Source organism: Aegilops tauschii, chromosome 2 (assembly GCF_002575655.3).
Source record: "Aegilops tauschii subsp. strangulata cultivar AL8/78 chromosome 2, Aet v6.0, whole genome shotgun sequence".
In the NCBI taxonomy this organism is placed as follows: Eukaryota; Viridiplantae; Streptophyta; class Magnoliopsida; order Poales; family Poaceae; genus Aegilops; species Aegilops tauschii.
The window spans coordinates 121,602,788-121,674,076 of NC_053036.3; the positions used below are offsets into that span (position 1 = coordinate 121,602,788).

Consider the following 71,289-nt stretch of genomic DNA (forward strand, 5'->3'; position numbering starts at 1 on the left):
GGTCACCCAGAGCGGCATGCGGTAGTCCAACCAGCCGAGACCAGCCACCTCGTCGCCCCCATCCAGCAGTCGTCGCACATGGCTCGGCAGCAGCACGGCGTCGACGACGTACACGGCAAGCGGGGGCTCCTCGGACGCCGTCTTGGTCACCCTGGCAGCGCCCTCCCATGACGGCGGCGACGGCCACATCTCCACCGTGTCCCCGTCGTCGCGGAGGGTGATGGCGATGCCCTTGTTGGTGGCCGCGTCGACCGCCAGCGTGCTCACCGCCACCCAGTCGAACGCCTGGAAATGCTTCCTGCCGTAGCATGCCGCCGTGGCGTGGTACAGCAGCACGGCGAGCCGGTCGTCGGCGGCGAGGCTCCGGAACGCCGGCTCGAACTCGGCGAGGGCCTTGTCCTCGGGGCAGAACACCGTGAGACCGCCGCCGCCCGCGACGCGCCCCCGGAAGACCTCGCCCGCGTTCCCCGTCTCGGCGACGAGGCGGGCGAAGCGCCCGCAGGCGCCGTCCGCGGAGATGACGTCCAGGAACGCCAGCTCCTCCGGCGCGACGGACGCGTTCCGAAGGCCAGAGTAGACGACGCCTCGGAACTCGAGTCGGGGCAGCCCGGCCTCGTCGGCGCCGGCAGCGGCAACGCCTCCAGATACGACGAGCAGAAGAACGAGCAGAAGCTGAGGGCCCATCGCGCGCGACACGAGCTAGCTAAAAGAGCGTGAGAGAGAGAGAGAGAGAGAGAGAGAGAGAGAGGTTGCTGAGTGGCTGCTGGCAAGCTGTGTAGTGGCAGTTCAGTGAGAGAGAGGAGTGGCTACTGGCAAGTGGGTGAGTATTTATAACGGTGACGCTGACGGAGGTTATCAGTTAGAGGAACTGCGAGGTTGGAGCTCCATTGGTAGAGGAGAGGAGTGATTGGGGAAGAAAGGGGTAAACGCAAGGAGTATCAACGTGTTTGTCAGGGGATCATACATGGTAGTAAGAACTTCTTAGAAGTAGTGGTTAGTTCTAATTTTCGAACGAGGATCATACATCGAAAATAATTACAGTACAACAAACAGCAAAAAAGCTTATGGAATGCAATGTCCCGGGGGATGAGAAGGGTGTTTCGCGGTTGCCCTGGTCACCTTTATTCGTGGGCACCCATTGCATCCCGCGTTGAGGTCTTGTCTTGCTCTGGGGTCTATGACGCCCCCTTTGTCTTCGTTGAAATTTCGTGGCTGCCGGAGTATTTCCTTTCTTGGATCCTGGGTGTTTTCATGCCGTGTCCCTTTGCTGACCTTGATCCGGTGTACTACTGTACTGTACATCACAATATACACAATCGGCTGGACTAGCCAGTGGAACTAATCAGGCTATGACCCTTTAATTTCGCTCTTTTTTCTCCATGCCTGTTGAGGATATAGACCTTAGAGTCACCCGCCAGGAGGGGCCGGGTTACTCTAATGGTCATTACCAGAAGCCCGGAGCCAAGCTCGAAGACGGTGGGCCAGAGATGGGCTTAAGACCCGGATATGGCTTAAGGCCCGTAGTTACAATCGTTATTATGGTAGAACTTGTAGTGCAAGGCAAGTATGATTGAGAGTCCGAGCCGGACGCTTTTATGAGCCGGCCGGGACTCTGAGGGCTGCTGGGCGTCAGCCTCCCTATATAAAGGGACGACCCGGCAGCGGTTTAGGAACAAGAACAATCTCATCGAGAGCCGGGCATAGCAGTTTAGCTCCCTGCTGATCGTAACCCTAATCAATACCACCTCGACTGGACGTAGGCTTTTACCTTCACCGTAAGGGGCCGAATCAGTATAAACCCTCGTGTTCCTTGTCCCGCATTAACCCCTTCAAACTTCCTAGTTGCGATGGCTCCACGACTAAGTCCTAGCTCGAGGACATCTGCCGTGACAATTCCACGACAGTTGGCGCCCACCGTGGGGCCAGCGCACGGTGGATTTGAGTTCTTGAAGGGCAGCTTCGAAGGGCTCAAGGGATACGCTGTGGGCCGGATGACCAAGAGTCGTCGCGGCAAGCTCTACATCGACGATGCAAACTGGGGCCCCGACGCCGGCTCAATTGAGTACGGGTACCGGGTCCCCTTCGGCGGAATTCATGTTTTCATCGGCAAGATTGGTGAGCCGGGCCCTGAGCCGGATCTCTGCGCCGATCTCATCGAAACGGCTCGGCGCGCACGACCTGCCCGGGACCGGCTTGCCTTAAGGCACGCTTTGGTGGGATGCATCCATGGAGGGCCCTCTGATCCGTCTGGGTCTGGTGATGAGGCCGCCGCCGGCTCTGACGGCGAGTCGGCCACCGATGAGTCGAACTCATTGTATCAACTTCAAGATGGCAGGCTCATGGGCTGTTCCGATGGTGACAGTATTCCGGACCCGTTTGAGCCGCCAAGTCAGGTTGGAGTCTTTATGGCTGGCGCGCAGCCTGTTCAGAACCCCGCTGCGGGAGCAGGAAACCCGGTGCCCTCTCCGGCTCAGGTGCTGATGGATCTCACGGACAAGATGACGGCCCTGCTAACCGCCACGGTTGACCCGGCAGATCAAGCTCAGCACGACGCAGAGGTGGCACAGTTAAAATCGGATCTAATAAAAGCTAAAGAGGATTTTGCAGCGGAAGGGATCAGGCTGGCCGCAGAGAGGGCGGCTCTCGATGCCCGAACTCAGCTGATTCAGGCGCAGTCCTTCCAGCTCACGATGGATCAAAACGCGGCCAATGAGGTCCTGAGAAGGAGGCATCAAAAGGCCCAATCTCGACTCCCTCCGGTTTACGATCCACGCAACCTCTTCAACACGCCAGGTGCAGGGTCTAGTAACCCGCGAGGGGTCATAGCACCCGGGTCTGGACCCCTTATTCAGCCACGAGTGATGGGGCCTCCCCAGGTGCCCCCTGCCCCGCCTCAGCATGTGCCAATACCTCCGGGTCATTATAATAACCCGCTGGAGAACATGGTCGCTGCGGCAGCACGGCTGGCGGCTCTACCAGTGGACGGCGATTCTCCGACGGCTATTGAAACCCGCCGGGTCAGGGAACTCCTTCAGACAGCACTGGCGCAGCAAGAGGCGTACTCCTACAGCCGGGACAGGATCCACTCGACCCCTCGTCCGGGCCAGAGCCCGAGTTACAGCCGGCACATGGTCTCAGCAACCGGCTCAAGTAACGTCCGACGCCATGACCCACCCCCTGGCCATGGCCCGGCTCATAATGGAGCCTTTTATGCAGCAGACCAAGCACGGCAAGAGGCGGAGCAAGTGCCTCAATTGACGGCTTACCAGACCCCCCCGGCTTATCCGACGACTTCCATTGATGTGGGTATCACTACCAGGACCGGGGGTGTCCCTTGTTTAGTGCCAGCTATTCGTAATGAACGTCTACCGAAGGACTTCAAGGGCCCTAGGAAGGTGCCTAACTACACAGCTGACTTACAACCCGCAGCCTGGATCGAGAGTTATGAGATGGCTATGGAGCTGCTGGAGGTCAGTGAGGCGGCCATGGCCAAGTATTTCACCATGATGTTAGATGGGACTGCCCGCACTTGGTTGAAAGGGCTACCACCAAATTCCATTGGGTCTTGGGCTGAGCTGAAAGCCCGGTTCATCCAAAACTTCAAAGATACCTGTAGGCAGTCTATGTCAATTGTGGATTTGACTAACTGTAAGCAGCAGGAGGGTGAGTCTACGACACATTGGGTTCGCCGGGTTAAGGAGATCATACACTCGTCAGACAAGATGGATGCTGGCTCAGCGGTTTTAATGCTGGAGCAGAATTGTCGTTTTGTGCCCCTGAAGATGAAACTCGGGCGGCTTAAGCGCGACTGCAGTGATATGGGTACACTAATGGCAGCTCTTGTCAAGTACGCCGATTCTGATGGTACCAAAGATCCCCCTTCAGATGATGAAAGGACAGGGAAGGGAAAGAAGAACGGCAATGGCAAGGGTCCTCAGTTTAACCCGGGGAACCAAGGAGGAGGCAAGCGCAAGGCAGATGGCAGCCTAGAGTTTGTGGCCAACGCCAGCGCACAAGGCAATAACCAACGACGCAAGGGGAGGCCCCCTCCCCGAGGCGGCGGGTCAGGACCTTCACTGGAACAGCTGTTGAATGAGCCTTGTCCGAGGCACGGCTCTAGAGAGAAGCCAGCGACTCATCTATGGAAGGATTGTGCAATCATGAAGGCCTTTAAAAACTACAATGGCCCGGGCGGCGGCTCAGGCCCCGGCGGCTTTCATGGCCCCGGGGGCGGCTCAAATTCTGGTCCTCAGAACGGTCAAGGGGGCTTTAATCAACAGTCTAGCCAGGGTCATCAACAGCAGCAGGGGGGTTATCAGACCAATCCAAAGCAGCTTAGCGGTGGACAGTATCATGTGTTTACCACTAGTTTGTGCAAGCGAGATCAGAAGCTTCACAAGAGGGCTGTGAATGCTGTTGAGCCGGCGATCCAATGCTACTTGCGGTGGTCTGAGCAGCCTATAGTGTGGAGTAGGGAGGATCACCCTCCCCGGGTGGATAACCCGGGCCACTTGGCCTTAGTGGTGGCTCCTCAAGTGGGAGGATATAAGTTCACAAAGGTGCTCATGGATGGAGGCAGCAGCATCAACATCCTCTATTATGAGACTTTTCGCCGTATGGGGTTGGTTGATAAGAACCTCAGCCAGTCAAACACTATCTTCCATGGTGTGGTGCCTGGTAAGTCGGCTTATCTAGTCGGCAAGATCAAATTGGAAGTGGCCTTTGGTGATGAGAACAACTACAGGGTGGAGAAATTGACCTTTGAGGTGGTCAAGATAAGGAGTCCATACCATGCTATATTTGGACGGCCGACTTACGCCAAGTTCATGGCACGACCGTGTTATGTGTACTTACAGCTCAAGATGCCCGGTCACAATGGGACCATCACGGTTCACGGCAGCCGGAAAGTGGCTCTGGAGTGTGAGGAAGGCGACGCGGCTTATGCAGAATCTGTTTGTGCTACAGAGGAGTTGAAGTATTACAAGGACAACGTTGACCCAACAGACATGACCTCTCTGAAAAAGCCAACTACAGAACAAGAGCCGGCAATGAAATTTAAATCATCTGATGAGACTAAACTTGTTGATTTTGTTCCAGGTGACTCATCTCAGCAGTTTAGCATCAGTGCAAATCTGGATCCAAAATAGGAAAGCGCGCTCATCGAGTTCATCCGTGAGAATAAGGACATCTTCGCATGGAAACCTTCTGACATGCCAGGTGTACCTAGAGAACTCGCTGAGCATACTCTCAATGTTGATCCTAAATTTAAGCCGGTCAGACAGTTCCTTCGGCGGTTTAACGAAGAGAGGCGGAAAGCTATTGGTGAAGAGGTGGCCCGGCTCTTGGCGGCCGGGTTTATTGTTGAAGTCTTTCACCCAGAGTGGTTGGCTAACCCGGTGCTCGTACTCAAGAAGAACGGCACCTGGCGGATGTGTGTGGACTACACGGACCTGAACAAGGCGTGTCCGGCTGATCCTTTTGCCCTCCCCCGTATTGATCAAATCATTGATGCTACGGCAGGTTGTGCACGTTTAAGTTTCTTGGATGCTTATTCCGGTTATCATCATATTAGGATGGCAGTTAAGGACCAGGAGAAGACGGCGTTCATCACTCCCTTTGGAGCCTTCTGCTATGTGTCTATGCCCTTTGGACTCAAGTGTGCACAGGCGACTTACCAGCGTTGTGTACAGAACTGTCTTCATAAACAGATTGGGCGTATGTTCACGCTTACGTGGACGATATTGTGGTTAAGTCCATAAAAGAGGAAACCCTGATAGATGATTTAAGGAAAACCTTTGATAATCTCCGGGTCTATAAGATGATGCTTAACCCGGCCAAGTGTGTCTTTGGTGTTCCTGCAGGCAAACTCTTGGGCTTCTTGGTTTCTGACAGAGGCATTGAGGCTAACCCGGAGAAGATCAAGGCCATCACCTCCCTGGCTAAGCCGGCGTGCATAAATGACGTTCAGCGCTTGGCGGGTCGCATTGCTGCTTTAAGCCGGTTTATAAGCCGTTTGGGTGAGAAGGCCATGCCCTTATATCAGTTGATGAAGAAAACTGTTAACTTTATCTGGAATGATGCAGCTAATACCGCCTTTGAGGATTTGAAGAAGCAGCTGGCAGAGCCCCCAGTCCTTGCTGCTCCGGTTGATAAAGATCCCTTGCTACTGTATGTGGCGGCAAACGCACGAGCCGTTAGTGTGGCTATTGTGGTAGAGCGCAAGGAGGAGGGTAAGGGACATCCGGTTCAGAGGCCGGTTTATTATGTCAGCGAGGTGCTCATTGAGTCCAAACAGCGGTATCCGCATTGGCAGAAGCTTGTGTATGGTGTGTTCATGGCGAGCCGGAAACTTAAGCATTATTTTCAGGGTCATCCCATCACCGTGGTCAGCTCTGCCCCCCTTGGCGACATCATCCAAAACAGAGAGGCCACAGGGAGAATTGCTAAGTGGGCTATAGAACTTGGACCTCATGGTCTCAAATATGTGCCACGCACTGCTGTTAAATCTCAGGCCCTGGTGGATTTCATCAATGATTGGACATAGTCTCAAGTGCCTGAGCAAAAGCCGGATAACACATATTGGACTATTCACTTCGATGGGTCCAGGCAGTTGGAGGGCTCGGGGGCTGGCGTTGTATTGGCTTCCCCTAAAGGTGACAAGTTCCATTATGTACTACAGTTGATGTTTTCTTGCACTAACAATGCGGCTGAGTACGAGGCCTTGCTCCACGGTCTTCGGATGGCTAAGGAAATGAGTTTGAGCCGGGTACGATGCTTCGGTGATTCAGATTTGGTGGCTCAACAAGTATCAGGCAAGTGGGACTCTAAGGACCCTCTAATGGCGGCTTATCGCCGCGAAGTCGATGCCATTGCTGGGCACTTTCAGGGCTACCAAGTAGAACACATTGATCGCAGGAAGAACGAGGCGGCTGATGCCCTAAGCCGGCTAGGCTCTCAGCGAAAGCCGGTGCCGCCTAACACTTTCCTGGATGTCCTGTATAGCCCTTCGGTTAAGTTGCCTATGGAGGAAGACTTGGCTGTCCCTGACCCAGAGGCACGACTGGTGGCGGCTCTCCATATCATACCAGACTGGACAATGCCATATCTGGCTTACATGACCCGGGGCGAGTTGCCTGAGGATGAAATTTTGGCCAGGCAAATAACCCGGCGGGCCAAGTCAATGGTTGTTATTGATGGCGAGTTGCATCATCGCAGTGTTACAGGAGCATTTCAGCGTTGTGTTTCCCCTGAGGAAGGTCAAGAGATCTTGCGTGAGATCCATGAAGGGGATTGTGGCCATCACGCCGGCTCAAAGTCCCTTGTGGCCAAGGCTTTTCGTCATGGTTTTTATTGGTTGACGGCTCATGCTGATGCAGAGGACTTGGTCAGTAAATGCGATGGTTGCCAGAGGTTCTCACGACGGGCTCATGTGCCGGCTCAGGAGCTGAGGATGATCCCAATCACTTGGCCCTTTGCGGTCTGGGGGCTTGACATGGTTGGGCCTTTTAAAAGGTCCAAGGATAAGAAGACCCACCTCTTAGTGGCAGTTGATAAGTTCACAAAGTGGGTGGAGGCTGAGCCAGTTAGCAAGTGCGATGCAGCCACGGCGGTTCAATTTATGAAAAAGGTGATCTTCCGCTTTGGTTTTCCGCACAGCATTATAACTGACAATGGCACTAATCTCTCCAAAGGCGCCATGGAAGAATTTTGTCAACGAGAGCATATCCGACTTGATGTCTCCTCAGTGGCTCATCCTCAATCCAATGGTCAGGCTGAGAGAGCTAACCAGGAGATTCTGAAGGGCATCAAGCCCCGGCTTTTGGTCCCTTTGCAACGGACGCCGGGTTGTTGGGTGGAGGAGTTGCCCTCCGTCTTATGGAGCATCAACACTACTCCTAACAGGTCTACAGGCTTCACGCCTTTCTTCATGGTTTATGGAGCAGAAGCAGTCCTCCCCAGTGACATCCGTCACGACTCACCTCGCGTGGCGGCTTATGTTGAGACGGATAATGAACAGGCGCGCCAAGACGCTCTTGACTTGTTGGACGAACAGCGTGATGTGGCAGCAGCCCGTTCGGCGATTTACCAACAAGACCTGCGCCGTTATCATAGCCGCCGGGTCAAATCCCGGGTCTTCCAGGAAGGCGACCTTGTGCTCCGGCTCATCCAGGATCAAACAGATGCACACAAGTTATCCCCGCCTTGGGAAGGGCCCTTTGTGGTCAGCAAGAACTTGCACAACGGGTCATATTACCTAATTGACGTTCGGGAGCACAAAGATTCACGTAAATCGGAGGAGGAGACCCGTCGGCCGTGGAACATAGCTCAGCTTCGGCCTTACTACACCTGAGCCACCAGCTCTCGTGGTGTACATATTTCTCTTAGCCATGTATATATTATGATAAGCAATAAAGCGGGACCTATGTCCTTTTTTCTCCTCCAAATATGCACGTGTTGTTACAAGATTACATGATGACTTAAAGGAGGTCCGGCTTATGATTATATTCGAATCTAGCCGTAAACAGTAAGGTCACTTGGGGGCTTCCTGTTCAAACATGGGTCGTATTCGAACCAAAGAGAACATAGCTGTCGATACCCATTTGATTGGCAAAAGTGCCGAGCTCATTGGGAGGTTGCCTTTGGTCATATTTGAATCATAGTTTAACCCCTCTCGAGATACCAGGGGGTAATACTCGACGACAGATCAAGGTAGAGGTTGGACTAGGGTATTGCTCTGCAGAAGACAAGTGCTCAAACTTGCACGAGAAACGGAATCAAGGAGAAACATGGTCGGAACCACGTCCACGGATACCAGATGAACTTATTACAAGGGGGTAATTATTATAAGAGAAGCTTCCATGAATTATTTGCCACAATAAGAACATTTTAGTTTTTATGTTTGAAAACATTTACTGTTTGCCTATATCTTAAATTTGAATTTGAATCGTTCTGAACTATCGAGAGTTTATCAACAGTAAACGGGGTGACGTGGCATCGTTAACGTGGGATTACTGTAGCTTAATTATCCGGGCGTCACAATTCTCCTCCACTACAAGAAATCTCGTCCCGAGATTTAAGAGGTTGTGTAGGGGGGGGGGAGTTCTGGTTACGAAATTCTAACGGGTCTTCTCGGTCTTGGATGCTCTTCTCGAAGAGGTCGATCCATTACGTTGATGTATTCATTTCTCTGCTTCAGGTCATCATGATGAAGTCGACATCCTTTCTTCGGGAACTCCATCGTACTTACGTAAAATGATAAGGGGTAACTCGAAAGAATGGAACTCTCCACGATTGCTTATCCGATAGATAACATTAGGGAAGGTGGCGAAAAGTAACTCTCGAATTGAAACTTAAGAAATTATCGAGAGCAAAGTAAGAAGGTCCAATGTAGAAGTTTCAAGTGCATAGGCAATCGTTCGTTGCCTGATACGAAAATGTGAAGGGGGCTCAGAGCAATGGGAATAAGTATTGCGTCTGATACCAGAATAGATCACTAGGCAGGTGGCCCGTGAACTACATACAAAGTCAAGCTCTAGGAATAACTTTGGTAACAAGGTGTACAGGAGAGTCAGGTTTCGATCCTGTGGAACTGTGGGTTATGGGCCCACCATGTGGGTTAAAAGTAGGAAGGCGGAGACGTCTTGCGTGATCATGCAAGCAAGGCATGTCAGAGGGTAGCCTGTCAGTTATGTCGGCAACAACGTCGGTACCAAGGGCGAGGGACGAAGAGAACCATTTTCCTGCTCGTTGAACGAGGCGGACCAGTAGGCAAAGTTCTCGTCCATCAGTGGTTAACGAAATGTCACCAACAATATTAACAGGGTCTTACTGACAGAGTGGTACAACAAGGTGCTTCCCTAAGCAGGGAATTATCACTGCTCAGCTAAGTCAGATTACAAGAAACGTTAATCCAAACAATGGAAAGGAAAATGTGATTATCAGATTAAACAGAACAATGGAAAGGAAAATGTGTTTAAACACATAATTCAAGGGTATATCCTTCCCAAGGACAAGCTGAGCACGATATCCATGACAGGATATAATGTAGAAAACTCTATAGGTAGGGGAGAGAAATTTCATGACATTACCCATACAACGGTGTTTGGATAATTGAGCAGGAAACATTTAGCATTGGGCTTCAAATGTTCCTGTTGAAAATCGGAGTACCATAGACATGCTTCGAGATAGCATTGACATGGTCAACAGGTGAAGATCAGACTTTGGAAACAAAAAGGATCCATCAGGAACAACTTATAGAATAAGTCTTACAATTTCCTCACGGAAGAATGACTAACCTTGCCAAAAAGGAAACTATAACAATAGGTCCTTCAGCCAGGTGTGTTAGGCATGACATCACCTTACCGGGTCATAAATAGGCCAATGTTATAACTCTTGGAAATATGTTCCAACCATCATATCTGACCGAGATTCAGATCTGATTGATGTCAGGATAACTCAGACTCAGGATCCCTGAGAAGAAAAGGTGCAACACAAATTGTCGAAACGACATCGAAGACTCTCGGGAGATGAACTATGGAAGCGAGTTCCGAACAAGGGTTCATAATTAAATCAAGGAGAGGTGAGGAGGTGACTGATTGACGCAGCGACAATCCATTGAGATTTCCAAAAGATGGATTTCCACAACTATGTGAACAAGGAAATAACATTAGCTAGATCGAATGACTTAATGATGTATGCTCGAGGAAAACATACACAGTTAAACATTGGTTGAAATGTGCACCCAAAATATGGGCTAGGTAGCACGATCAATGTTCGAATGATGATTGATTAAGCCATAGACGTAGAATGCAACTATGGACCAATAACTTCAAAGCAATAGGGTTGCTGGAAGTTTAGAAGTTATACATCACAGACCATTCGTCGGTATTTCGTTTAGAAACAACACGGGGACCAAGGAATGAACGGATATGGCAAAAGGTATCACCTGCATCAAGAATTCTTAAGAGGTGGTGAAATTCTTACGACATACTTGACATAAAAGATGGTAATACTCCAAGGTAGAACATATCATAAGTTAGATAGCAAGGAAATCAAGGTACAACACAAAACACGAACAAGTTTGTGTTGAATGGAAGGCAATAAAATGGTCGATGATAAAACAAATCATCGAGGGCAAGGATGGTATTTCTCATCCAGAATTCGATAGATATCTTGGAAGAGCTCAGAATGTTGATGATGTTCACGACACATTTGTAGCGAGAATTTATGAAGAGGTAATCGATCGGCGATGACATCAAGTCAAGGGAATGATGAAGCGAAAAGTTATTGGAACCAGGGGTACGACACAAACTTGAAATCAAGCTTGTTGTTCAAGGCGAACTAATATGATGAGGAAGATCGATGTAAGCTTAGCTCATCGTCAAAAATTGTGCTTCGGGAAGAAGGACCATGTAGCACAGTTATAATTTAGCGCAATAATGATATAGCCGATAAGGCTAGGAATGACTTGAAGGTTTATTAAACTCGTAAGCAACAAGAATTACTTAGAGTTATTGAATCGGAGTGCGGAATCGATTCACTTATCGATGTTCTCGAGTGACTAATAACTCAGAGCCCGTGGAAAATTGGAATCAGTGAGAATGTAGCACTTGATGAAGAACTCATAAGAAGTTATGCAGTTCCATGATAATCTCGAGATACCAGGGGGTAATACTCGACGACAGATCAAGGTAGAGGTTGGACTAGGGTATTGCTCTGCAGAAGACAAGTGCTCAAACTTGCACGAGAAACGGAATCAAGGAGAAACATGGTCGGAACCACGTCCACGGATACCAGATGAACTTATTACAAGGGGGTAATTATTATAAGAGAAGCTTCCATGATAGGATCTACATCGTGTCCATGGGCATGAACACAAGGGTTCCAGGTCGACTCCCACTTCTTCAATGCATAACCTTCCATTCGCCTCTCTTATTTTGATAATGACATTAGTTGTCGAAAGTTTTACCTGGTGCAATACCAGATAAGTATGTCCCGCGAAATCTTTCGGGTTCGCACAGATTAAGGAAGGCATAGGTTCAACCCATCGGGGCATCGTAGAAAGATATACTACAAACTTCAGGAGTAAATAACACAAGCTCAAAAGTAGAGCATGGTTGACAAAGCAGAGGATACAATTTACTAAAGGCATTATGTAGCCGAGGAAAAGCTCACCAGCTTATTTAATATGGAGGACACTGTCGGATAAAATCCAACAAAGGAACCGATGGTCCACAAGGGATCTGATGTGAGCATCGGTACTCAACCAGAGGAAGAAGAACGCAAGGAGATCTGATTATAGAAACAACTGACTAACTCAAAGTTCAAATGCAAAAGAATTATGATTTCCAAATCAGGGGGTCAGAAGCAACGCTCTGATCAAGGATGGATAAGTTGAGTAGGCTTAGGGGTACAATCGATGGCAATTTGATAGGTCGAGATCCAGCTCACGTTTAAAATGACGTCTGAGCCGGAAGAATGAATTCTAGGATATGATTGAGGATTGCGAGCATTCGCAACAAATTGAATCAACGGACTCAAAATGATAATGACAAGAGATGCCAATAAGATTACGAGACTTATGGGATTAACCATAATGCAAGCAAACAAGAATTTCAAGAGCAACAGGCTCCTGAGGATTTTCGAAAGATCGAATAGTATTTTGAAGACTATTGTGGAATACTTGAACCAACTGGGGATGACCGGATACTCGGTAAGTGCGAGAATTATCCGTAGGGGTATTCAGGTGACAAAGAACAGCAAGGCAGTAAGCTCAAAGGATTCTCGGAACAACAGAGAGAATTTCGGGGTATCTTGTAATAACAAGATCAACTGGGAAACATTGTATGAATGGCGAGTATACGTGGTTATCTATAGGAGTTTATCGATGAAAGGGAATTGCAAAAGCGATGAACACAAGTCCTCGGGTTATCAGCAGAGAGTATCTTCAGGGTCTTCACGTGCAGCAGACGATCATCAGTAATAAGGGGCTCTCCGGATGAAAGTGATAACGAGATCCTAATGTTAGATTTAGTAAAATTCACTTAACCCGAATAGAAGAGAGATCAGAGTCCCAGAGTATAGGCAAGGAGTAAAAGATCCTAATACCACCCAATGGCGACGTGGGCCCGTAAGCCACACAGCCATGTTAGTAAAACAGTTTTCACTGACTAGACTCGACTTCGGCCAAGGAGTGTGGAGAGGGGGTTCCTACAGACAGTCGGCTCTGATACCAACTTGTGACGCCCCCGTTTTGACCGTACACTAATCATGCACGCAAATGTGTACGATCAAGATCAGGGACTCACGGGAAGATATCACAACACAACTCTACAACATAAATAAGTCATACAAGCATCATAATACAAGCCAGGGGCCTCGAGGGCTCGAATACAAGTGCTCGATCATAGACGAGTCAGCGGAAGCAACAATATCTGAGTACAGACATAAGTTAAACAAGTTTGCCTTAAGAAGGCTAGCACAAAAGTAGCGACGATCGAAAAGGCAAGGCCTCCTGCCTGGGACCTCCTAACTACTCCTCGAAGCCGAACTCTATGTAGCATCATCCTCGGGATCTCTAGCTCCTGGACTCCAGCATCTGGTTGCGACAATCAGGTATAGAAAGGGGAAAAGAGGGAGAAAAGCAACCGTGAGTACTCATCCAAAGTACTCGCAAGCAAGGAGCTACACTACATATGCATGGGTATATGTGTAAAGGGGCATATCAGTGGACTGAACTGCAGAATGCCAGAATAAAAGGGGGATAGCTAGTCCTGTCGAAGACTACGCTTCTGGACATCTCCATCTTGCAGCATGTAGAAGAGAGTAGATTGAAGTCCTCCAAGTAGCATCGCATAGCATAATCCTACCCGGCGATCCCCTCCTCGTCGCCCTGTTAGAGAGCGATCACCGGGTTGTATCTGGCACTTGGATGGGTGTATTTTATTCAGTATCCGGTTCTAGTTGTCATAAGGTCAAGGTACAACTCCGGGTCGTCCTTTTACCGAGGGACACGGCTATTCGAATAGATAAACTTCCCTGCAGGGGTGCACCACATAACCCAACACGCTCGATCCCATTTGGCCGGACACACTTTTCTGGGTCATGCCCGGCCTCGTAAGATCAACGCGCCGCAGCCCTACCTAAGCACAACAGAGCGGTCAGCACGCCGGTCTAATCCTAAGCGCGCAGGGGTCTGGGCCCATCGCCCTATGCACACCTGCACGTTGCGAACGCGGCCGCGAGCAGACCTAGCAACCCACACGATCACGGCGGTTACGTCAAAGCGGTCCAACACGGCGCGCGCCATTCAGTCGCTGACGTCACGAAGGCTTCGGCTGATACCACGACGCCGGGATACCCATAACTACTCCCACGTAGATGGTTAGTGCGTATAGACCAAATGGCCAGACTCAGATCAAATACCAAGATCTCGTTAAGCGTGTTAAGTATCTGCGAACGCCGACCAGGGCCAGGCCCACCTCTCTCCTAGGTGGTCTCAACCTGCCCCGTCGCTCCGCCACAAAGTAACAATCGGGGGCCGTCAGGAACCCAGGCCCACCTCTACCGGGGTGGAGCCACCTGTCCTTTCAGCCCCCTCATCAGAATCACTTGCGGGTACTCAACGAGCCGACCCGACTTTAGTCACCACATGTGTCATGTATATAATGTATATAGTATATACCCGTGATCACCTCCCGAAGTGATCACGGCCCAGTAGTATAGCATGGCAGACGGACAAGAGTGTAGAGCCACTGATGGAACACTAGCATCCTATACTAAGCAGTAGGATAGCAGGTAAGGGTAACAACTGTAGCAACAATGACAGGCTATGCATCAGGATAGGATTAACGGAAAGCAGTAACATGCTACACTACTCTAATGCAAGCAGTATAGAGAAGAATAGGCGATATCTGGTGATCAAGGGGGGGGGCTTGCCTGGTTGCTCAGACAAGAAGGAGGGATCGTCAACTCCGTAGTCGAACTGGGTAGCAGCAGCGTCGGTCTCGCAGTCTACCGGAGAAGGAGAGGGGGAAGAAACAGTAAATACGGAGCAAACAAAGCATCTCAAAACATAAGGAGGCAAAACGCGGTGCTAGGTATGCCCTAACGTGGTAGGAGGTGATACCGGCGAAGGGGGGAAACATTCGGGAAAGTATCCCCGGTGTTTCGCGTTTTCGGACAGATGAACCGGAGGGGGGGAAAGTTGCGAGTTCGATAGGTTAGGGATGTGTGGTGGACGAACGGGCTGCGTATTCGGATTCGTCTCGTCGTTCTGAGCAACTTTCATGTAGAAAACATTTTAATCCGAGTTACGGTTAAAAGATATGAATTTTCAAAGATTATTTGAATTTCTGGAATTATCTGAATTTAGCAAAAATGAATTATGACGTCAGCATGAGGTAACGCTAACGTCAGCAGGTCAACAGGTCGGCTGACCAGTCAAACCAGACAGGTGGGTCCAGTGGGACCCACATGTCAGCCTCTGATAGTCTAACAGTAATTTAAACTAAACTAACAGTCTAATTAGAGGGGTGGGCCCCATATGTCAGCACGTTGACCGCGGTCAATAAGTCAAGGGGGGCCCTGGGTCCACCAGTCAGTGGCCCAGGCGGTGCCACGCGGGTGCCACGTCGGTGACGTCGCCGGAATCACGCCGGCGACCATTCCAGCGGCGGAGGTTCACCGGAGTTGCTCGGATTTCCAGCACGGTGCACCATTCCGCGCGTTTTCGGTGGCGTTCGAACGAGTAGATCGTCCCGCGTCGATCTAGAGCGATCCCCGGAGCGGGGGTGGCCGGAGTGGAGCTCAACGACGACCGCGGGCGGCGCCGGACTACGGGCATCTCCGAAAACCACGCTACGGGTTGCGTTCTAGCTAACAAACGACGCTAGCGGGCTCTACGGACCTCCGGCAACTCGACGGAGGCCACGGCTTGGCTCGGAGATGGACGGGGTGAGCGCAACGAGCTCGCGGACGAGGCCGCATGCGGCAATGGCGACGGCGGCACCGCGAGCCATCTACGGTGTATGAGGAGGAACCAGAGGAAGGAGGAGGGGCGGAGGCTTACGGCGCGGCACACGGAGGCCCTCGAGTGAACGGGAGCGCAGAGGGGAGGCGGGATGAATCGCGGCGGGCGGCGGCGACCGAGGTTGGGGAAAAGCTTGACCCGGCCGCTGTAGGGCACCCCAGCTCGTCCTGAAGCGCGGGGTCGACGAGGACGACGTAGAGGGAGCTCGGGGACTCGGCGGCTCGACGAACGGTGGTCGGGGCCACGCCTACGGCGAGGCTTCGGCGGCGATCTCGCTCGGGCGAGGGGGTGGGGCAGAGAGAGAGAGAGCGGCCGAGATGGAGAGGGGAGTTGGTGGAGGTAGGTGGGGAGGAGGCCGAGGCGTCGAGGGGAGGGGTCAGCCTTATCCTCTCCGGGTAGTCGTCGTCGAGGCGGTCCGGCGGGGCTCGCCCCTGTTGCGACCCCGGTCGGGGGAACAGGGGGGTAGACGACCCGGGGAGGGGTTGGGCCAGACCAGCTGGAGTGGGCCGAGGCTCGGGCCAGGCACTGTGCACTTGGCCCAGTGCACAGTGGCCTGTGCTTTTACACTTTTGTTTTGTTTTTTTTCTTTACTATTTCCATCTCAACTTCATTTTATTTTAGTTTTATAAAATGCCAAATGAGCACCTAAATTAGTATTACTAATTAGTCCACTGCCACAATTATTTTGGCATACTATTAAATTAGTTATATTATTATAACTTTATAAAAGGCATTAAATTAATTGTTTTTGCTGCTGTTTTAATTACTTTAGAGCCCTAAAACATTTTATCAAAGTTTGGTCTCTCCACCAATATATCCTATGAATTATTTGCCACAATAAGAACATTTTAGTTTTTATGTTTGAAAACATTTACTGTTTGCCTATATCTTAAATTTGAATTTGAATCGTTCTGAACTATCGAGAGTTTATCAACAGTAAACGGGGTGACGTGGCATCGTTAACGTGGGATTACTGTAGCTTAATTATCCGGGCGTCACAACACGTCCTTTAGCTTGGTGACCACGCTCTGGTTGAGATTGGCACTTCTGGGACCTGTTTAACAGAATCAGGTAAGTCGGCGACAAGGATGAATCATAAGATATAAACATACTAACATTGATGAAAGCCGGGGAGGCGACTTACGGAAGATGGCGGCCACCATTTGGGAAACCTGGCGCTTTAGGCCGGAAAGCTCGGCGGTCTTCTCAGAGAGAGCCTTTTCCGCCTGTTCCGCCCGGGTCACCAGTGCGGCCTTCTCTTCGGCCCAGGCTTTTCGCTCAGCATCAAATTCTGTCTTCAGCTTCTCTTGAGCAGCGATGCTGGATACAAACTTGGCGTTTGCCTTCCGGGTCTCCATCTCCTGCGTCTTCAGCCGGCTCTTGAGATCCGCAAGGTCCGCCTCTAGCTTCTTGACAACAGCCTGCGTACATTTCCGGGTTATTAACAGTCATTATATAAGTCCCAAGCGTTTTCCAAGCAAAGACACTTGGCACTTGGGGGCTAATGCATATTGAACGTATCTATCTACATACTGCCGGCTCAATTGAGTAAGCCGGAACCTAAGTCTACAACATATTCAGTCATAAGTCGCCGACTGGGGGGCTAGCATGGCAAAGGTAACTAGGCAGTAAGTAAGAAGATGGCAGAAGGATACCTCAGATTTTTGCTGGATCTGGTTTACCATGGCGACCTCGGTGTCCCGGCTCTTGTGTACTTGGCTGATGTAGCCAGAGACGAGCTCTCCAATGCTCAGGTTGCTGTAGTTGGAGAGGTCCAGATTCGCCCGGTGGGGCTGCAGCAACTCCCCCTTAGCGGAGCACTTGGCCAACACGGTCGGTCTCCCCGGCTCAACATACTCCGTCCGGGTGATTACCACGTCCGGGTTGTCTGCTGGTGGAGCTGAGCCGGAGGCCTCCGGGTTAACAGAGGCTTCGGTCGTTGTCTTGGTAGTTGGGCCGGTGGCTTCAGGTGCCGTGTCCATTGGAGTGGTGGCTTCGGGGGCGGAGGCAGCTGGCGGTTCTTGGACTGTCACCGCCGGCTCAGGCAAATCCGGCACTCCGGCCGACTTGGTTTTCTTCACCCTCTTGGTGAGCTTTGCCTGGGCACTGAAAGAACAACAAAGGTTAGTACAAAGCATATGAGTAAAGATCAGAACAACATGAGATGATTGTTGTTACCCGGGCGCTTTCTTGAAAGCCGGCAGATTTGACTGCATGGAGTCACCCGAAGAGGGGGAGGTCTCCTGGTAATTGGAGTCAGAAGAGTTGAGTGGCTGACGGATAACACCCGCCAACGGGTGAAAAGGGTACAAGTGGGAAATAACCTCAGTTCGACGCTTCCTTGTTGCGTCGGGTAACCCGGCGGAGAGGTCGGTGTCCTTGTTGGTCCGGGTGTGACGCCGGCTTTCGTGAACCTGTCGCTTCAAAAGAAATTGAGGGTCTTGATGAGCTAAAGGATGTGAAAAGCTTACTTTCCGGGTTACCCTTCGGACTTTCAGCTGTGGCAAGGGCTCCGAGTCGGAGGAAAGTGACATTACCTCTTCAACCACCGGGTTACTTGCGCCGGTGTCATCCTGTCAATGAGCAAGTATTGATAAGGCGGACAGCAACAAACAGTGAATATAGTAAGGACTTAAATGCTCAGGAGTTACCTCTGACTCGGAGCTGTCGCTTAATTGCATCAGCTCCGAAGCAGTAGGCCTGCTTCCTTTTTTGCGAGGGGTGGCTTTCTTGGCGGCTTTCTTCGCCTTCCTGGCTTTCTTGGCCGCTTCATGGTCATATTTGACCCGCCAGAACTTATCATCAGCCTGAAAAATACAATGATGAATTCTTAAAACGGTTCAGATGAAGGTTGTATGCAGACGAAGATAAAAAGTTAAAGTCAGCGGCTTACCGCTGGGGCTGGATTGGTCTTGCAGAAGGGGGCTAACCCGGTCCTTCCGCAGTCTGCCACGCTCTCGTTTAGAAGAGCCTTGGTCTCCTTCTCTGCAACGTCTTCTGGAAGATCATTGCGGCTGTGCCTCTGAGGGTCATACTTTCGCCCGGTGTACTCACACATTAAGCCGGGGCGGCGGCTCAATGGGATCACCCGCCATGAGATCCAGACCCGGACCAGGTCGATTCCGTTCAGACCGTTGCCCAGGAGGGCCTTGATTTTGTTGATAGTAGGAAGCAGAGGCTGGCGCTCCGCTTGAGTCAGCTTGTCCGACAGTGGGTGAGTCAGCTCCAGACGTGTTGGGCGAAAGCCGGGCAGCGGGCTTTCATTAGCCGGGGATGTATCTTGGCAGTAGAACCAAGTCATGTTCCAGTCCTTGGGGTGGCTCGGCGGCTTTGCGTAGGGGAAAAGACAGTCCCTACGCCGCTGGATGGAAATGCCACCTAACTACAGACTTGGCCCGTTGGCGCACTCATTCTGGCGGTTTAAGTAAAAAAGCTCTCTGAAGAGCAACGGACTAGGTTCTTCTCCAAGGTAAACCTCGCAAAAGACTTGAAAATTGCAGATGTTGGATACGGAGTTGGGTCCTATGTCTTGAGGCCGCAAGTCGAAGAAGTTGAGCACGTCCCTAAAAAACTTTGAGCCGGGCGGTGCGAAGCCCCGGCTCATATGATCTGCGAAAATCACTACCTCCCCGTCCTTTGGCTGAGGTCTCTCTTCTGACGGGTCAGGGGCACGGTAGGACATGATTTCCTTCTTAGGCAGATATCCGGACTTAACAAAATTGGCTAGGGTCTCGTTGGTGACGTTGGACCTCATCCAGTTGCAAGTGATGGGAGCCTTGGGAGGCATGGTGAAAGTTGGCGGTTTATGACAAAAAGGAAAAATGTCCGGGTTAATTATAAGCCGGAGATCTACAGTTCAACACTAAGGTGGCGGCTTATGAAGGGGACTAATGATATATACTCAGGTACAGTGGGTTATTTAAGCCGCAGGGGCATTCAGAATAAATTAATTATCTACGGCCTTATCACAGCTAAGCCGGAGGATTCTACGAAGCATGGTTTTCTTTAAGTCGGAAGATTCTACAGCGCGTGGTTTCTTTAAACCGGAATTGTAAGCCGCCAAGATTCAATGGTTGCAGTTTTTACTAAGTGTGGTAAAACAGGTTTCACATATTGCAGTAACTTTTTTGGATCAAAATGGTCGGGTGAAGTGAAAATTTTCTAGACCTAGAAACAGACGAGCGGATGTTCTTGAGCTCGAACGAAGCTTTCATGCAGTAAAAAGAGATCTACGGGCATTTGAAATGAGTCCTAAATAACTGCCGAACTAGTTCTATACAAGGCTAAAGATCAAACAAGGGCAGTAACTAGGAGAGCTACCGAACTTGCGGGCAATGGTGACGAACACGAAGAACGTGGATGAACCCTACTGCAGATCTACTCTACGGGGTAGTAAGGACTTACTGGAGCTGAAGAGGTGCGGGAGTCGCCGCCGTTTATCTGGTCCGAGTCAGGGTGATGCAGCGGCCACGGTTGACGAAGACCGGAGGCGAGACGACGGCGGCGGAGTGCGAGCTCAGTGAGAGAGGCAGTGGCACGAGGAGGAAGAAGAGTGGCAGAGAAGCCCGTCGGGCCGGCCTATTTATAAGGCGAGCTCATAAAGCGGGCGCGAGAATCAAGGAGACCGTGGCGTGGTTATCCCCCCCCCCCCCACGACGCCTCGATTTTCGGGATGACAGTAAAAGCAAAGATCCGTTGCGGATCCGGTGGAGTAAAAAACGGGCTTAATGGAAGATGACGTCACGGCGGATTATCCGGAGTTCAGAGGATGACGTCACGCCGGGTTATGGCCTCATATGAAAGGTAAGCCGGAGATTTTTTCTGACGAAAGAGTTGAAGATTGACATGAGCCGGCTCAAATCAATCTGGGGCCTAATGCTGAGGATATAGACCTTAGAGTCACCCGCCAGGAGGACATCTGCCGTGACAATTCCACGACAGTTAGCGCCCACCGATGGCTCCACGACTAAGTCTTATGTCAGGTGATCATGCATACAACACAGAGCAAAAAAGCTTATTGAGTGCAATGTCTCATGCCAAAACGGGCACACGCGAGATGAGGAGGGTGCTTCGCGGTTGCCACATTTATTCGTGGGCACCGCGTGCTCACAGGTGCACATGGCCTCCCGCGTCGTCGAAAATTCTTGGCTGCCGAGGCTTCTTGACGTCCCGTGCCCAAGTAATTCCTTTCTTGGCTCTTTGCGTTTCAAAGCCATGCGCCTTTGCTCACCTTGTTCACCTTTCACTCTCACCCCACACTGATTCTTAGAACTTCGCTATCCCTAAAGCGCTGCATATCACCATCTATTATGAAAGTATACTTATTACGTTAGCCATGTACGTATCAGTTAAATCATCTCTCTAGTAAAAAGATTTTGACACCCCATAAGCTCTCACCCGTACTGTAAAAAGCTTGCATGCAGCTTCAAATGTTGCCGTCATTTCAGCAATTCAAGTTACAACTGCACTGCCCTTCAGCCCAAAAGGATGGTCACATCTCCAGTTACTCCAATGCCATGAACTTGACGAGAAGAGACCTGTTTCCTTACACCGACCTCCCCGAGGAAATTGCTTTTGAAAAGCCACTGTCAGCATCTCTGCAGTAATGTTTCCCTCAAGCACAGACACCACTCCCCAAGCTTGCCGCTGATCATCCCGTGCTGGTTTTCTCCCTGACTGTCCTACAACTACAAGCCCTTGTCTACGCATCCCACAAGCTTGGCCACTGGACTGGCCCTGTTTAACTAGCACTTTTCAGATGCATGCAAATTTCTCCTCGTATACAGAGCACCTCTTCTTGCAGATGGGAGTTTTTCTCTCTAGTTTACGGCTAATGGTTTTCCCTTAGCCGTCAATGATACGATGGTAGTTTCATTGTCAGGTGTAGAGGTTTGTGGCCTGATGGGAGTTACCTGGGATCACGTACTATAGTTTAGGAAGCACACGTGGAAATTAAGTACAAATGATCAGATGGCCGAGTTGGTCTAAGGCGCCAGATTAAGGCTCTGGTCCGAAAGGGCGTGGGTTCAAATCCCACTCTGGTCATATTCTTTTTTTTGTTCAATCTAAAAATAGAGACGCGCAGTAGTACTTTTTTTTCCCACGGAAATAAGAGACATACAGTACTTTTTCCCCCATGGAAATCAAGAGTGCACGCATCAGAGACATGCATTGACCAGCTACTAAAACGAGTTGCCACGATTTACTACTGCTTCATATACAAGGATCAAACCGCTCACATACGAGTTGCCACGATTTACTACTGCTTCATATACAAGGATCAAACCGCTCACATTGCTGTCAAACCAAGAAAGGTTCAGATAGCACACCCACACACTACAGCACTACCTATTCCTATCTTACAGACAAGGTGGCCATGCCGTTCTCAGTCTTGAACAAAAGACTGAGAAATGAAGCAAGAAGAGACCTGCGGAGGCTAAAGCTAAACACATCCGTACTCGCCATGCGCACACGACAACCTTAATTCTAGAGCATTATTCACTACTAGTGCAGATAAACTTAAGCAGATAAGTTGGCCTTCTTGTTCTTCCTGTTCAGTGCATCCTGAAGAAGAAACGCGAGATGGAAGCCCACGATGCTCACCACGGCGATGGGTATCATTGCCCAGGCCGGGATGCAGGAGTGCAGCCAGCCGAGATAGCCGCCGGACGGCTCGCACGCAGCAGCCGGCCCGTCGCCGCCGTCCAGCTTCTGTCGCAGGTGGCTCGGCAGCAGCACGGCGTCGACGACGTACACGGCGAGGGGGGCCTCTTCGGACACCGTTTTGGTCACCCTGACCCAAGCGCGTCTCCCGCACGACGGCCACAGCCACACCGTGTCCCCGTCGTCGCGGAGCGTGATGGCGTGGCTCTTGTTGGTGGCCGCGTCGGTGGCCAGCGAGTTCACCGACACCCAGTCGAATGCCTGGAACAGCTTCCTGCTGTAGGTGGTCGCCGCGCCGTGGTACAGCAGGACGGCGAGCCGGTCGTCGGCGCCGAGGCCTCGGAACTTGGGCTCGAACTCGGCGAGGGCCTTGTCTTCGGGGCAGAACACCGTGAGACCGCCGGCGCCCGCGACGCGCTCCCGGAAGAGCTGGCCCGCGTTCCCCGTCTCGGCGACGAGGCGGGCGAAGCGGCCGCAGGCGCCGCCCGTGGAGATAACGTCCGTGAACGCCCGCTCCTCCGGCGCGTCGGACGCGTGCCCACGGCCCGAGTCGTCGATGCCTCGGAACTCGAGCCGGGCCTCTTCGCCGGCCTCGTCGTCGTCCGCGGTGACATCGGCGGCCATGAACACCGGCTCCTCCGGCGCGAAGGACGCGTGCGCACGGCCGGAGTCGTCGATGCCTCGGAACTCAGCCCGGGGCACTTGGCCCGGCTCGTCGTCGTGCGTGGAGATATCGGCGATGAGCACCGGCTCCTCCGCCGCGACGGACGCTCGCCCACGGCCTGGGTCGTCGATGGCTCGGAGCTCGAGCGGGGGCAGCCCCGCCTCGTCCTCGCCGCCCGCTGCAGCACCCCCAGAGACGACGAGCAGAAGAACGAGCAGAAAAGGTGCGGCCATCGCGCCGGCACCGGCACGACTGCACCAAGAGAGCGTGAGGGAGGGGAGTTGCTGAGTGGATACTGGCAGACTGGCCGCGAGGCTGGTAGTTGCAGACTTGCAGTGCAGTGTAGGGGGCGTGGCCGCGAGGATGGAGTATTTATACACGGTGAAGGAGGCTGTGAGGCATAGGAATTGCGAGGAAGGAGCTCCATGGTCCGGAAGGGAGTGAGCAAGAAAAGAATAAAGGCAAGGTTACGTGTCGGTCGCCCATAGGGTAGAGAAGCTCTACCCCCAAGCGCGTTTTGGGAACGTATCTAGTTATTTTTGTTTTGAATTCTTTTTGTTATTTTTGTATATCTCACATAATGTTTCAAATTTTGTTTTGAATTCTTTTTACAACATACATTATTGTTGTGTCGATGCTCTAATTTTTTTCTGGATTTTTCGAATATTTTTTTAATGTGCAACGGGGACCGGTGCACCGGTAGCACCAATTGCCCCGGTGCACCAGATACACAATTGTGTCGATGTGTCTTGGTATAATTAAGGTTACTTCTGTGTTTAGGGTTTAGGGGACGTGAAATGACTAATGTCGTTCCTTCCTAAGGTCGTTCAGCACACCGCGATGCACAAGTGCACCAAGAGAGCGCGAGAGAGGGGAGTTGCTGAGTGGCTACTGGCTATGGCTAGCTAGGCTGGTAGTTGCAGACTAGTGCAGTGTAGGGGGTGTGGCCGCGTGGGTGGAGTATTTATACACGGTGAAGGAGCCTCGCCTGTGAGGCATAGGAATTGCCAGGTAGGAGCTCCATGGTACGGAAGGGAGGGAGCGAGGAAGAAAGGAATAAAGGCAAGGCTATACGTGTCGGCCGCCCATAGGGTAGAGAAGCTTTACCCCAAGCGCGTTTTGTTTCCTAGTAACTTCATGCCGTCGCCACTACGAGTGAATGAAGTCAGCACAACGACTTCGTCGGTGTGTCTTGTAGTCTTGGTATAATTAAGGTTACTCCAGGGTTTATGATTTATGGTTTAGAGAACATGAAATTACTAATGCTATTCCCTTGTAAGGTCGATCAGCACACTGCGACCATAATAGTTTCCCACACGACATCACCAGCAGGTACGTGTTTTCCCGGATCCACTCGAGTTCGAGCCGGAGCACTTAGCCGGCCTCGTCGTCGTCCGTGGAAACATCGGCCATACACCGGCACCTCCGGCGCGTCGGACGCGTGCCCATGCCTGGTAGTAACAGACCTAAGGTGTGTGATAACACTCGATGTAACGCGGCCGGCCTCTCACAGGAGTAACTGTTACATTGCCGTAGTAGATTGTAGTAGGTACACTGGTTGGCTCCAACCTTTGGCAGGGGATCAGAAATGGAAAGAAATTATACAACACAAAGCAAAAGGCTTGTTGTATGCAATGACGCGCAAAATAACACGGGAGCATGTGTAGATGTACTGTATGAGATTATGATTGCACGATATATTGCTCTTCGTACATAGACATGTATATATGATGTACAAAGGTGGGCTACGGACCTCAACTATACAAGGAATTAGGAGGCGGACCCAACACACAACATGCACATAACACATATACTCAACACCCCCCGCAGTCGAAGCGGCACTGCGGCTGACGCAAAGACCGGACCGGAACTCCTCAAATGACGCCGTAGGCAAGCCCTTGGTCATGATATCGGTAAATTGTTGGAAAGTAGGGACGTGTAAAACACGAATATGGCCAAGGGCCACCCGTTCCCGAACAAAATGAATATCCAACTAAATATGCTTGGTCCATCGATGATGCACCGGGTTAGCGGAGAGGTAGACTGCCGAGACGTTGTCGCAGTAGACCACCGTGGCACGGTCAATAGGGCAAGAGAGCTCCTGAAGCAGCTGGCGAAGCCACGAACACTCGGCGACGGCGTTGGCCACCGCACGATACTCAGCCTCAGCACTGGAACGAGAGACCGTAGGCTGCCGCTTGGACGACCACGAGATGAGTGAGGGTCCAAGATAGACACAATAGCCCGAAGTGGAGCGACGAGTGTCAGGGCAGCCCGCCCAGTCTGCATCGGAGTAGGCGGTGAGGGCGGTGTCGGCGGAGGCGTGAAGCATGACGCCAAGATCCATAGTGCCACAGATATAGCGGAGAATCCGCTTGACGGCAGCCCAGTGAACGTCTCGAGGAGCATGCATATGAAGACACACCTGCTGCACGGCATACTGGATCTCCGGTCGAGTCAGAGTGAGGTACTAGAGAGCACCAACGATAGACCGATAGAAAGCAACATCCGAAGCAGGAGAACCATCCGTGGCAGAAAGCTTAGCCTTCGAATTACCAGGCGTAGCGGCGGGCTTGCAGTTAAGCATGCCGGCGCGCTCCAGGAGCTCGTGAGCGTACTTCCACTGATGAAGAAAGAAGCCATCCGGACGGCGCACCACCTCGACACCGAGGAAGTAGTGCAAAGGACCCAAGTCCTTGATGGCAAACTCAGCGCGAAGACGAGCCGTGAGCTGACTGAGGAGACCAGCCGTACATGCCGTCAGGATGATGTCGTCGACATAGAGCAGCAAGTAGGCCGTGTCAGAGCCATGATGATAGATGAAGAGCGAGGCGTCCGAGCGGGTAGAGCGGAACCCAAGCTGGTGGAGAAACGCTGCGATGCGCTGGTACCAAGCGCGCGGAGCCTGCTTGAGTCCGTACAAGGACCGCGAAAGCAGGCACACGTGGTCGGGAAGCGCTGGATCAACAAACCCGGTGGGCTGCTGGCAGAAGACCTGCTCCTCGAGGTGACCATGAAGGAAGGCGTGGGAGACGTCCAGTGCACCGGCCAAGCACGGGAGACCGCAAGGTGGAGAACCGTGCGTATCGTGCCGGGCTTGACGACCGGAGCGAAGGTGTCGGTGAAGTCGATGCCAGCACGCTGTCGGAAGCCACGAACGACCCAGCGCGCTTTGTAGCGATCAAGGGTACCATCAGGACGGAGCTTGTGTTTAAAGACCCACTTCCCGGTAATCACGTTGGCGTGCCGGGGACGGGGAACAAGCTGTCACGTCCGGTTGCGCAACAGGGCGTCAAACTCCTCTTGCATCGTAACCATCCAGAGCGGGTCACGAAGAGCGGCTCGAACGGAGGACGGCAACGGCGATGGCTCAGAGGTGGACGCCGCATGGATGTAGTCATCCGAGGCGTAGCGCGAGCTCGGGCGAAAAACGCCCGTACGGGATCGGGTGACCGGACCGGCCACATGCGCCGGTGGGGCCGCGGGCGCGGGGGGGGGGGGGGGGGGGCGCAGGCGCCGAGGGGGCCGCGTGCGCCAACGTCGGGGGCGCCGCGGGGGCCGCAGGCGCCAACGTCGGGAACGCCGGGGGCGCCAGCGCCGTGGCTGTAGGAGGCGCCACATGCGGGGGGCACGCCTCAAAGCCAGGGGCGGGCCAAGAGAGGCGCGCGAGCGCCCTGGGAGGGGCGTCGAGGAGCCTGCGTCACCAGTGGCGGGAGGAACAGCCGGGGGTACCTGGTGAAACGGAAACACATGCTCATCAAAGTAAACGTGTCGAGAAGTGAACACACTGTGGGAGACGGGATCGTAGCATCGATATCCCTTGGAGTTGGAGGGGTAGCCGATGAAGATGCAAGCGACAGATCGAGGTGCAAGCTTGTGAGAAGCAGTGTCGGCAGTGTTGGAATGGCAAAGGCACCCAAAAATACGCAAGTCGTCATAAGACGGGGGCGTACCAAAGAGAAGAAGATGAGGTGCGTAGTTCCACCGTGGGTGGCAGGGTCTAATGTTAAGAAGAAGTGATGCTGTGGCGAGTGCGTCCGGCCAGAAACGAGGCGGCACGTTGGCATGAAAGAGGAGCGTGCGAGCGCAGTCATTCAGAGTGCGAAGGACGCATTCGGCTCAACCGTTCTGCTGTGAAGTGTACGGGCATGTGAGGTGGAAAACTGTGCCGTGATGCGACAAAAAGGTGCCGAAAGCGAGGTTGTGGAACTCTTTTCCATTGTCCGACTGAAGCGCAAGGATGGGACACCCAAACTGCGTGCGGACATAGGAGTAAAAGGCCATCAAGGTAGAGAGTGCATCCGACTTTCTGCGCAAAGGAAAAGTCCACACATAATGAGAATAATCATCAAGAATGACCAGATAATATAAATAACCCGAGTTACTGGGAACCGGAGAAGTCCACACATCGCTATGAATCAACTAAAAAGGAAAAGAAGCAATGGTGGTGGAATTACTAAACGGCAGGCGAACATGTTTACCGACTCGACAGGCATGACAAGTATGATCCTCGAACTTATTGCAACTGAAACTGAAACTCCTAAGAATATGACGAAGTGTGACGGGGTTGGGATGACCCAGCGAGTGTGCCAGAGATCGACGCCAGCGGAGAGAGCAAGCGGTGCGGGGGTGGTGGATGAAGGCGAGTGCACCGGATAGAGCTCGTCGGGGCTGTCACATCGGTGAAGTATCATCCTAGTTCGAGCGTCTTTAACACAAAAACCAAGCTCGTCAAATTCAACGGTAACAGGATTTTCATGAGTGAAACAACGAACGAAAATGAGATTCTTAATAAGATGAGGGGACACAAGTATGTTAGACAAAGATAATGGAGTAGAAGTAGAAGGAAAATAAGTGTGCCCAACATGTGTGATAGGAAGTGTGGAACCGTCGCCGACAATGATGCGGCGGTTGGTGGAGACAGGAGTGAAGAAGGCAAGGTTACCAGGATGAGCAAACATGTGAGTCGTAGCACCGATGTCGATGTACCAATCACCACCTCCAGTGTAGTTGTTCGGCGTAGTAGCGGCATGCAGCCCGGTGAGGAGCACAGGGTCCCAGGGTGCCGGCGGCAGGGCCGGCGAGGGGTCGGAGACGCCATGGGCAAGCCGTAGCCGCCGCTCAACGACGGCGGTGGGTACGCTCCATACAGCCCCGGCTACAACTGCGGTGCCGGGTAGGACGGATGGCCGGCCGGAAAAACCTGCGGGCCCGCTGACAGATGCTGCAGATGCTGGGCGCCGTCTGGCTGCTGCCCAGCGGGCGAGTGCTGGCCCGCTGACGACCCCCACCAGTACCCGGGAGACTCGTACGCAGGCGGAGCCCCGTACGCAGGCGGAGACCCGTACGTGGAAACGGGCGCGTCGTAGGTGACGGGCGCCCATATGGCGGCGCCTCGCCGTAGGGCGCTGACGGCGGACAGGCCTGGTGACGCCATTGCTGGTCCGACGGCGGCGATCGGCGCGGTTAGGCGGCAGCAGCAGGAGGCTTCGGTGACACGGATGGCTTCAGTGATGCGCGCCCACAAGCTACCGGCGGCCGATTACTTCCGGCCGATCGAGCGTATACGGGGAGATGCATGTACACCACTTGCACCTTGATTGATTCACTTGGAATTGACTCACGTAAATAGCAAAGGACCAAGCATCTGGATCAATTCCTTCGAGCTAGCTAGCTTGCACTATCCCACAGTATGTACGTATACGCTAGGAGCCGCCGAAAATTGATCGATTCGATCTCGCCGTCGCCGAGACACAAACACGCGGGTCACAAGATTGGATTGCCACGCGCCCGGGGAGTAGCAAGCAGAGCAAGTAGCATCGGAAGCAGCGGGCGGGCGGGGCTGGCTAGCGGGAGGAGAGAGGGATGGGCGGCGGCTGGCTAGCGGGCTGGATCAATGGGGCGCGAGGGGTAGCAGGTGCGTGGCTGGATGGATGGATCGCGGCTGGCTCGGGCTAGCGAGCGCGCGGGCTGCTACCGGCGCGGAGGGCGCGCGAGCGGCGGGGGCGGAAGCGAAAAAGAAAACCTAGAAAACTGATACCATATATGAGATTATGATTGCACGATATATTACTCTTCGTGCATAGACACGTATATATGATGTACAAAGATGGACCACGGACCTCAATTATACAAGGAACTAGAAGGCAGACTCAATACACAATATGCACACAACACATATACTTAACCGGTACTGCATACGTGAGACGAGTAGGGTTTTCCCCTGCTGCCTGCCATGGTCACATGGCACCGCGTGAAAGGAGGTACGGCAATTTCGCAGCAATTTCCTTACCACCGGCAACGCGAAGCAAAGCTCCCTGCGTATACGGATACGGAGGTAGACTCGTGCAAATATGGCAAACTTACATCGCTGGTGATAACTGTTAGAGTAGTCATTATGGTATACGACTTCTAGTCCAAGTCAGTTTTGTACCCCTACCCCAAGTCGGTTTGTACCCTCTTATATACTCTTGTATGCCGCACCAAATCATCAATAAGCAACAGTTTTATTCAGCTTTCATGGTATCAACTACCGGTCCCAGGGTTTAGGGTATGGCTCCGCCAACGCCAGCGCCGCCGCCGCCCTGCTACTTCGAGCGCCGGGCCGCACTCATCGCCAAGGCTGCCAACGCCGCGGCCGCTTCTCTCTCGGCCCTCACCATAGCTCCACAAAACTACCCTGCACCCATCCTCGCCGCACCAATATCTCTTGCTAACACAATCTCCGACGTCAGCCCCTACATCCCCATAGTTCTTGATCTCGCCGCCCACAACTACTACCATTGGAGACATCTCTTCGATCTCCACCTCGGCCGCTACAACCTGCGCTCGCATGTCGCCGTCAACTGTCTTCCCCGCCCCGACGATCCGCAATGGTTGAAAGACGATCTCGCGATCGTCCAGTGGTTCTACACCCGCATCACCACCGAGATCTTAAACATGCTCGATCACGACGGCGCCACCGCTGCCAACATCTGGCACTCCCTCCGTCAGCTCTTCCAAAGCAACACCGACGCTCGGAAAAACGCTCTCCACACCGAGCTTCGCAATATGGTGCAAGGAGACGCCCCGGTGAACCTGTTCTGCCAGCGCGTTAAGACCATTGGTGATGAGCTCCGCAAACTCGGCGATACAGTTAGCGACTCACAGCTAATCAATATCGTCGTCGTCGGCCTCAGCGAAGACTTTGACAAGCAAGCCTCGTTCATACCGATGATACGGCCCCCTCCTACCTTCGCTGAAGTTCGTTCCTTGCTACAACTCGCGGCGAAAACACAAGCTCGCAAGGACTCTCGCCCCAAGGTCTTTCATGCTGCGGCTCGTCCTCCTCTGTCGTCTACACCAGCGCCGCCTTCCAAGCCGGCTCCTGCCGCCGGGCCGTCCGCATCGTCATCTGTTCAACCGCCCCCAGGCTGGCGTCCTAGTCCGAACTACCATGGCAAAAACCCTATCTACAGGCCGCCGTCGACTCATTCGGTTCCGCCTACGACATCACCAGCACCGAGTCCTGCACCACCCACCAGTGCTCCATCTGCGGTTGCATGGCGGCCTCCTCATGATCCTTGGACGGGGCTTGTTCAAGCATGGCCCATGCCCTGGTCCGCTCCGTCCACCCTCGGTGCTCCGCCGGCATACTCAGGTGCCTGGCAACCCGGCCTTCGGCCGCCTACTGGTGCTCCCGGGGTTCTCAACCCCCGACAGCCGGCCAATGCCTACCACGCCGCCCCGACATATGGTCCTTATGGTCATTACACCACCGACGGCGGCGCCTACTGTTGGGAATCGTAGCATAATTTTAAAATTTTCCTACGTTCACCAAGATCCATCTATGGAGTATACTAGCAACGAGGGGAAAGGAGTGCATCTACATACCCTTGTAGATCACGAGCGGAAGCATTCCAATGAACGTGGATGACGGAGTCGTACTCGCCGTGATTCAAATCATCGATGACCGAGTGTCGAACGGACGGCACCTCCGCGTTCAACACACGTACGGTGCAGCGACGTCTCCTCCTTCTTGATCCAGCAAGGGGGAAGGAGAGGTTGATGGAGATCCAGCAGCACGACAGCGTGGTGGTGGATGTAGCGGGATGTCGGCAGGGCTCCGCCGAGCTTCTACGAGAGAGAGAGGTGTAGCAGGGGAGGAGGGAGGCGCCCAAGGCTGTCATACTGCTGCCCTCCCTCCCCCTTTATATAGGCCCCCTGGGAGGGGGGGCGCCGGCCAGGAGCCCATCTAGATGGGGGGCGGCGGCCAGGGGGGGATACTTGCCCCCCAAGGCAAGTGGGGCGCCCCCCCACCCTAGGGTTTCCAACCCTAGGCGCAGGGGGAGGCCCATGGGGGGCGCCCCAGCCCACTAAGGGCAGGTTGCCCTCCCACTTCAGCCCATGGGGCCCTCCGGGATAGGTGGCCCCACCCGGTGGACCCCCGGGACCCTTCCGGTGGTCCCGGTACAATACCGATAACCCTCGAAACTTTCCCGGTGGCCGAAACTTGACTTCCTATATATAATTCTTCACCTCCGGACCATTCCGGAACTCCTCGTGACGTCCGGAATCTCATCCGGGACTCCGAACAACTTTCGGATTTCCGCATACTCATATCTCTACAACCCTAGCGTCACTGAACCTTAAGTGTGTAGACCCTACGAGTTCGGGAGACATGCAGACATGACCGAGACGCCTCTCCGGTCAATAACCAACAGCGGGATCTGGATACCCATGTTGGCTCCCACATGTTCCACGATGATCTCATCGGATGAACCACGATGTCGAGGATTCAATCAATCCCGTATACAATTCCCTTTGTCAATCGGTATGTTACTTGCCCGAGATTCGATCGTCGGTATCCCAATACCTTGTTCAATCTCGTTACCGGCAAGTCTCTTTACTCGTACCGCAATGCATGATCCCGTGACCAACGCCTTAGTCACATTGAGCTCATTATGATGATGCATTACCGAGTGGGCCCAGAGATACCTCTCCGTCATACGGAGTGACAAATCCCAGTCTCGATCCGTGCCAACCCAACAGACACTTTCGGAGATACCCATAGTGCACCTTTATAGTCACCCAGTTACGTTGTGACGTTTGGCACACCCAAAGTACTCCTACGGTATCCGGGAGTTGCACGATCTCATGGTCTAAAGAAAAGATACTTGACATTGGAAAAGCTCTAGCAAACGAAACTACACGATCTTTTATGCTATGCTTAGGATCGGGTCTTGTCCATCACATCATTCTCCTAATGATGTGATCCCGTTATCAACGACATCCAATGTCCATAGTCAGGAAACCATGACTATCGGTTGATCAACGAGCTAGTCAACTAGAGGCTTACTAGGGACACGTTGTGGTCTATATATTCACACATGTATTACGATTTCCGGATAACACAATTATAGCATGAATAATAGACAATTACCATGAACAAAGAAATATAATAATAACCATTTATTATTGCCTCTAGGGCATATTTCCAACAGTCTCCCACTTGCACTAGAGTCAATAATCTAGTTACATTGTGATGAATCGAACACCCATTGCGTCCTGGTGTTGATCATGTTTTGCTCTAGGGAGAGGTTTAGTCAACGGATCTGCTACATTCAGGTCCGTATGTACTTTACAAATATCTATGTCTCCATTTTGAACACTTTCACGAATGGAGTTGAAGCGACGCTTGACATGCCTGGTCTTCCTGTGAAATCTGGGCTCCTTCGCAAGGGCAATAGCTCCAGTGTTATCACAGAAGAGAGTCATCGGGCCCGACGCATTGGGATTCACACCTAGGTCGGTAATGAACTCCTTCATCCAGACTGCTTCCTGTGCTGCCTCCGAGGCCGCCATGTACTCCGCTTCACATGTAGATCCCGCCACGACGCTTTGCTTGCAACTGCACCAGCTTACTGCTCCTCCATTCAAAATATACACGTATCCTGTTTGTGACTTCGAGTCATCCAGATCTGTGTCGAAGCTAGCGTCGACGTAACCCTTTACGACGAGCTCTTCGTCACCTCCATAAACGAGAAACATATCCTTAGTCCTTTTCAGGTACTTCAGGATATTCTTGACCGCTGTCCAGTGTTCCATGCCGGGATTACTTTGGTACCTTCCTACCAAACTTACGGCAAGGTTTACATCAGGTCTGGTACACAGCATGGCATACATAATAGACCCTATGGCCGAGGCATAGGGGATGACACTCATCTTTTCTCTATCTTCTGCCGTGGTCGGGCATTGAGCCGTGCTCAATTGCACACCTTGCAATACAGGCAAGAACCCCTTCTTGGACTGATCCATATTGAACTTCTTCAATATCTTGTCAAGGTATGTACTCTGTGAAAGGCCAATGAGGCGTCTTGATCTATCTCTATAGATCTTGATGCCTAATATATAAGCAGCTTCTCCAAGGTCCTTCATTGAAAAACACTTATTCAAATAGGCCTTTATACTTTCCAAGAATTATATATCATTTCCCATCAATAATATGTCATCCACATATAATAAGAGAAATGCTACAGAGCTCCCACTCACTTTCTTGTAAACACAGGCTTCTCCATAAGTCTATGTGAACCCAAACGCTTTGATCATCTCATCAAAGCGAATGTTCCAACTCCGAGATGCTTGCACCAGCCCATCGATTGAGCGCTGGAGCTTGCATACTTTGTTAGCATTCTTAGGATCGACAAAACCTTCCGGCTGCATCATATACAACTCTTCCTTAAGGAAGCCGTTAAGGAATGCCGTTTTGACGTCCATCTGCCATATCTCATAATCATAGTATGCGGCAATTGCTAACATGATTCAGACGGACTTCAGCTTCGCTACGGGTGAGAAAGTCTCATCGTAGTCAACCCCTTGAACTTGTCGATAACCCTTAGCGACAAGTCGAGCCTTATAGATGGTCACATTACCATCCGCGTCTGTCTTCTTCTTAAAGATCCATTTGTTTTCTATGGCTCGCCGATCATCGGGCAAGTCAGTCAAAGTCCATACTTCGTTTTCATACATGGATCCTATCTCGGATTTCATGGCTTCTAGCCATTTGTCGGAATCCGGGCCCGCCATCGCTTCTTCATAGTTCGAAGGTTCACCGTTGTCTAACAACATGATTTCCAGGACAGGGTTGCCGTACCACTCTGGTGCGGAACGTGTCCTTGTGGACCTACGAAGTTCAGTAGTAACTTGATCCGAAGCTTCATGATCATCATCATTAACTTCCTCCCCAGTCGGTGCAGGCACCACAGGAACATTTTCCTGCGCTGCGCTACTTTCCGGCACGGAAGGGGTGACTATCACCTCATCAAGTTCCACTTTTCTCCCACTCAATTCTTTCGAGAGAAACTCCTTCTCTAGAAAGGACCCGTTCTTGGCAACGAAGATCTTGCCTTCGGATCTGAGGTAGAAGGTATACCCAATGGTTTCCTTAGGGTATCCTATGAAGACGCATTTCTCCGACTTGGGTTCGAGCTTTTCAGGTTGAAGTTTCTTGACATAAGCATCGCATCCCCAAACTTTTAGAAACGACAGCTTAGGTTTCTTCCCAAACCATAATTCATACGGTGTCGTCTCAACGGATTTCGACGGAGCCCTATTTAAAGTGAATGCGGCAGTCTCTAAAGCATAGCCCCAAAATGAGAGCGGTAAATCGGTAAGAGACATCATAGATCGCACCATATCCAATAGAGTGCGATTACGACGTTCGGACACACCATTTCTCTGAGGTGTTCCAGGCGGCGTGAGTTGTGAAACTATTCCACATTTCCTTAAGTGTGTACCAAACTCGTGACTTAAATATTCTCCACCACGATCTGATCGTAAGAATTTTATTTTCCTGTCACGTTGATTCTCAACCTCACTCTGAAATTCCTTGAACTTTTCAAAGGTTTTAGACTTGTGTTTCATTAGGTAGACATACCCATATCTACATAAGTCATCAGTGAGAGTGAGAACATAACGATATCCTCCGCGAGCCTCAACACTCATTGGACCGCACACATCGGTATGTATGATTTCCAATAAGTTGGTTGCTCGCTCCATTGTTCCGGAGAACGGAGTCTTGGTCATCTTACCCATGAGGCATGGTTCGCACGTGTCAAATGATTCGTAATCAAGAGACTCCAAAAGTCCATCTGCATGGAGCTTCTTCATGCGCATGACACCAATGTGACCAAGGCGGCAGTGCCACAAGTATGTGGGACTATCGTTATCAACTTTACATCTTTTGGTATTCACACTATGAATATGTGTAACATCACGTTCGAGATTCATCAAGAAAAAACCATTAACCAGCAGGGTATGACCATAAAACATATCTCTCATATAAATAGAACAACCATTATTCTCGGATTTAAATGAGTAGCCATCTCGAATTAAACGAGATCCAGATACAATGTTCATGCTCAAAGCTGGCACTAAATAACAATTATTGAGGTTTAAAACTAATCCCGTAGGTAGATGCAGAGGTAGCGTGCCGACGGCGATCACATCGACCTTGGAACCATTCCCGACGCGCATCGTCACCTCGTCCTTCGCCAGTTTCCGTTTATTCCGTAGTTCCTGTTTTGAGTTACAAATATGAGCAACCGCACCGGTATCAAATACCCAGGAGCTACTACGAGTACTGGTAAGGTACACATCAATTACATGTATATCACATATACCTTTGGTGTTGCCGGCCTTCTTGTCCGCGAAGTATTTGGGGCAGTTCCGCTTCCAGTGACCACTTCCCTTGCAATAAAAGCACTCAGTCTCAGGCTTGGATCCATTCTTTGACTTCTTCCCAGTAACTGGCTTACCGGGCGCGGCAACTCCCTTGCCGTCCTTCTTGAAGTTCTTCTTACCCTTGCCCTTCTTGAACTTAGTGGTTTTATTCACCATCAACACTTGATGTTCTTTTCTGATCTCCACCTCCGCTGATTTCAGCATTGAATATACCTCAGGAATGGTCTTTTCCATCCCTTGCATATTGAAGTTCATCACAAAGCTCTTGTAGCTTGGTGGAAGCGACTGAAGGATTCTGTCAATGACCGCATCATCCGGGAGATTAACTCCCAGCTGAGACAAGCGGTTGTGCAACCCAGACATTCTGAGTATGTGCTCACTAACAGAACTATTCTCCTCCATTTTACAGCTGAAGAACTTGTCGGAGACTTCATATCTCTCGACCCGGGCATGAGCTTGGAAAACCATTTTCAGCTCCTCGAACATCTCATATGCTCCATGTTTCTCAAAACGCTTTTGGAGACCCGGTTCTAAGCTGTAAAGCATGCCGCACTGAACGAGGGAGTAATCATCAGCACGCTGCTGCCAAGCGTTCATAACGTCTTGGTTCTCTGGGATTGGTGCTTCACCTAGCGGTGCTTCTAAGACATAATCTTTCTTGGCTGCTATGAGGATGATCCTCAGGTTCCGGACCCAGTCCGTATAGTTGCTGCCATCATCTTTCAGCTTGGTTTTCTCTAGGAACGCGTTGAAATTGAGGACAACGTGGGCCATTTGATCTACAAGACATAGTGTAAAGATTTTAGACTAAGTTCATGATAATTAAGTTCATCTAATCAAATTATTTAATGAACTCCCACTCAGATAGACATCCCTCTAGTCATCTAAGTGAAACATGATCCGAGTTAACTAGGCCATGTCCGATCATCACGTGAGACGGACTAGTCAAGATCGGTGAACATCTCCATGTTGATCGTATCTTCTATACGACTCATGCTCGACCTTTCGGTCCTCCGTGTTCCGAGGCCATGTCTGTACATGCTAGGCTCGTCAAGTCAACCTAAGTGTATTGCGTGTGTTCCGAGGCCATGTCTGTACATGCTAGGCTCGTCAACACCCGTTGTATTCGAACGTTAGAATCTATCACACCCGATCATCACGTGGTGCTTCCAAACAACGAACCTTCGCAATGGTGCACAGTTAGGGGGAACACTTTTCTTGAAATTATCATAAGGGATCATCTTACTTACTACCGTCGTTCTAAGCAAATAAGATGCAAAAACATGATAAACATCACATGCAATCAAATAGGGACATGATATGGCCAATATCATTATGCTCCTTTGATCTCCATCTTCGGGGCACCATGATCATCTTCGTCACCGGCATGACACCATGATCTCCATCATTGTGTCTTCATGAAGTTGTCACGCCAACAATTACTTCTACTTATATGGCTAACGCGTTTAGCAACAAAGTAAAGTAATTTACATGGCGTTATTCAATGACACGCAGGTCATACAAAATAATAAAGACAACTCCTATGGCTCCTGCCGGTTGTCATACTCATCGACATGCAAGTCGTGATTCCTATTACAAGAATATGATCAATCTCATACATCACATATATCATTCATCACATCTTCTGGCCATATCACATCACATAGCACTTGCTGCAAAAACAAGTTAGACGTCCTCTAATTGTTGTTGCAAGTTTTTACGTGGTTTGTAGGTTTCTAGCAAGAACGTTTCTTACCTACGTATGACCACAACGTGATTTGCCAATTTCTATTTACCCTTCATAAGGACCCTTTTCATCGAATCCGTTCCGACTAAAGTAGGAGAGACAGACACCCGCTAGCCACCTTAGCAACTAGTGCATGTCAGTCGGTGGAACCTGTCTCACGTAAGCGTACGTGTAAGGTCGGTCCGGGCCGCTTCATCCTACAATACCGCCGAAACAAGATACGACTAGTAGCGGCAAGAAGAATTGGCAACATCAACGCCCACAACTGCTTTGAGTTCTACTCGTGCATAGTAACTACGGATAGGCCTGGCTCATGATGCCACTGTTGGGAATCGTAGCATAATTTTAAAATTTTCCAACGTTCACCAAAATCCATCTATGGAGTATACTAGCAACGAGGGGAAAGGAGTGCATCTACATACCCTTGTAGATCGCGAGCGGAAGCGTTCCAATGAACGTGGATGACGGAGTCGTACTCGCCGTGATTCAAATCACCGATGACCGAGTGCCGAACGGACGACACCTCCGCGTTCAACACACGTACGGTACAGCGACGTCTCCTCCTTCTTGATCCAGCAAGGGGGAAGGAGAGGTTGATGGAGATCCAGCAGCACGACGGCGTGGTGGTGGATGTAGCGGGATGTCGGCAGGGCTCCGCCGAGCTTCTACGAGAGAGAGAGAGGTGTAGCAGGGGAGGAGGGAGGCGCCCAAGGCTGTCATACTACTGCCCTCCCTCCCCCTTTATATAGGCCCCCTGGGAGGGGGGGCGCCGGCCAGGAGCCCATCTAGATGGGGGGGGCGGCCAGGGGAGGATACTTGCCCCCCAAGGCAAGTGGGGCGCCCCCCCACCCTAGGGTTTCCAACCCAAGGCGCAGGGGGGAGGCCCATGGGGGGCGCCCCAGCCCACTAAGGGCTGGTTGCCCTCCCACTTCAGCCCATGGGGCCCTCCGGGATAGGTGGCCCCACCCGGTGGACCCCCGGGACCCTTCCGGTGGTCCCGGTACAATACCGATAACCCTCGAAACTTTCCCGGTGGCCGAAACTTGACTTCCTATATATAATTCTTCACCTCCGGACCATTCCGGAACTCCTCGTGACGTCCGGAATCTCATCCGGGACTCCGAACAACTTTCGGATTTCCGCATACTCATATCTCTACAACCCTAGCGTCACTGAACCTTAAGTGTGTAGACCCTACGAGTTCGGGAGACATGCAGACATGACCGAGACGCCTCTCCGGTCAATAACCAACAGCGGGATCTGGATACCCATGTTGGCTCCCACATGTTCCACGATGATCTCATCGGATGAACCACGATGTCGAGGATTCAATCAATCCCGTATACAATTCCCTTTGTCAATCGGTATGTTACTTGCCCGAGATTCGATCGTCGGTATCCCAATACCTTGTTCAATCTCGTTACCGGCAAGTCTCTTTACTCGTACCGCAATGCATGATCCCGTGACCAACGCCTTAGTCACATTGAGCTCATTATGATGATGCATTACCGAGTGGGCCCAGAGATACCTCTCCGTCATACGGAGTGACAAATCCCAGTCTCGATCCGTGCCAACCCAACAGACACTTTCGGAGATACCCATAGTGCACCTTTATAGTCACCCAGTTACGTTGTGACGTTTGGCACACCCAAAGTACTCCTACGGTATCCGGGAGTTGCACGATCTCATGGTCTAAAGAAAAGATACTTGACATTGGAAAAGCTCTAGCAAACGAAACTACACGATCTTTTATGCTATGCTTAGGATCGGGTCTTGTCCATCACATCATTCTCCTAATGATGTGATCCCGTTATCAACGACATCCAATGTCCATAGTCAGGAAACCATGACTATCGGTTGATTAACGAGCTAGTCAACTAGAGGCTTACTAGGGACACGTTGTGGTCTATATATTCACACATGTATTACGATTTCCGGATAACACAATTATAGCATGAATAATAGACAATTACCATGAACAAAGAAATATAATAATAACCATTTATTATTGCCTCTAGGGCATATTTCCAACACCTACTACACACCTCAGCCGGCCCTGCTCCCGACGCCACCCCCGCCACAGCCGGCCAATGCCTACTACACTCCCCAGCCGGCCCTACCGCCTTCACCATCGTATCCGCCGGCACTGCTTCCGACGCCACCCTCACCTGCGACGCCGAGCTGGGATCAAGCTGCCTTTCTCCAGGCCATGAATAACTTTGCTGCACAAGGAAACTCAGGTACGGATTGGATCTTTGATTCAGGGGCCTCTAGTCATATGTCTGCATCTAGTAATTGGTTATCTTCTTGCACTAAATCTCCTTTCCCTTCCATTTTCCTTGGAGATGGATCATCTATTCCTATATATTGTGTTGGTCAGGCTCAACTTCCCTCTTCCACCAAACCACTTTTACTTCGCGATGTTCTAGTTGCACCCGCCCTCATTAAAAATCTTATCTCTGTTCGCCAATTTACTTGCGACAATCTAGTTTTGGCTGAATTTGACCCTTTTGGTTTATCTGTGAAGGATTACCTGACCAAGGCCGAGATCGCTCGCTTCAATAGCTCCGGTGATCTTTATTCACTTAATGGAGTTCCTGCCGCCACCCCTCCAACATCCATGCTGGCCTCCGTCGATCTCTGGCATCATCGCTTGGGCCATCCCAACCCCGCTGTCTTAGCTTCTATGCTTAGTGAATTTACCATACCATGTAATAGGGACTCTCATAATTCTGTGTTTTGTGAGTCTTGTCAATTAGGCAAACATGTGCGTCTTCCCTTTAGTTCCTCTAGTTCTTGTAGCACTTATCCCTTTGAATTAATACATTGTGATTTATGGACCTCTCTCATTGCAAGTGTTTCGGGTTTTAAATACTACCTTGTTATCCTAGATGATTTCACCCACTTTGTCTGGACTTTTCCTCTACGTAACAAATCCGAGGTCCATTCTCTTTTCCTTAATTTTCAACGCTATGTGTCTGTTCACTTCTTCCTCCCAATTCGCTTTATCCAATGTGACAATGGTCGCGAGTTTGATAACATTAAAAATCATACTTTCTTCTTACAACATGGCATCCTGCTTAGGTTCTCATGTCCCTACACATCCCCTCAAAATGGTAAAGCAGAACGCTCTCTTCGCACCCTCAATGATATAGTTCGCACTCTCCTCATTCAATCATCTATGCCTCCCAAGTTTTGGGCTGAAGCCCTACACATGGCCACCTTCCTTCTAAATATTCGACTTTCTAAAACTAAACCCAACACTACTCCCTATTATTCCCTCTTTCTTTCCCACCCCGACTACTCCGCGGTTCGTGTTTTCGGCTGTCTCTGTTTTCCCAATGCCTACGCCACTTCTGCAAATAAATTGTCACCACGCTCTATCCCATGTGCTTTTCTCGGCTTCTCTGACGAGCACAAAGGCTATCGCTGTCTCGACCTTCACACCGGACACGTTCATGTCTCTCGTCATGTCACGTTTGCTGAGCACATTTTTCCTTTCTCACAACGCACTACTACACCATCCAACACCCCTAGCTCCGCAAACACCCCCTCTCCCCGTCCTTTTCAACTATATACTCCACTACCTGCCGAACACAACTTATCACCACCACCATTAACACCCACCATAGCCAATCCCAACCATACACTCACCCCACCCGAGACGTCCCCAACACCCCCGGCCCCTACTCCCACTCCACCACCCAGCCCTACTCCTTCGCCCGACTCTTCCGCTGCGCCGGACTCACCAGTACCCACCTTACCCCCTCGTGCTATTCCTACAGCAGCCCCGATTAATGATCATCGCATGCGTACTAGGGCCAAATCAGGATTTCATCAACCCCAAGACCGCCTAAACCTTCATACCTCCGTATCTCTCACTTCTCTTCCAAAGAATTACCAAACTGCTCTCCTTGATCCCAATTAGGCCGCTGCCATGCAAGAAGAATATAATGCTTTACTTCAAAACAACACCTGACAACTTGTTCCTCGTCCTCCCAATACAAATATTGTTTCTGGCAAATGGATTTTTCACCAAAAGTTCCACTCCGATGGGAGCCTCTCACGATATAAAGCCAGGTGGGTTTGTCGTGGCTTTTCTCAGCAACAAGGAATTGATTACGAAGAAACCTTCTCTCCTGTTGTTAAACCTAGCACCATTCGCACCGTTCTTAGTGTTGCTGTCTCCTCTTCATGGCCCATTCACCAACTTGATGTTAAAAATGCTTTCCTCCATGGTTCCCTTCAAGAAACTGTCTACTGCCAGCAACCTCTGGGTTTTGAAAATCCATCCTTTCCAACTCATGTATGTCTTCTTCAGAAATCTCTCTACAGTCTTAAACAGGCCCCACGAGCTTGGTTTCAACGCTTCTCCTCCTTCATTCAAACAATAGGCTTCACTCCATCTCTCTCCGACACCTCTCTTTTTGTGTATCATCAAACTTCTGACACTGCCTATTTACTTCTATATGTAGATGATATCATTCTTACCGCCTCCTCTCAAAAGCTCTTAGATCATATTGTCTCTCTTCTTAGATCTGAATTTTCTATGACTGACCTAGGACTCCTTCATCATTTCTTAGGCATTGCTGTTGTTCGAGATTCCTCCAGCCTTTTTCTTTCCCAACGCCAGTATATTCTTGATCTTCTTAATCGTGCTGGTATGCTTGACTGTCAATCATCTCGCACTCCTGTCGATACTAGTTTTAAACTTTCGGCTACCGGTGAACCCTTTTCCGATCCTACTCTCTATCGTAGCCTAACAGGTGCTCTCCAATATCTCACCATTACTCGTCCTGAAATATCTTTTGCTGTTCAACAAACATGTCTCTATATGCATGATCCCCGGGTTCCTCACTATAATCATGTTAAACGCATTCTTCGGTATTTAAAAGGAACTCTCAATCATGGTCTCCACCTCAATAATTCTTCTCCAAACTCGCTTACCGCATACTCTGATGCAGACTGGGCTGGTTGTCCTGACACTCGAAGGTCCACTTCCGGTTTTTGTGTTTTTCTTGGTAACAATTTGACTTCTTGGTCTTCGAAAAGACAGGTTACAGTCTCACGTTCGTCGGCCGAGGCTGAGTATCACGCTGTGGCACATGCCGTTGCAGATACAATCTGGATTCGGCAGTTACTCTCCGAGCTACACAGGCCTATTGAGCAGGCCACTATTGTCTACTGTGACAACATATCAGCAGTCTACATGACCAGCAATCCAGTTCAACACCGACGCACAAAGCATATTGAGATTGATATTCATTTTGTTCGTGAAAAGGTTGCTCTTGGTCAGGTTCGGATGCTTCATGTTCCCTCTACGGCTCAGTTTGCTGACATTTTCACCAAGGCACTGCCTACTAAGCCGTTTCAAGATATCTGTTTCAGTCTCAACGTCGTCGAGCCTGCCGTTGATACTACGGGGGATGTTAGAGTAGTCATTATGGTATACGACTTCTAGTCCAAGTCAGTTTTGTATCCCTACCCCAAGTCGGTTTGTACCCTCTTATATACTCTTGTATGCCGCACCAAATCATCAATAAGCAACAGTTTTATTCAGCTTTCAATAACTCAAGACCGATACTTAGGAAATGGAGACGCTCTTGTACTAGCTTTCACTTCGTGCCTTCGTTGTTAAGCGATTGTTTACTTTTGCAAATATGTGAAATCCCAAGTTTGGAAAAATGTTTTGAACTAAATTACTTTATAAGATGAATCGAAAGATGCAACGAGGTCGGCTGACAGCATATACGGCGAGCAGAAACGGAGGGGTCATCGACGAGGGAGAGAGGAGTTGTTGAGTGGCTACTGGCAAGCTGGTAGCAGCAGTTCAGTGAGGGTGGACTATTTATACACGGTGACCCTGACGGAGCTTATCAGGAGCTCATGGATGGTTCCGAAGTGATTGGGGAAGAAAGCGGTAAAGACAAGGAGTAGCAACGTCTTTGTGACGGGATCATACATGGTAGTAAGATGCAGTGGTTAGCCCTCTTGACGCCCCGTGAAGTATTTTCTTTCTTGGCTCCTGGGTGTTTTCAAGCCATGTCCCTTTGCTCGCCTTGATCCCATGTACACGGCATGACACGTTAGGACAAATCTAAGCTATGGTGGTATGGCCACTGCCACACACTTGTGCACCTTTCGCTCTAAGCCTCTAACCACACATTTATTCTTACAAGCTCACTATCTCGAAAGCCCTGCATATCACCATCTAGTATAAAAGTACCTATTACAGAGCCTCATCAGTAAAATCATCTCTCTGCTGAAAAGATTTTGGCACCCCATAAGCTCTCATCCATATACTATAAAAAGCTTGCAAGCAGCTCCAGACGTTGCTGTGATTTCAACAATTCTAGTGACAAACTGCACTTGCCTTCAGCCCCAAAGGATGTTGACGACAAGAGACTTGTTTCCAGAATCCTTTGTTTTCCACTGACCACCGACCTTTTGAAAAGCCACTCCCCAAGCTTGCCGCTGATCATCCCATGCTGATTTTCTCCCTGACTGTCCTACAAGCCCTTGTCTACGCATCCCACAAGCTTGGCCATTGGACTGGCCCTGTTTAACTTGGAGCACTTTTCAGATGCATGCAAATTTCTTCTCCCACACTGTATACAGAACAACTCTTCAGTACAGCAGATGGTACTCTAGTTTTAGGACTATATGGTTCTCCCTTAGCCGTTGATGTTAGTTTCATTGTCAGGCGTAGCGCTTTGTGGCTTGATGGAACTTAGCTGGGATCACGTACTGCATTTTATTCGGAGAACGTACTCCCTCCGTTCCTAAATATAAGTCTTTTTAGAGATTCCAATACGAAATGGTGAATCTATACTCTAAAATATAGGAACAGAGGGAGTACATTTTAATAAAAATGATCAGATGGCCGAGTTGGTCTAAGGCGCCAGATTAAGGCTCTGGTCCGAAAGGGCGTGGGTTCAAATCCCACTCTGGTCATATTAGTTTTTTGTTGTTCTAAAAAATAATAGAGAAATAAGAGACACACAATTTTTTTCCTATCGAAATCAATCGTGCGCCGATCAATGCATCAGATACATGCATTTTTTTTTCGAGTGATCAGGGATATGCATTGACCAGCTACTAAATCAAGTCGGCATAAAAGCAATTCTCAGTCTTGATTTCTTGAACTAAGAAAGATGCATAACCAAACAAAAGAGGGGGGGGGGGGGGGATGAACCTGCGGAGGCGCCTGAGCATGGCAATTCTCAGTCTTGATTTCTTGAACTAAGAAAGATGCATAACCAAACAAAAGAGGGGGGGGGGGGGGGATGAACCTGCGGAGGCGCCTGAGCATGGCGCAACCGGGACCCGAGGACCCAGATTCCTGAAGATAACTCGATGTGCCTTTTCATGGTGCAGCAATTACAAATAGTCGGTCTTGAAATAATGCATATATCCTTGGGAAGCATCAGTACAATGATTTTATGCATTCAAGGAAGAAAGTTCAGCAGACGAAGAAGAGGCAACGCAAGCATTGGTTAGCTACTGCTTCATACAAGGATCAGACCACTCACCCACATACTACTACAGAGAGTAATTCCTACTAGGCCTGAGGCTGCAGAGGCCAGCTACAATTTTTTTCCTATCGAAATCAATCGTGCGCCGATCAATGCATCAGATACATGCATTTTTTTTTCGAGTGATCAGGGATATGCATTGACCAGCTACTAAATCAAGTCGGCATAAAAGCAATTCTCAGTCTTGATTTCTTGAACTAAGAAAGATGCATAACCAAACAAAAGAGGGGGGGGGGGGGGGGGGGGGGATGAACCTGCGGAGGCGCCTGAGCATGGCAATTCTCAGTCTTGATTTCTTGAACTAAGAAAGATGCATAACCAAACAAAAGAGGGGGGGGGGGGATGAACCTGCGGAGGCGCCTGAGCATGGCGCAACCGGGACCCGAGGACCCAGATTCCTGAAGATAACTCGATGTGCCTTTTCATGGTGCAGCAATTACAAATAGTCGGTCTTGAAATAATGCATATATCCTTGGGAAGCATCAGTACAATGATTTTATGCATTCAAGGAAGAAAGTTCAGCAGACGAAGAAGAGGCAACGCAAGCATTGGTTAGCTACTGCTTCATACAAGGATCAGACCACTCACCCACATACTACTACAGAGAGTAATTCCTACTAGGCCTGAGGCTGCAGAGGCGCCGGAGCTTGGCGCAACCGGGAGCAGACGACGGAGAGCAGCCCGACCGCCGACGCCGCAGCGAGAGCCCCGCCGGCGCATGCCGTCCCGTCGGCGGCGAGCTGGTACGACGCGCACACGGGCGCGGCGACGAGGTCCGCGATTAGCGCGGAGGACGCCGCTCCGACGGCGGCCAACGCGAGCAGCCACTGGAACGCGGTCAGGACGACCAGGAGCCTGACGTCGGCCGGCGGGGGCGGCGGCTGCTGCTGCTCATACTTCAGCCAGCACGACTCGGCCAGCAGCAGGAACGCACCAACTGGGACGCCCACCAGCAGCAGCAGCATGCATAACCTCCTGAAAAATTCGAATAATTTGTCATGCGTTTGGTGTGACGAGAGCCAGCCGTCGATCCATCCGCGAAAATACATACTGGGAAAGATTATAGTACGACGGAAATGTGCTTAACTGGTGTGGGTCCTCGAGAGTGAACTGGATCACGCCTGGGACGCAGTCCTGCGCGAGGACGGCCAAGACAAACGCCGTGATGTCGAGGGCGAGGCTGCCGCCGCTGCACACGACGATGAGCCACCCTTCAGCAGCCATATGACCGAACCAACCTAGCTGGAAGCGAGTGTGAGACGGCGAGCCCTACCCTTTCCACCCTTGCTTGCAGTCTTGGTTACAAGTTGTTGGCAAACACATGGATCGCTTGGGTGTGTCGAGCCCTGTTGAAGCCCCGGGTGCTGAGGTGTTTCCTTTCTTGGCTCCTGGGTGTTTTCAAGCCATGCACCTCTGTTCACCTTGATCCGGTATACCTCCTCAGTTGATTTACTCATCGTGGTATTAGTTCAAATTTAAACTAAAACCACAACGAGTAAATCGGAACGGAGGGAGTACGTGACAACGTACATGATGGTTAGTGGGCTGGACTAGCCGGTAGAACAAATCTAGCTATGACCACTGCCACACTTGTTCTAACCTTTCGCTCTTTTCTTCACATTGAATGTTTGTGAGCTGCACATCAACGTTGAGCTGCACACGGTGTAATTGTGTGAACATATGACAATAATGTGAATTACTTTGTTCAGTCAAAAACGCTCTTATATTATGGGACGGAGGGAGCATTTCTGAAGCACGGCAACGGCTCTGCAGTTCACTTTACCCCGAAACAAAGTCGTGGAGGTCGATTCATCCATTTTTACCTTTGTGCAACCAGCATTCCATGCAAGCAACAAGATTTATTTTTCAGGAAAGTTTGAATTCATTTTTTTCTCAAAATTTCGCACAATGATCAAGTGACACTTTTCAGATTTCCTCGTTCAAGCGATTTACCACTAGGCATGGACACCAAGAATCTACGGCAGGGAATGAACTCCTGTTAGCTTGGTCTATGATAAAATGGTGACCAGATGTTTCAGAGTTAGAAGAGAGCATCAAACATATAATAAACAGGGGGGACTAGAGCAAAGTCTTTCCCCCTAATCTCCACCAACGATTTTGTGGATTTGCCTCCTCACTGCATATCGCTATGAGGCCAGTGGCGACTTTGTGCCTCGGCTCTGGCTAGTAGATAGGTTAGGATTTTAGTCCTCATTTCCTCACAAGAGCGGCGCTCGGGCGGATGGCGACGCTTAATTTTCGAGGTTGGTCTTTCAGGCTCTGATCCTCCTCGAGTTTGTTTATCAGGATGGATTAGACGGAGCTCTAGTGTAAATTTACATCGGCTCCTATGGGCGACGAGGTTATGGTTTCTCACTGTGTGTATGAGACGGACAAATTTTGTTCAAATTCTTTGATCGATTCAAGGTTCAACAGTGACCGCTACGTTCCTATACATTGGTCTAAGGGTTACGTGCACACAGACTTCTCGACTGACTCGACAAGGTCATACCGGCGAGGCCGCTGCGTCACCACATCTCTGTTACAGTGTTGATCTTGCCGCCTTCTTACACTGACACCACATCACTGTGTGTAGAAAATCCTTACTTGAGGATAAATGAATAGATTGGGGGAGAATGCATCTGGTGCACGCGTAGTTGCGGTGCAATCGGTGCATTGACAACCGATTAAGATGTTCCCCGTCTCGGTGACGAGGTGGGCGAACACCGTGAGACCGCCGGCGCCCGCGGCGCGCTCTCAGAAGAGCTGGCCCACGTTCTCCGTCTCGGCGACGAGGTGGGCGAAGCGGAGATAACGTCCGTGAACGCCCGCTCCTCCGACGCGTTGGACGCGTGCCCATGGCGCAAGCCGTCGATGCCCCGGAACTCGAGCCGGGGCGCTTCGCCCACCTCGTCGTTGAGATGGGCCATGAACACCGACTCCTCCGGCGTGTCAGACGCGTGCCCACGGCCTGAGTCATTGATGCCTCAGAACTCAAGCCGGGGAGCTCCGCCCGCCTCGTCGTCGTGCGCGGAGATATCTGGCATGAACTCCGGCTCCTCCAGCGTGAAGGGCCCGTACCTACGCCATGTGTCGTCGATGCCTCGGAGCATGAGCCGGGTCAGCCCTACCTCGCCGTCGCCGCCCGCTGCAGCGCCTCCAGAAACGACGAGCAGAACAACGAGCAGAAACGGCGCGGCCATCGCGTTGGCACGACTGCACTCAGAGCGCGTGAGAGAAGGGAGTTGCTGAGTGGCTGCTGGCTATGGCTAGCTAGGCTGGTAGTTGCAGTGCAGTGCAGGGGGTGTGGCCGCGAGGGTGGGGTATTTGTACACGGTGAAGGTGGCTGTCAGGCATAGGAATGGAGAGGTAGGAGCTCCATGGTGCGGAAGGGAGCGAGGAAGAAAGGAATAAAGGCGAAGGCGATACGTGTCGATCGCCCATAGGGTAGGGGATATCAAGTTATCTTCCTCGTAACATAATGCCGTCCAGCCGTTGCCACAACAATTTTGTCGGTGTGTCTTGATATACTTAAGGTTACTCTAGGGTTTAGGGTTTAGGGAACGTGAAATGACTAACGCTATTCCTTCCTAATTAAGGTCGATCAGCACATTGTGATGCATCCATCACCAAAATAGTGTTGGGCTAAGTTCCTCCATATGGAGGTGTGTTGGCAGCCCAACATCAGCCCATAAGTCTAACACATGTCAGTCGTTGATCTTCGCTGCATCCAACGGTTGTGAGTGCTTCCAAGGGAAGTGAAGCAAGGAGAAAACCCTAGCCACTTCACTCCTGCTAGTGGTGACTGCCATTCGTGAGAGCGTGAGAGAGAATACACAAGAGAAACCACAACCTAAGAGAGAGGAAGAAGAAGAAGAAGAAGAAGAAGAAGAAGAAGAAGAAGAAGAAGAGGTTCTGTCCAGATTTGCTGCATCTGACTAGACAGTGTTCAAGCTGGTGGTTGGAGGCTCAAACGTGCTTGGATCGACTCCAAACTTGGGTAGGCAAACGATGTCCGATTGAGCTAAAATTTGAAGGGGATGTCAAGAACTAATGTGTCTACTTGTCTGCCAAATTTGGTGTTGTTTAGTTCAGCGATTTAAGAGCAGTTTGCAAAACACTTAAGGATACAGAAACTGTGTTAACTCTGTTTTGCTGAAATCTTGCCTCTTGTGGTTGTTGTTGTTGTTGCCGGTTGGCAACGTGAAGTGTGTGTTGTAAATATCTCTATAGGTTCTAGAGAAGACTTTGTACTCATCATTCTCACAGTGAAGTTGTGTGGACCGGTCGGTCCACAACGGTGGTTTTTTACTCCTCAAGTTGAGGAGGTTTTTCCACGTTAAATCCTATGTCACATGTGCATGTTGTTTGTGTTATTCCGCTGTTTACTTGTTGGTTGAAGCTGTCCTTAAAGTTCATCACAAATGAAAGGGGTTGTGTAGTGTGTATGTGTTGGTGAATTTGTGCAGCTCATTGGTGCTCTCCAGTCCCAACAAATAGTGCACACGACATCACAATGTTACTTCTCCTGGAGCACTAACAATGCATGCATGGACTGCATTAACTTGTACATGTGAATGAAATGAGATGTGGAGTACTAGCGGCGCATGGAGAGCCCCATCCATGCACGGTAGCAACAACTAAAGGCGAGTGAAAACATGTAACGCGGGCTCAGGGCCGGTCCTGAGATTTTGGGGGCCCGGGGCAAGACAAAAAATTGGGGCCCCCCTAATATATATAACCAGTAATACTTTAATGCAACCAATTTTGATACTATTTTCGTTCAATACTTTCTACATATTATTCTAGAAGTTTCTTCTAGAATCCCGCTGGCCATCCGGAACCTAGTAGTAAGGCCATGATTCGTGTCAAGAGATCAGTCATTCTTCTGTAGGCGAAACATGTTAGACATCCGTTTATCTTGAGAAACATTCGAATAACTAGGCTACAGAACGACTAAGCAAGTCAAGGAGAACAATATATATAAGATCTTGTCTCTTAAAATAAAGTCCTGCGTGGCTGCGTCCATGTACTCGAGCTGCCGGCGGCCAGCGACTTTTGATCTAAAATTCGGGACCAGGGAACAGAGAATAGGGCAGTGGATTAGGGATGCGATCTCACGTCGCAAGAGTTACGCCGTGATTGCGTGCGTACATCAATGTGGGCCTAGTTTTGTTTACTTGAGCTAATTCGTTTCGGGAGAAGAAAGTAATGAATTCCTGATTGCGTACTTGCGCCTAGGCTGCTACCTCTTTCCTTTGTTTGAGCTAATTTCATTTCAGGAAATGATATGGGCCTATGGGCTATATTCGTACCACATCTGGGAGGGGGCCCCTGGATTTCGGGGGCCCGGGGCAGCCGCCCCCCCGCCCCCCATCCGGGCCGGGCCTGCGCGGGCTCTCACAGGCGTAACCCAAAGCAGAAAAGTTTGTTGAGGGCGGAGCCACGTTATCGCTTCCGGTGTCACTGGCACCGGGTAAAGTAGGTGCTTACCTTATACATAGTCCTGATTTTTGGGCTGGACACCGGTAATTATTGGACCTGGACACCGGCCAGCCCAGACAAACACAGGCGAGGCAGTGCAGCCCAGCTATAAATTAATCGATCCCTGGTCCTGTACGTGCGCGTGTTGAAAAAAAAACTATCGATCCCCATACGGCTGTACCCTACCTGTAGGTGCGCCTGTTCGGTTGCTCGTTGGCTCGGCTTCTGCGCTTCAACCCTCACAGCGCCGCCGTTCTCAGCCCTTCTCCGTCGCGCGGCCAGCCGCCGGTCCGCCGAGCCGCCGTTGTTCAAGCATCGCTAGCCGGCCACCTCTACCCTCTTCCCACTCAGGGATTGTTGGAAATTCGAGGTACGTCTCAACTCTCAACTCAGCACTTGGTAATTGCTGATCTCTCTCAAATCTGAAATCTCTATTCAACTGTGTGTAGGAATTTCATTTTTTTTAATTTCTGTTTTTCTAATTGTAAGGCTAGGGTCTTAAAATTTGAAGGTATTTGGGGACAATTCGCTGCGATTCATATATAACTAGGGGAGGATTATTTTTGTGACAGCAATGAGGCACAATGTCGAGTAAGTTTAGGTCCCTAATCGTATCATTCAATCAATACGTTTTGTTTATTGTTTCTATTCTTGCATATGCAAACACAAATAATGTAACTCGTACATTTTTGCTAATACAATAATAATTAATCACAGGAGAATTTATGGAAAGGTTTAAAAAAAAGTGAAGACCTCGGCATAAGATGATATAACTAGCCCATCACATTCAGAATATATTGACATATGTCGTCATCTGATCATATTTGTTTTCATTGTTTGGAGTTCTTATGCTTAATTGTTCAAATTTACATAATCAATTAGTATTTCAAGTGGAAGTGAACAATTTATTTTGGTAAGAAATCTTGTTGCCATATAATTTGTGTTGTTGGGTGTGTTATTTATATATACTCCCTCTGCAAAGTAATACAAGATAGTGGTCTAAAAAGTCTTATATTACTTTACAGAGGGTATTATTGCTTAGTGTCCATTGTATATATGATGTGCACATGGACACCGGGACGTTCTGGATCCGCCCCCTGAATGCGATGTACCGGGAGATAACACGGGAGCAGGTATATGGTGGACGGTGCGCCATTATCTCATGCCAAAACGGGCTATGCAAGATGAGGAGGGCGTTTCGCTGCTGCCAAGGTCACATCACATGCCACCGTGTGCTCACATGATCACATCGCATCCTTGCTCCGCGGTGAGTTCTTTCCTTGTTTAGCCCTGGGGTCGATTCATTACAAGAGCATATATGGCATGTGACACCGATGCCCGCAACCACTTGTTCACCTTTAACCACTAGTCCACTACAGCTACAATTAATCCACGTCTATAAACCGTCTATGCGCCGCACGCATGTAGGTGTAGCTGGGTAAAACATACTAAGCGTGGGAGCAATATCTCGTTCTGGAAAAAAGAGCATCGAATTTAGACTCTACAACAGCGCACACGGCAATTGCTCGGCAGCTTCCTGACAACTTACCACAAGGCAGAGCAAAGCTCCCTGCATATGGAGGTAGATCCATGTGCTCAATTGTTTAAACTTTATGCAAATATGGAAGACTTGGATCGCTGGTCACAAGTCACAACCGATCTAGGAGCAAAGGGAGACGTTCATGTACTGGGTTTCACTTCGTAACCTTCGCGGTTAAGCGATCGTTCGACTTTCACACATGTATGAAATCATAAGTTTGGAATAGAAGTTGCATTAAATTAGTATAGAAGCTCAATCCGATGAGACGACATGATGTTATGAATCCAAGACGCGGCCAATCATGCATGGACAACAAGGACAACGACATTTGCTGACGAGATTCAGCGCAAACACCTACACATCTTCAGGGCAAGACTGCGAACGTTTGTACTCATATACTCCCTACGCAAACTAATGTAAGAGAAACTCTAGCAGACCCCGTATATCTCATGAACCCGCATAATTCCGGCGAGTATACGAGCTCGTCCCAATTTTCTGGCCAGAACAGAGCACGTATACTCGTCCGGCCCGTAAATTTTTTTACCGTGGCCCGCAAACCGCCCCCCCAACAGTATATCTACGGGTTTGCGCGGCAGATACGGGTCGAAACCCTATCCCCCCGCCGCCGCGTTTTCCCGCGATTCCCCACTCTCTCCCTTGCATTTCTCGCCGTCGGTGGGCCCTCTTCCGCCTCCAAACACCATGTGGGGCCGTATGTGGAACTCCGGCAGCAGCGGCGACCCTGAGCGCGAGCTGTGTGTCCGCGCGGACGACGCGAGGAAGCGCGCGGCGAGAAAGTGGACGAACCAGGGCCTCGAGCCACCGTCAAGGCGCGGCGGAGGGGTACGACCGCCCGCACGGGCAGTCGCCCTCCTCGGCCGCGGGCTCTTCCTCGGCCACGGGCTCTTCCTTGGCCGCGGGATCTTCCTCCACCGCGAGCCGCTCTTTCGGCGCGGCGCTTGTCCCCGTGAAGAGGGAGTGATCGGAGGAGCCGGAGGACCGCGAGCTCGTCGCCGTCAAGCAGGAGCCGAAGGAGATCGAGCGCTGAGGCGTCGTCGGGCCCGAAGATTTCGTGGCCAATGTCGACGAGGTCGCGGCCGCCATTGCCGAATGGAGCTTGCGTGAGGAGGCGGAGCGCTGGCGCCATGACGAGGAGCTCGAAGACTTCATGCTCAAGCAGGCGGTCGCGGCCAACCTTGCTGCGAAGGACAAGGACGACGAGTGGCGGCACATCCGCAAGGAGCAGAGGCAGAAGTTCATCGATCTCGTCATCTCCGACGAGGAGGATTGTGCTCCTCCACCGCGTCGTCCTCGGCCGCGAGTTCGTCCATTTTGGTACATTGACCTCGGCCTCGCCGCCGCGAGATCCCCCACCCCCCTCTAGTAGTAGTAGAAGAATGTAGTATGTATGATCTTGTAGTATGTGATGCAGTGATGAACTAGTGTATGATCATGTAGTATGTGATGAACTAGTGTGGTTGCAATTTCTCCCGCGAAAGTTTTTTTTCAAATTATATAGTTTCATATACGGGGTATACTCTGCCGCGCACGATTTCGACCCACAAAACAGTTCTTCGTCCAAGTGTAAACGCCTTATGCGATTCATGATTATACGGGGTCTGCTAGAGTTGCTCTAAGACATTTTTTAAGTTTAAATTGAGCTCCAAAAACATCTTATATTAGTGTACAAAGCCAGTACCAAATTAACATGGTACACGCACCGGCATGCGCGACAAGGCCATCCTACACCGTCTTCGACCGCCCGCCACAACGGGTATGGTCATCCCTACCATGGGCGTCTTACATCCCCTCTTTATTTCATATGTCGCTCTAACCTACATTCTTTTTACAACTTGGAACTAAACATGGGTAGAATACTGTATTAAACTGTCACTCCCACTAATCATAAATCATCACTTCTGAAACACAACCAGGGGTTTAGATGTATTTTTTGTCTCCCCTTTTTAGTGGTTGACGACAACATGATTAGTTCATTACAAAAAGGACAAATGATAAAAGATATCCTGATGTGTTTCTTTAAATAGATATAAGAACGACTTTTCCCTAAGTTTGTGATTTATTTTGAATTTTGTTGGGGAATGCAAAACGACATTTGGAGTTTAGTAGAGATCCCCTATATCTTTAGAAACCCATGACATGCAAAGCATACCTGATATCGGAATAAATAAAATGCAACATATGTCCAATAAATTACCTAAGGTGTGTCAACTGCCTCCTATAAATTAAAAAATGAACATATGGGTCTTAATTGTGAGTATGTAATTCATCGCAGCACCAATCCGTGTTCGATCTGGCTGTGTGGTATAATTATCTCCTTAGGCTAGCCATAGTGGGGGTAACATAAATAGTATCATGCACTTGGGACTCGCAAACATGCTTATGTGGCAGGCAATTAAAGAAGAGAGAGATGATTATAGTAACATAGGTAGATACCGTAACATAATAGATGTGATGCTACTATGTGTCATGCATGGCAATAAAGGAGACCACCTATGATACTAATCTATGATACTATGCACTATAGAGGTAGTAACATAAACTAGTAACATATGCATGTTACTAGTCTAAGTTACTCCCCACTATGACCAGCCTTGGAGTAGTCACAATGGGTCATGTTACTAGTCTATGTTACTACCTCTACAGTGAGAAGTAACATATGTGTGGTAACATGCAACACTTTATTTATTAGGCTATAGACTCATCTTGCCTTGATATATGTGATGTTACTCATAGTACTAGTAACTAGCTATGTTACCACTTTTCTCTTTTTCTTCATTTATTACTTGCCACATTATCTATTTTATCTAAATATATGTGATGTTACTACATATGTTATTCCCACTGTGGGTAGTCTTACAGAAATGTTCCTTTCATTTATAAAAAATGTTCATGTGTTTGAAACATGTATTTAGGGGAAAATATATTTGTTTAAATGTTATGTCTTTGTAAATGACAAGATTTAATTTCATACATGTTTCTTATTGTTTCCATAGTTTTCTGGAATATACATTGCACATTTTTTTAATTTATGATGAACTTTCATTAATTACAAGTTGAATATTTTTCTAATATACACTGAATGTTTTTGTAATAGACCTAGTCTTTTTAATATACGGTGAACTTTTCTTAATATATACTGGACTTTTTTTAAAACACATACTGAACAACTTCCTAATATTTATTTTTATTTTCAATAGGCTTTTAAATATGTAGCTCCGTAAAAAACAACAAACAATTATTAAAAAAAACCAACTAATACCTCAAGAGAAGAAAAAAAACGGTCATGGCAAAGTGGCCAGTCATTTTTTCGAAAAGAGGAATATATTAATATCAAGAAGATACCAATTACACCGAGCCTCTGCACCAACAAAATGTCACAAGGACATCCATGATGCACACAACCCGAAAACAATACAAAAAGAAAGTAAAAGAAAATCCAAAGGCCTCGCGACAGTGATCGACTCCTCTCATTAGCAGCACACAAACCACCACCGAAGGCAACACCCACGAAACATAGAAGATCTCCAAAAGCGACGCCTTCAAGAAGGAAACAGTGCTCTCGCGCCGTCGTTGCCCGATCCAAGATCTTAGGTTTTCACCCTGGAGAAAGTCCGAACTCTGAAAACAATACCTTTAATAAGGCAATTGCCAAGCACAACTAATGAATGCCAGACTTTAGGTTTTCACCCTAAAAGTCCCGACGCGGTACCCGAGGAGCACCACCGATAATAAAATCCTCCAGTGCTGCCGCCCCCACTTATCACAGCTGCTTCTGAAAATATCAAACCCCTGGCCTACTCCATCGCCTCCAAGGCCCCCTCCACCTTACTGATCCACCGATCTTAGTCATCACGACTTTCTCCACTGTTGTCTACGCCATGGAAATCGAGATGCCGACATGTCCCATGGTTCCAACAAACAGCAAAGCTTCGTGTCGCGTCCTCATGGAGCCACGTAGGCTGATATAGATGCGCACGACCGAAACTATCCGTTCCAGATATCCTTGGGAAAGATCTCTGGCAGCAGATCCGGAACACGTCGACGGCTAGATCAGGTAGGACCGATCATGTAGATCGTTGCCGTGGTGCAATAAGAGTATTAGGACCGCCACCACATCACTGCCTCCACAACGCCGACGTCATCGCCGCCACGACAGATGGCACCGGTCCGCGCTGCCCACAGCCCACGCCGCAGGCGGAAGATGGTTGCCAGTTCGGGGCGGATCCCGATCCGCCGGTCACAAGCACTCTGAGCCAACTCCCGGGGGGAATGAGCACGCCTGCGTCGCCCCTCTCCCCCCCGGGGGGGGGGGGGGCAAGCACGATGAACCGTCCCCCGTGCCGTAGCTTCCCGAAATTGTTTGGGCAACAGTAGCTCGACGAGCAGGATCATTCAGACCGCGAACATTCCAACCTAACACATTACAACTGCAATGCCCTTCAGCCCAAAAGGATGGTCACATATCTCCAGTTACTCCAATGCCATGGACTTGTGGAGAAGAGACCTGTTTTCTTACACTGGCCACCCCAAGGAAATTGCTTTTGAAAAGCCATTTTCATCATCCCTCCAGTAATGTTTCCCTCAAGCATAGACACCACTCCACAAGAGCTTGCTGCTTGGTTTTCTCTATTTTTTTATGATCTGAACACCGTAGAACAATTATTCTATGGTACCGGCTACTGGTCATTCCTGGCTGATTTCCTCCCTGGCTGTCCTACTAGCAATTGCAAACCCTTGTCTACGTAGCATTCGGGAGCTTCGCAACATTGTGAAGCGGGAAGGGCCCGATCTCTTATTTCTTATGGAGACCAAAATTTCAGCCAAGCGAGTGGAGAATCTACAGAACTCTCTTGGTTTTGCGGGATGTTTTGCGGTGAGCAACGTTGGACTCAGTGGGGGACTAGGTTTGTTCTGGTCTGCTGAGCTAGATGTTGAGCTCAAAAATTATAGTTCTGCCCATATCGATGTTATGGTGCAGAGGAAAAATGATACGTCCAAAAAATGGCGTGTTACAAGATTCTATGGAGCTCCGCGCGTGGAAGATAGATGCCACAGTTGGAGATTCATGAGAACTTTGTTTGCTATCCGGCATGAAGCATGGATGTGCATTGGGGATTTTAACGAAACGTTATTCGGCTCGGAACACTTTTCTCTTTCACCAAGACTACTAGTAGAAAAGGGTCAAATGTGAAGCACATTAGTGCCGGTTTGAATTTGAGCCGACACTAATGTGTCCATTAGTGCCGGTTCCAACGGCTAGCCGGGCCGCTCTCATTAGTACCGGTTCGTGGCGAACCTTTAGCACCGGTTCATGCCAATCGGTACTAATGAGAGTGGTGGCAGGATGTTGTCAGTCTGGGGCCCCTCCAGCACCTTTAGTACCGGTTCGTGTCACGAACCGGTACTAAAGGTCGTCGTACATAAACCCTTCGTCCACCCGAGCTCACTCTGTTCTTCCCCTTTCCCCTCTCCTCTCTGTTCTTCCCCTCTTCCTCTCGAGCTCATCACACATTTTGCCCAAAATTTGTCAAGATTTGAAGGCCCCATCCATTCAAATGATCACAAAGGTTAGCAACTTTGTACTTTCGTCTCTCATTGCTAGATTAGCTCTTGCAATGCTTTATATAGTGATTAATTTGTGAGTTTAGTAATTTGGGAGGAATTATATGTGCTAGTATTTGATTTATATGCAATTTGAGGTAAAAAATAACACTTAGTTTGCATATGTAGGTGTGGTTTACTTAGTGCCTTCTAAATCTCCGTCGTAACCACCGTCGATCGCCCGCACTGTCCCGTCACCGGCACCACCTTGTGGTGAGCCTCTTTTTCATGAATGTTTTATATAAAAAATTGATGTTTGTGTGATTTGGATATATAGTTACTCCTATAATTATCTTACCCGTACGTTGTTTGTTATACATAGTGCCATGGTTTTGATATCCGTCCCCGTCGGCTCTCGTCCTTGTTATGATTCGGATGTGGTATATTCTCTTTTAAACTATTTGTTGCATTTCGTGTTTATGACAAATTATGCCCATCAAGTTGACATAGATATTTTTATCTAGGAGGTATGCGAACCGGAAATTCCAACCGACCCTATTGTCGAGAGGTTAAATTTAGTTGAAAGAGAAAACGAGTATTTGAAAGAAAAATTGAAAAGAATTGAGGGGGAGAAGATGGAATTGGAGTTGCATGTTGCCGATGTCGTCGATGATCACAAGATCAAGATGGAGAAAATGCGCTTGAAGATTAGAAAGATTAGAAAATATGCCATTGATAGTGAGGCTTGGTATCATTATGCTGTTGGATCAATTGTTACCTTAGTTGCGATCTTGATCGCATTTGTTGTTGCATTTAAATGCTTTAGCTAGAGAGTTATTTGTTTGTTGCATTTAAGTGTTGTATGAACTTGTATTAATTTGGTCTTTTCGGTGTTGTGTAATGAAGATGAGCCGACAATGGATGTACGATGACCGATGCTCTCCCGAGTTCATTAATGGCGTGCAAACTTTTCTGCTTGCGGCTGAGGCAAACAAGCAGGCGAATGGTTTTATGCCTTGTCCATGTGCTGGCTGTAAGAATGATCACAATTACTCTAAGTCAAGAACCATTCACGTCCACCTGTTTGAGTCCGGTTTCATGCCCCACTATAATGTTTGGACCAAGCATGGAGAAAGAGGGGTTATGATGGAAGACAATGAAGAAGAATCGGACGACGACAGCTATCCTGGCCATGGGTTCCCTGAATACGATGATACAACAATGGGGGAAGAAGCTGAGCCGGCAATGCGGGAAGAAGCTGAAGAAGAGGCATCAGATGAGCCCGTTGATGATCTAGGTCGGGCCATTGCCGATGCAAAGAGAAACTGCGCAAGTGATTTGGAGAAGAAGAAGTTGCAGCGCATGTTAGAGGATCACAAGAAATTGTTGTACCCGAATTGCGAAGCTGACAAGAAAAAGTTGGGCACCACTCTGGAATTGCTGCAATGGAAGGCAGAGAATGGTGTATTTGACAAGGGATTTGGAAAGTTGCTGGTAATGATAAAGAATATGCTTCCAAAGGACAACGAATTGCCCGAGAGTACGTATGAAGCAAAGAAGGCTGTCTGCCCTCTAGGGTTAGAGGTGCAGAAGATACATGCATGCCCTAATGACTGCATCCTTTACCGCGATGAGTACGAGGATTTGAACACTTGCCCGGTATGCGGTGCATTGCGCTATAAGATCAGCCGCGATGACCCTGGTGATGTCGAGGGCGAGCGCCCCAGGAAGAAGATTCCTGCCAAGGTGATGTGGTATGCTCCTATATACCACGGTTGAAACGTTTGTTCCAAAACAAAGAGCATGCCAAGGCGATGCGATGGCACAGTGAAGACCATAAGAAAGACAGAAAGTTGAGAGTACCCGCTGACGGGTCGCAGTGGAGAAAAATCGAGAGAAAGTACAGGAAGGAGTTTGCAGGTGACACAAGGAACGTATGGTTTGGTCTAAGCGCAGATGACATTAATCCTTTTGGGGAGCAGAGCAGCAACCATAGCACCTGGCCTGTGACTTTATGTTTGTATAACCTTCCTCCTTGGTTGTGCATGAAGCAGAAGTTCATTATGATGCCAGTGCTCATCCAAGGCCCTAAGCAACCCGGCAACAACATTGATGTGTACCTAAGGCCATTAGTTGAAGAACTCTTACAATTGTGGAATGGAACAGGTGTACGTGCGTGGGATGAGCACGGACAGGAAGAATTTGACCTAAATGCGTTGCTGTTTGTGACCATCAATGATTGGCCTGCTCTCAGTAACCTTTCAGGACAGACAAACAAGGGATACCACGCATGCACGCACTGTTTGGATGATACCGACAATATATATTTGGATAATTGTAGGAAGAATGTGTACCTGGGACATCGTCGATTTCTTCCGAGCAGGCATCCCGTAAGAAACAAAGGCAAGCATTTCAAAGATGAGGCGGATCACCGGACGAAGCCTCGCCACCGTACTGGTGCTGATGTACATGATATGGTCAAGGATTTGAAGGTAGTCTTTGGAAAGGGTCCTGGCGGACAACCTGTTCCGAATGACGCTGACGGACGCGCACCCATGTGGAAGAAGAAATCTATATTTTGGGACCTGCCCTATTGGAAAGACCTAGAGGTCCGCTCCGCAATCGACGTGATGCACGTGGCGAAGAATCTTTGCGTGACCCTGCTTGGCTTCTTGGGCGTGTATGGGAAGACAAAAGATACACCTGAGGCATGGGAGGACCAGCAACGTATGCACGGAAAAGACGGCATACATCAGGGTCATGCCAGCTACGCTCTTACCAAAGAAGAGAAGGAAATCTTCTTTGAATGCCTGCTCAGTATTAAGGTACCGTCTGGCTTCTCGTCGAATATAAAGGGAATAATAAATATGGCAGAGAAAAAGTTCCAGAACCTAAAGTCTCATGACTGCCATGTGATTATGACGCAACTGCTTCTGATTGCATTGAGGGGGCTTCTACCGGAAAACGTTCGATTAGCCACTGTGAAGCTATGTGCATTCCTCAATGCAATCTCTCAGAAGGTAATCGATCCAGGAATCATACCAAGGTTAGAGAATGATTTGGTGCAATGTCTTGTCAATTTCGAGTTGGTGTTCCCACCATCCTTCTTCAACATCATGACGCACGTCCTAGTTCACCTATGCGAAGATATTAACGTTTTGGGTCCTGTATTTCTACACAATATGTTCCCCTTTGAGAGGTTCATGGGAGTCTTAAAGAAATATGTTCATAACCGTGCTAGGCCAGAAGGAAGCATCTCCAAGGGCCAGGAAAATGAGGAGGTCATTGAGTTTTGTATTGACTTTATTCTTGACCTTAAGCCGATTGGTGTTCCTGAATCGCGGCATAAGGGCAGACTGGATGGAAAAGGCACGCTAGGAGGGGATCAAATAATATGTATGGACGAACATTCTCTCACTGAAGCACACTACACAGTTCTACAGAATTCCGCCTTGGTGGCTCCGTATATGCACGAACACAAGAATTTTCTACGCTCCAAACACCCGGAGCGGTCTGATGACTGGATTACACGTGAACAAACGAGGACTTTCGCCGGCTGGTTGCAGACACATACCATGCATGACGCCTCTATTGAAGATGACCTGTACTCGCTGTCCCAGTTACCATCTTCGAATATAATGACTTTCAAAGGGTACGAGATAAATGGGAATACATTTTACACGATCGCCCAAGATAAGAAAAGCACCAACCAAAACAGTGGTGTCCGCTTTGATGCAGCAACCAAGACGAGTGCGGGACATATTATGGTTACATAGAGGACATATGGGAACTTGACTATGGACGTGGTTTGAAGGTCCCTTTGTTTCGGTGCAAATGGGTCAATATGACACGAGGCGGGGTAACGGAAGACCCGCAATACGGAATGACAACAGTGGATCTCAACAATCTTGCGTATGCAGACGAACCATTCGTCCTAGCCAATGATGTGGCATAGGTTTTCTATGTGAAGGACATGTCTACCAAGCCGAGAAAAAGAAAAGATAAGGAAGCGAATGCATCATACGATGAGCCAAAGCGCCACATAGTTCTTTCTGGGAAGAGAAACATCGTGGGAGTGGATGACAAGACAGACATGTCAGAAGATTATGAAAAGTTTGATGCAATTGCTCCATTCACAGTGAATATTGGCCCGAGCATCCAGTTAAATGATGAAGATTTTCCATGGTTACGGCGCAAAGGGACACGCGCGAAGAAAAAGTTTCACACCCAAAGATCTGGGATGTGATCGGCTTCACTATCATCACTTTCTTCTGTGTTCCACACCCAGGAGGGAATCTCTGTAATAGTTAGGGTACTTATGTGTTTTGGCATTTGAAACGCGAAGAAATTTATGTGCAAACAAATTCTTTCATGGATTTACTGATTTTTTGAGCTAAATGACCCTGAAATTGAAAAGCACTTCAAATGAACTCAGAAAAGGTTGAAAGTTGGCATGGTATCATAATTTCACCCACATAGCATGTGCAAAAAAGTAGAGAGGGTTACGGCAAAAACTGGATGCACTTCGTGTACAAAATGGACAATCTCTTTCGAAGTATCAGGGTTTCGGACGAAAACTCGTCTGTTACAAAGGCATTTCATTTTTTAAATAACCTAAGCATTAACAAATTGAATATAATGATAAAACACACTAATATTAAAATAAGAAAAAAGAATCACTGAAAAATCTATTTTCAAAGTTAAGTTATTCACAAACTAGTGATTCACACAAATTTCAAATAATTCAAAATTTAAACTATTCAAATTTGAAAACTACCGGCACTAACAGAAAGTTTGTAATTTTTTGTACCTAAAGCAAAAACATTCACAAAGAAACTCTAAATACAACAAAAAATAACTCAAAAATAAATCAAGAAAAAAAAATAAGAAAATAAAAAAGCCCGCCTACTGCGCCACAGCGACCTGCATACGACTAGAAACCCAACTTGTTGTTGGGCCAGGATGCAGGCTCGCGAAGGCCGAGTAGGCCCATAGGGCAGCAAGAACATTTAGGCCCAGTAGGCCTGCTTTGGAGAGGAGCTCGAGAGAGCTACCGCACTGGGGTTTATAAACCAGTGCGGACGCCCCTCGGCTAGCGAGGTGGGACTAAACATGCCGCACCACACCTGCGCCAGTGCACCCCCTTTAGTACCGGTTGGTGGCTCCAACCGGTACTAAAGGGGGGTCTTTAGTACCGGTTGGAGCCACCACCCGGTACTAAAGTGGGCGCTTCTCGCCGCTTGGCCTAGCCAAAATGGACCTTTAGTACCGGTTGGTGGCTCCAACCGGTATTAAAGGCCCATCCTATATAAGAAAACACTTCAAAAAATTCAGTTTCTCATCTGCTTCTTCTCCTCTGCCCCGTTGTCGGTGTCAAAACCGGCGGATCTCGGGTAGGGGGTCCTGAACTGTGCGTCTAGGATCGATGGTAACAGGAGACGGGGGACACGATGTTTACCCAGGTTCGGGCCCTCTCTATGGAGGTAATACCCTACTTCCTGCTTGATTGATCTTGATGAGTATGAGTATTACAAAGTAGATCTACCACGAGATCGTAATGGCTAACCCCTAGAAGTCTAGCCTGTATGACTATGGTAATGAATATATGCCATCCGGACTACGCCCTCCGGTTTATATAGACACCGGAGGGATCTAGGGTTACATAGCGTCGGTTACATAAGAAGGAATCTTCATAGTTGATCTCCAAGCTTGCCTTCCACGCCAAGGAGAGTCCAATCCGGACATGGGTACAGTCTTCGGCCTTCATGTCTTCACAACCCATCAGTCCGGCCCATGGATAACAGGCCGGACGCCCGAGGACCCCTTAGTCCAGGACTCCCTCAGTAGCCCCCGAACTAGTCTTAAGTAGCGAGGTGTCCGACACTCAAATTGTCTTCGGTATTGCAAGGCGGGTTCCTCCTTTAGTGATTTCCAAGTAGTGTATTCGGCCGTAGATTCAATGTCTCCCCTCGACTTCTGCGCGTTTAATAACCTCGTCCTCCATGTGTCGAGCGAATGTGGGGGGTCAGGGTATTTTTGCAAATAACACCCCGTTTAGGCCAGGAAGAGCGCCTATTTAAAGAGATTGGATCTTGGATCCATTCAACATCTCGCGGAGAAAAATCCCCAAAGACTGCTAGGAGAAGCCATTCCAACATGGCCAACATTCCCAGTTCCTCCTTCGACTCAGAGAGAGGCGAGTGGGAGAAGTGCTCAGTGGCCCACAGCCAATTAAAGAAGCTGCAAACACAGGGATTCCTCCCCCCTGCAGATTTGGTCCCTGTTCGAGCAGGGCAAGCCTCCCTTAACGGCGAGACCCATGCGGAGGATTTTCCCAATCCATTCGGCGGGGAACGAGTTTGTTTCGTCCCTTACCTGCTAAGGGGTGTCAGATTTCCAATCCATCCGTTCCTCCAGGGGCTTCTGGAATACTATGGCCTTCAGCTGCACAACTTTACTGTGGCCTCCATTTTGCACATTGCGGGCTATGTCGCGTTGTGTGAACTATTTCTGGGCATTGAGGCCCATTTCAAACTGTGGAGAAAGCTGTTCTGCCTTGTCCCGCGCAACCACCAGGGGTCAATATTTGAAGTGGGCGGAGCCAAAGTATGGCGCGTCGCCGATACCAGATACCTGTCCGGCACACCAAGGAAGGCGTCTGAAGAATGGCTTTCCGAATGGTTCTATATAGAAGACGTCGCTCTTCCCGATCCAGTTCGCAGGGGCCTCCCGGAATTTGCAAGCGTTCCACTGAAGAAACGTCACAGCTGGCGCCCCCGAAGTCTTGAAGAAGAGGACAGTGCGGAAGTTTGTCAGCTTCTGGGCAAAATAAGGATGCTTGCCCAGTCCGGTTTTACAATAGTGGAGGTAATGGCGACCTCCATAGTGTGGGGGGGGGGGTTCAGCCACTTCAATACAGAGGGCTCCCAATGTGGCACTACAATTGGGAGGATGACGCCTCCCGCTGTGGTCGGAAAGGTCCGGACAACCCCGCTGCTTTAGCCAAGATACTGGCCGAGCTGTTCAAAGGGGAGGAAGAAGAATTTCTCTACATTAATCGGAGAGAAGGGTACTCCATGTACAACCCTCCCAGCTGGGTGAGTCCTAATCTCTTTGCTTTTATTCATTCCTGTCTCGTAGCCATCTTTAATGAATTCCCTATCTGTTTATTTTGAAACAGCACTGGCGGAAGGTAACCGAGGGGCTTAGTAGCCCTGCCCCACAGCCGGAGAACCACAACCTGGAGCTTGATCCTGGGTTCGAAGAGGATCCGGACATATTCGTGGTACTCGCGGAAGGGGTGTTTTACCAGGCTAGCTATGACGGCACAGAAGTGGCCATCATTGCCGATTATCCTGGTCTTCTTCCAGCTTCCCACGTAAGTAATCAGGAGAAATCCCCCTCAAAAGAGTTTCCTCACCCTGCCTCACCCACCGCACTGTCTCATGCTTCAAAGGGGAGGCATTCGGCACGTCATGCTACGCCAGGGATGACTCCAAAAAGAGCGGCTCCCGCGCCGAGCAAGGCCTCGAAAAGGAAGGTCAGCGAAGACAAGGCCGGTCCTTCGTCGAAGAGGTATGGATTTGAAGATATGTTTTGGCAGTCGTACCCAACCGTAATTGTTATGTTGGTCCTGTATCAGGAAAAAGGTTCGCCGGACTATGTCCGGGGATTCGGCCGGTTGCACTCCCCTCAACCGGGATTTAGATCCCACCGGAGGGGTGGGGGCCGCTATGGGGACAACACCGGACTGTCCTTCAGCCGAGGGTTCGGAAGATATGTCCGTTACCAACTCGGAAGTAGAGAGCGCCATGAATCATCGGCGCTGCCGGGCTGTCTTACGAGACCCCAAGTTCTCGGGAGAGGCATTCAATGCTTTCAGCTCGGCCGACGCATACATCCAAGCTGCTTGAGATGGGCTTAGAAAAGCCACAAAGCAACATTTGACGGATGTGCAGGTAATTATTTCTTTGTCCGAAAAGGGTAACCGTATGCCCGTAGCCCCCGAGACTGGAAGCAGTTGGTACAACTGATTTGAGGATCGTTGTATAACCAGGTCCTTACAAAGAAGAATGGCCTGCTAGGCCAAGAGCTGGAGCAGTGTCGGGCGCAGCTGAGTGTCGCTACCGCCGAGCTTGAAAACTTCAAGAAGGCGTCATCTGGGAACATTCCCCTCTATCGAGGAACAATAAGTGTATACCAACTGTACTAATACTGTTTCTTATCGCATAATAGGATCGCCCGATCAACTTGAAGAGAAGTTGAAGATCGCCCAAGAGGGGGAAAAAGAGGCTAAACGGCTACACACCACAGGCGAGCGCGTGTTGACCCGAGTCAGGGACAAGAAAAACAAGCTACTAGCCGACTCTGTGAAGGAGAACAAGAAGCTGCGGGGCGGCACATTCAGTATGTATCTGAACTATTGTTAAATTAGTTCGGAGATAAATGGAACTGATATAGTTATGATTGCAGGTATATTGACGGGCCGTCCTGAAGAGGACGTGTCCGGATCATCAAGTGATCTGCTGCAAGGGCTGTCGCAGTTGCACGAACATGCTCGGCTGGCGATGCGGAGTGTTGCCAAGGCCCTATGGCCATCCACCTCCCCTCCAGGAAGTATGGAGGAGCTTGTAGAGCTGTTCAAGGGAGCGCGGCGGCGTATCCGACTATGGAAGATATCAGCCTGCGCGGTGCGCGAGAGGCCTGGGCCATGGTGAAAACGCGATATACCAAGCTGGATCCTAATCACATGGCCCGAGTTGGACCGCTAGGGTCAAATGGGGAAGAAATTCCCGTTAGTTTAGTATATGACCAAGTAGAGGTGGCCGCCAAATATTCCCAACAGGATTGTAAGTTAGACTGCCTGTTCGACGGTGTAGAGGAGGAAGTGTTTGAGTCCAAGTGACTATGTACCGTCCTCGACATTTGGAACTCTAGCTGAATTGTATATCATTTGTCATGGCAAACCTTTTCGCTTCAACCTCCGGACCCGAAGGTGCGGAGTGTTTCCGAATACCCTCACGGCCGAATAGACTGGGGTATGCGTGGAAAACTAAGCGTAGGGGTCATAGTTGCTTGAACAGACAAGTTGTATCCAGCTAGCTATGTTATATTACGTTGAGATTGTAAGAAACATCTTCCAGAGAGAATAGTTCCGTTAAGGGTTCCTTTCCCTGGGTGTGCATGTATTTAATGTACATGTCCGAATTGTGATGAGAAAATCACAATGTATGTAACTTCTGGGGGTTCGCTACGGATTAAATGAAAAAACGTCTTTAATTCACCGACCGAATATTCCCTTAAGAAAGCTAGCTTTCGGCTTCACCCAGTCTGAGGTACACATCCAGATGACCCGGCAGTAACAATCGCAGAGGTGCTCCCTTTATGCCGTAGCCGAACTAACGGGAACATAGGGCATAAGCACAGGAGCCAGGCAACCCAGCTTGGCCAAAACTTAAGTCATATCGATGCATATAATGGCGAAGAAAAGGTGCATATGAAAAAACTCATATGTGAAGAGCTTGATGCTCGAAAAATAATAATAAAAAGCTTCTGTCCAAGGAAGCCCCCCAGGTATAATGGGCATACATATTTAAAGATGTATGTATTAGGGTTGTGCGGTCTAGCCGTACGAGAGCTTTAAAACTCGCAAGAAAAAGTAATCAGAAAAGAGAGAAGAAATAACGGAAACTACAGGGGATTAGGAGACGAACAAGGAGTTCGGCGCTAGGCATAGAATCTTTGGAGTCTGGCCACATTCCAGGGGTTCGGCTCGAGGCGATTGTGTGATGCATCACGAAGAGGGTACGCCCCTCCGGTGAGAACTTCATCAATTATGAAGGGACCCTCCCATTTGGGCTTGAGTTTGTCCTTTTTCTTCTTCGGCAGGCGTAGAACGATTTCGCCAACGTTGTAAGTCTTGGCCCATACTTCTCTGCTTTGATATCTTCGAGCCTGCTGTTGGTAAAATGTTGAACGGGCTTTTGCGACATCACGCTCCTCCTCCAGGGCATCTAGGCTGTCCTGCCGATCAAGCTCGGCTTCTCTCTCTTCGTACATACGCACTCGAGGTGAGTCGTGGATAATATCGCAGGGCAATACAGCCTCCGCGCCGTACACCATGAAGAAAGGTGTGTATTTGGTAGTATGATTGGGCGTGGTCCGCAGCCCCCAGAGTACGGAGTCGAGATCCTCAACCCAGTGCTTGTCTGATTCTTTCAAAGACCGCACTAGTCTGGGCTTGATGCCGCTCATAATAAGACCATTGGCTCGTTCAACTTGACCGTTGGTTTGCGGGTGATAGACAGAGGCGTAATCAAGTTTAACGCCAAGATTAGTACACCAGGTTTTTACCTCGTCGGCTGTGAAATTAGAGCCGTTGTCGGTGATGATGCTGTGTGGGACACCATAACGGTGCACCACACCGGATATGAATTCTATCACCGGGCCGGACTCAGCCGTTTTGACTGGTTTAGCCTCTATCCACTTATAGAATTTGTCCACCATGACCAGCAGATTTTTTTCTTGTGGCTTCCCCCTTTAAGGGGTCCAACCTTATCCAGTCCCCAGACCACGAAAGGCCAAGTAATGGGGATAGTTTGTAAGGCAGTTGGGGGCATGTGGCTTTGGTTAGCGAAGAGTTGGCATCCGACGCAGCATTGGACAAGGTCCTGCGCGTCTGCTCGGGTTGTCGGCCAATAAAACCCAGTACGGAAGGCCTTGCTAACAAGGGCCCGAGCTGCGGCATGGTGTCCGCCGATACCAGCGTGAATTTCCACTAAAAGCTGCCGCCCCTCTTCCTCGGAGATACATCTTTGAAGTACTCCGGTAGTACTTTTGTTGTAGAGCTCTCCGTCGTGAACCTTGTAGGCCTTCGAACACCGGACAATGCGGCGAGCCTCGTTCTGGTCTTCGGGAAGCTCCTTCCTATTAATGTAGGCCAAGAAGGGTTCTGTCGTGGTGGGCGCACGGCAGATGCCAAGGGATGGCTAAAGAGAGGAGGTGGCTCGAGGGCGCTGGTGGGCTCCAGAGGCGAGGTTGGCATGAGCGGGCGCGGGACGCCGGACATACCCAGGTTCGGGGCTCTCCGGAGAGATTATACCCCTAGTCCTGCCGAGCGTAGTTGGATGATCGATAGTACAATGTTGCTCCTGGAGCTGTATGGAGGAGAAAGGAAGCTGGCCAAGGCTTGGGCTGCTCCTTCTCTCCGGTGTTGCTATTTCGTGGCTAGTCCTCCTGCTTCGCCCCCTTCGAATGATCGTGGGCTCCCGGGGGGTTTTATAGTCCAACCCCCCGGGGGTACAATGGTAATGTTACAAGTCGGTGGGTCCGTGTTGTCGGTGTCCGGGGGCCCGGGCTGGGCCCTGCTGAGGGCTTGTGGTTCGTCGGGTTCCCCTAGGCGCGGTCCCCGCAAGCCTAGGGGGCTGTGCGCCGTCTTGTCGATCGTCATGGCCTGGCCGAGTTGAGCCGCGTACAGTGCTCTACGTCAGGTTGCCGCTTGCTGTCGTTAGCGGTGAGGGTGGGGGCACTGTTGCCACGCCGGCCCTGGTCAGCGGGTAGGTGAGGGGCACTCTTGCCACGTTCCTACTGACCAGAGGCATGGGCGGGGCACTGTTGCCCCGGTCATCGTTGATTGAAGTCTTGTCCCCATCGTACGGCCTGGATGGGACGGGAGTTGACCCGCGGCTGGATTGCGTAGCACGCCATGGGTGGCGCTGGCTTGGTGAGGAGGCTTTGGCCGTGCCGGGTTCGGCCGTCTTGCGCTATTTGTTGGGGCCGAGTCGACGTGTCTTGCCGGGTCGGCTAGTCTGGCCGGCTTGCGGGGCTTGGCCGGGTCGAGTGACCTGGCCAAGCGCGCGCCGGTATTGAGGGGCGGTGCCAGCGCCGTTGTTTTTGAAGAGGATCCGGGTTCCGTTGCCTGCCCGGGGTCCATCCCCCCGACAGGTTCGGTCCATGGGACAATGACTGCCATAATGAGATGGGCCGACGGTGTTATTTCGGTGGCTGAGCCCCCGATACTATCGGTGTGTTCGGGATTTGGGGTTGTATTCAGATCTGGACTGTTGTTGCCGCCCTCCCTTGCCACACCACGGATGGCTTGAAAAGCCTTTCCAGGAATATGTTAGGTGGGACGGGGTCGCGCTTAGCGCCGATGCAAGCAAGGACGTCCGCCACCTGGTTACTTTCTCGGGCGACATGATGAAATTCAAGCCCCTCGAACCGAGCTGGCATTTTTAAGACGGCATTGCGATAAGCTGCCATCTTTGGATCTTTGGCATCAAAGTCTCCGTTTATTTGAGATATTGCGAGGTTTGAATCCCCGCGCACCTCTAGGCGTTGTATGCCCATGGACACGGTCATCCGAAGACCATGCAATAGGGCCTCGTATTCGGCTGCGTTGTTGGAGTCTGTGTATAGTATTTGGAGTACATACTGGAAGACGTCTCCAGTGGGGGATGTTAACACGACTCCCGCTCCTAGCCCCGCCAGCATTTTGGAGCCGTCAAAATACATAACCCGGTTGGAATATGCGCCGTACTCTTTAGGGAGTTCGGCCTCTGTCCATTCGGCGATGAAGTTAGCCAGCACTTGGGATTTGATGGCTCGTCGTGGCTTGTATGTTACGTCAAATGGAAGTAGCTCTATGGCCCATTTGGCGATCCGTCCCATGGCATCACGGTTGTTTATTATGTCATTGAGTGGGACTTCAGAGGCCACCGTGATTGAACACTCCTGAAAGTAGTGTCGTAGCTTTCGGGATGCCATGAAGACCACCTATGCTATCTTTTGGTAATGGGGGTACCGGGATTTGCATGGTGTGAGGACAGTAGATACGTAGTATACTGGTTTTTGGAGCAGAAATTTGTGTCCGTCCTGTTCTCGTTCGACGACGAGCATGGCGCTCATCACCTGATGTGTTGCCGATATGTATAGCAACATGGGTTCACCAGCGTTTGGTGCGGCCAGGATTGGGTTGCTTGCTAGGAGGGCCTTTATTTCCTCCAGTCTGGCAGTCGCCGCGTCTGTCCATTCGAAGTTATCTGTGCGCCGTCAGAGGCGATAAAGTGGCAGTGCCTTTTCTCCTAATCGGGAGATAAAGCGACTAAATGCTGCCACGCAACCAGCTAGTTTTTGGAATTGTTTGAGGTCTGTTGGCGTAACCAACTGTGATAGAGCTCGGATTTTAGCTGGATTTGCTTCTATTCCTCCATTGGAAACGATGAAGCCCAGCAATTTTCCAGCGCGGACGCCAAAGACACACTTTTTCGGGTTGAGTTTGATGTCATACGCACGGAGGTTGTCGAATGTAAGACGTAAGTCATCTATTAGTGTTTCGACGTGCCT

The 71,289-nt window shown here is 50.0% G+C and overlaps 3 protein-coding genes, 1 long non-coding RNA gene and 2 other non-coding genes across 7 annotated transcripts in view; 3 read left to right on the top strand and 3 right to left on the bottom strand.

Moving 5' to 3' along the window:
- Window positions 1-928, bottom strand: part of LOC109745104 (fasciclin-like arabinogalactan protein 2) — a 1,298-nt gene extending 370 nt beyond the window's left edge. The window contains exon 1 of the mRNA XM_020304242.4: window positions 1-928. This exon is cut by the window's left edge and continues 370 nt beyond it. Within this exon, the coding sequence (XP_020159831.1) occupies window positions 1-684 (684 nt within the window). The 5' untranslated portion in view covers window positions 685-928.
- Window positions 929-21,994: 21,066 nt separating this feature from the next.
- Window positions 21,995-22,075, top strand: TRNAL-AAG (transfer RNA leucine (anticodon AAG)). Its single transcript has one exon. It is a non-coding gene; the product is annotated as a tRNA-Leu (tRNA).
- A 126-nt stretch (window positions 22,076-22,201) lies between these two features.
- Window positions 22,202-23,705, bottom strand: LOC109745105 (uncharacterized). The gene has a single exon (XM_020304243.3). The coding sequence runs from the start codon at window positions 23,588-23,590 to the stop codon at window positions 22,550-22,552; it is 1,041 nt and encodes a 346-aa protein (XP_020159832.1). The 5' UTR covers window positions 23,591-23,705; the 3' UTR covers window positions 22,202-22,549.
- Window positions 23,706-44,697: 20,992 nt separating this feature from the next.
- On the top strand, window positions 44,698-44,778 carry TRNAL-AAG (transfer RNA leucine (anticodon AAG)). The gene has a single exon. It is a non-coding gene; the product is annotated as a tRNA-Leu (tRNA).
- A 1,017-nt stretch (window positions 44,779-45,795) lies between these two features.
- Window positions 45,796-49,001, bottom strand: LOC120975018 (uncharacterized). 2 transcript variants are annotated; one of them, XM_045232760.2, is made up of 3 exons: window positions 46,633-48,999; window positions 46,447-46,548; window positions 45,796-46,334 (listed from the first exon to the last, which is right to left on the bottom strand). In XM_045232760.2, the coding sequence occupies exons 1-3, from the start codon at window positions 46,680-46,682 to the stop codon at window positions 45,977-45,979; spliced, it is 510 nt and encodes a 169-aa protein (XP_045088695.1). In that variant the 5' UTR covers window positions 46,683-48,999; the 3' UTR covers window positions 45,796-45,976. The 2 variants fall into 2 exon arrangements, with proteins under 2 accessions (XP_045088695.1, XP_040257756.1); XM_040401822.3 differs by having other exon boundaries at window positions 46,447-49,001.
- A 1,999-nt stretch (window positions 49,002-51,000) lies between these two features.
- LOC120974476 (uncharacterized) lies at window positions 51,001-51,780 on the top strand. The gene is made up of 3 exons (XR_005769870.1): window positions 51,001-51,213; window positions 51,333-51,434; window positions 51,561-51,780. It is a non-coding gene; the product is annotated as an uncharacterized lncRNA (long non-coding RNA).
- Window positions 51,781-71,289: the final 19,509 nt, after the last annotated feature.

Bases quoted from the DNA above. Each gene is read 5' to 3' on its own strand.
- LOC109745105 (XM_020304243.3), bottom strand. From the start codon at position 23,590: ATGGCCGCACCTTTTCTGCTCGTTCTTCTGCTCGTCGTCTCTGGGGGT.
- LOC120975018 (XM_045232760.2), bottom strand. From the start codon at position 46,682: ATGTGTTTGCCAACAACTTGTAACCAAGACTGCAAGCAAGGGTGGAAA. The intron at 46,549-46,632 runs GTAGGGCTCGCC...CGTCGTGTGCAG, and splicing joins TGCAAGCAAGGGTGGAAAGG to CGGCGGCAGCCTCGCCCTCG. The intron at 46,335-46,446 runs GTTAAGCACATT...CGAATTTTTCAG, and splicing joins ACTCTCGAGGACCCACACCA to GAGGTTATGCATGCTGCTGC.